This window comes from Poromitra crassiceps (genome assembly GCF_964638095.1).
Source record: "Poromitra crassiceps genome assembly, chromosome: 15".
NCBI lineage: Eukaryota > Metazoa > Chordata > Actinopteri > Beryciformes > Melamphaidae > Poromitra > Poromitra crassiceps.
In genome coordinates, this window is record NC_139634.1 from 24,318,781 (window position 1) to 24,390,869 (window position 72,089).

The 72,089-nt window shown below is 42.9% G+C and overlaps 1 protein-coding gene across 2 annotated transcripts; it reads right to left on the bottom strand.

Annotated features, from left to right (window-relative positions):
- Positions 1-17,525: 17,525 nt before the first annotated feature.
- Positions 17,526-46,964, bottom strand: hspa9 (heat shock protein 9). 2 transcript variants are annotated; one of them, XR_014553350.1, is made up of 17 exons: positions 46,679-46,964; positions 45,517-45,575; positions 42,926-43,013; positions 36,890-37,071; positions 35,963-36,087; positions 35,753-35,826; positions 34,685-34,791; positions 34,085-34,247; positions 33,888-33,980; positions 31,110-31,319; positions 28,682-28,909; positions 26,730-26,952; positions 23,543-23,637; positions 21,852-21,944; positions 20,190-20,330; positions 19,007-19,409; positions 17,526-18,146 (listed from the first exon to the last, which is right to left on the bottom strand). XR_014553350.1 is itself a non-coding variant. In XM_083651282.1 (16 exons), exons 1-16 carry the CDS (start codon positions 46,757-46,759, stop codon positions 19,326-19,328), a joined length of 2,046 nt encoding a protein of 681 aa, XP_083507408.1. In that variant the 5' UTR covers positions 46,760-46,964; the 3' UTR covers positions 17,526-19,325. The 2 variants fall into 2 exon arrangements, 1 of the variants encoding a protein (XP_083507408.1); XM_083651282.1 differs by having other exon boundaries at positions 17,526-19,409.
- Between the last annotated feature and the right edge of the window lie 25,125 nt (positions 46,965-72,089).

Consider the following 72,089-nt stretch of genomic DNA (forward strand, 5'->3'; position numbering starts at 1 on the left):
GAAACAGTAGATGGATAAATCCAGAAGGAGGTGGTAATGCAACATAAAGGATGCCAACCGCCATAAAACACAACAGAAGAAGAACAGAGCTCACATTGCCAAATTTATATATAGATAGATGATGGATGATTTTTGTTCATATCACATTCAAGATTCAAGATTTTTATTGTTACTCCGTAGTACAAGTATCACGTGTGAAATTCTTGTGCTGTAGACTCCGTTACAACATACAGTGGTCGTTTGGCTTGTTTTCTTAAATAATAATAATTATTCTGATTTCCCCCCCATTTTCTCCCCAATTATACTAGGCTAATTTATCACCATGCTGCCCTATTGGCTGCCCCGGTCACTGCTCCACCCTCTGCCGATCTGGGGAGAGCCGAGACTATCACCATGCTTCCTCCGACACGTGCCCTAGCCAGCTGCTTCTTTTCACCTGACGGGGAGCTTCACCGGTAGGACGGATGACGCTATTCCCACCAGTTCCCACCCCTCGACCAGGTGCCCCGACTGACCAGAGGAGTCGTTTGGCTTATGCTGATCACTGACTGGAAGTCACAGTTTTGAAGTACGTCAATGATGTACATCATTGTTTGTAATGGTTAAGAGAGATAAGAAGGATTTTTGTGTTACTATGGGTAATGTACAATGTACAGTACATGCAATACTCTGTATACTTTACTATGTGTGCTGTACAATATCAGGTGCATGTAATACTCTGTATACTATTTACTATGTTTATCGTATAATACTATGATGCATCCAATAATATGTACGCATATGCAGTAATAAGTATATTATCTTTAGTAGAATGAAAGGTTTTTGCAATACTGGGTATACTACATCCAAAAAGGGCCGACATTCTCTTATCGTTCAAAAAGTATTTTTCAGGGTGAAACATTAGTCTTGGGTATGTAATCAATAGTTCTGTAGCTCTGGCTTTACATTGCCGGCTTTTACTGTAGGACTTATTTCAAGGCTTCTTCTTCAGTGGCAACAAAGCCTTGCGTGTTCGCATCGGCTTCCCTCGAGCTTACAGTGAGCCTCCGCTGCTCAGAGAGCTGAGCGCTACAAGCTAAGAATATTCCATCTTTTAGCGAAGAAGCGGGTTTTCAAACAGGTTTTCAAACAGATTTTCAATAGCCTTACAGCATGAGCAGAAAGCGTAATCGATAATTCCCCACATGGATCTGCTACGAGGCAGAGAATTGGACAGACTGTGCAAGAGCCAATGGATTTTGGGGGGTCTAAGAGGAGGCCAAGAAAATCAGGCAATAGAGAGCCAAAGGCACGCCCCCTTCCGTGTTCAGCATACAAACCAAGGGATTTCATCTGCCATTCATTTTCCCATCTACATTTTGTAAAATGCTCATAAAAATAGTTTTACTCGATCAAACCAAGCGATTCAGCTATAAGATAATCAGGAGAGACCGTGTGTGTGTGTGTGTGTGTGTGTGTGTGTGTGAGACCGTGTGTGTGTGTGTGTGTGTGTGTGTGTGTGTGTGTGTGTGTGTGTGTGTGTGTGTGTGTGTGTGTGTGAGACCGTGTGTGTGTGTGTGTGTGTGTGTGTGTGTGTGTGTGTACACCGGCACCCTGGAAGTAATTTGTAAATTGGTTCCAATCGGGCAGATTGAAGTATGCAGTTGGTTGGCTGGAGAAAACTAAGAGCAACAGAGACTGCCATCCCCATCACTCCGCAACAAACCCTCTCATTCGTCAACAAACCACACCACACCTATAATACTCATTGCTCTATCAGTGGTGGGAAAAAGTATTCAAATCCTTTACTTAATTAAAAGTTGCGAAACCATAATGGAAAGAATACACCTATGTTGCCATAGGTGAATATTTGGCGACACCTATGGCGATGAGCGGTAATTGCAGGTGAGATAAAAACAGTGTCGCATGTGATGTTAGTCAGTTTGTTCGTCCATATAGAGACCAAAAAAAGGCACTAAAGGCACTTCCTCCTTGGCTTAATTTTTTTAAATTGGAAGTTGCCCCTTGATGTGTCCCCAGTTGCACCATATGTGCTGTTAGCCAGTGAACTCTGGAGCAGCCAGTGGACTCCGGAGCAGCACACAGAGTTACAATCAGCCAGGGGAAGTGGACTACGAAAACCCTCTGGGGAGAGAGAGGAGAGGCTGCATGCCAACTCTGTGAGCAAGGCCTGACTAAATGGCCAGTCACACGGATGGGTAATGGTGAAGTTTAACAACTCATCAATTAGCTGAGGACCTTCTGGAACCCCCTCAGGGATCCCTGGTGGTCCCCAGACCCCACGTTGAGAACCACTGGGATAGAACATAGTTTCAAATCTAATAATGAATCATCTCAGTATGGTTTGAATGTGTAAACATAAAAACAGTCATGATATTGTAACTGAACTGAATTGATCAAAGTGAACTGAATTGAGAGGGCAAGAAAAACAGTTTCTTATTCTGAAAGAGCGATTGAAAGAAACAGAGGGAAAGAGAGGGAAAGAGAGGGAGAGAGAGAGACCTGTGCTGAGAGAGGGATGTGGGAAAGAGAGGGAGAGAGAGAGACCTGTGCTGAGAGAGGGATGTGGGAAAGAGAGGGAGAGAGAGAGACCTGTGCTGAGAGAGGGATGTGAGGGAAAGAGAGGGAGAGAGAGAGACCTGTGCTGAGAGAGGGAGAGAGAGAGACCTGTGCTGAGAGAGGGATGTGGGACATTGGTCGGGCACCAGAGGAGCTAATTAAGCGACTTATTTCTGCATAATTTAAAGTGTATGTTAATGAGTGATAATGGACGGCCTTTTCTGGGCCAAAATAGAACTTTCAATACTGCTGCTGCTCACGACTCAGTCTTTAAATCCTCTAACTGAGGCTGACATTACACACACACACACACACACACACACACACACACACACACACACTGCTGCAAGCAAAATGTATTGACTTGTCCATCAAGAGTCTTGCCCAAGCAAGATCTGGGCTTAATTTCTTTTTGTCACTGTAACACGTTGGCAGCGGGTGACATTGCAGGAACTGGTGACAGTATTTCTGGGCAGGCGGTAATAATAATAACAAGCTCACCACACTATGATTGGAGAGCGGGTGGCGCACAATTGAGCAATTGCGAGCTATGCGAGCCCACGCAGCGGGCAAGACCTCAAGGGCAAACCAATGAGGAGGAGGAGGGGAAGGAGGATGAGGATGACGACGCACGGTAGGAGGGACGCTAGGAAGGAGCGTAAAAATAAAGGTGGTGATGGAATATAATTGTAGTCCAAAGCGATTTTCCTGCTGGAATCTGTCCACTCAATGTTTGCCTTGGGCCTATCTGACAGTTCACTCCCAGGGAACAGCACAGAGCTGAGCGAGCAGCAGAGGTGTCAGTCATACTTGGCCGTCCGCCCAGCTAAAAGTGTCATGGCAAGACACTTTTGGTTTGTGAACTCAAATATATCACTAAGACTTTGTGTGTTACTGTAAATATATCACTAAGACTGTGTTACTGTAAATATATCACTAAGACTGTGTGTTACTGTAAATGTATCACTAAGTCTTTGTGTGTTACTGTAAATATATCACAGACTTTGTGTGTTACTGTAAATATATCACAGACTTTGTGTGTTACTGTAAATATATCACTAAGACTTTGTGTGTTACTGTAAATATATCACTAAGACTTTGTGTGTTACTGTAAATATATCACTAAGACTTTGTGTGTTACTGTAAATATATCACTAAGACTTTGTGTGTTACTGTAAATATATCACTAAGACTGTGTGTTACTGTAAATATGTCACTAAGACTTTGTGTGTTACTGTAAATATATCACTAAGACTTTGTGTGTTACTGTAAATATATCACTAAGACTTTGTGTGTTACTGTAAATATATCACTAAGACTGTGTTACTGTAAATATATCACTAAGACTTTGTGTGTTACTGTAAATATATCACTAAGACTGTGTGTTACTGTAAATATGTCACTAAGACTTTGTGTGTTACTGTAAATATATCACTAAGACTTTGTGTGTTACTGTAAATATATCACTAAGTCTTTGTGTGTTACTGTAAATATATCACTAAGACTTTGTGTGTTACTGTAAATATATCACTAAGTCTTTGTGTGTTACTGTAAATATATCACTAAGACTTTGTGTGTTACTGTAAATATATCACTAAGTCGTTGTATGTTACTGTAAATATATCACTAAGACTATGTGTTACTGTAAATATATCACTAAGTATTTGTGTGTTACTGTAAATATATATATCACTAAGACTTTGTGTGTTACTGTAAATATATCACTAAGACTGTGTGTTACTGTAAATATATCACTAAGTCTTTGTGTGTTACTGTAAATATATCACTAAGACTGTGTGTTACTGTAAATATATCACTAAGTCTTTGTGTGTTACTGTAAATATATCACTAAGTCTTTGTGTGTTACTGTAAATATATCACTAAGACTGTGTGTTACTGTAAATATATCACTAAGTCTTTGTGTGTTACTGTAAATATATCACTAAGTCTTTGTGTGTTACTGTAAATATATCACTAAGACTGTGTATTACTGTAAATATATCACTAAGACTGTGTGTTACTGTAAATATATCACTAAGTCTTTGTGTGTTACTGTAAATATATCACTAAGTCTTTGTGTGTTACTGTAAATATATCACTAAGACTGTGTTACTGTAAATATATCACTAAGACTGTGTGTTACTGTAAATATATCACTAAGTCTTTGTGTGTTACTGGAAAAGCAATAATGATGGGGTCCTTCCATTCACCTTCACAAAAGAGAGCAACGTGCCTCATTGTTCCGGGGCTATAGCCCCGAAAGCCCAGGCCTAACGACGCCACTGCTGGGGAGCAGAGAAAGAGGTAGGAGAGGACACGGTGACTCAGGGGAAGTTTGAGGATCATGAGATTCGACAAGTGGTTATGATCAGGAGGCAGAGCCACGACTGTCCTGAACTTGATGAAGGATAACAAGCTTACTGTGAGGCAGGCAGGTCCACTGGATGAGCTGCTGTTAGAACACGCTGAGGAGAAGCCAGTGATGGGCAAGCTACTTGGAAAATGTAGTAAGCTAAGCTATCAGTTACTCTCGATTAAATATAGCTAAACTACATTGAAGCTATCCCCAGAGAAATGTACCAAGCTAAGCTACGAGCAACATGGCAAAAGCAGCTTGCTACATCAAAGCAAAAAAATTTCTCACATTGAATCAACTTCATGTCAAAGAACAACTTTCCACCAAACAAATAGGCAGGCAAAAAAAATCTAATTTTGATTGTTTATTATATTATAAAACACACTGAAACTCACTGGCACAATATTCAAAAACACAATACAACCTGAAGGTCTTCTTCATCACTGCCAGTGGCTCCCTCTGGCTCTGCCATCTTTCAAAGTTCGTTGCTGATGTGACTTCGCCAGCATGACATATTTTGCCCTACGCTTAACCAATCGTCAGTCTTCATTGCCTAAACCCAACCCAATCAGAGGCAGAGTAGTGCCGGGTCTTGCTGCAGGAGAGGCAAGGATGCTAAAAAGCAAGGATGAGACAACAACACTTGTTGTCCGTCATAATGGAACTGGAAGTGCTTTATTTGCTACGCAGGCACACTTGACATATGCAATGTCTCCTCCTGTTTAATCCAACCCGCAGCAGAAATCTCCACTGCGTGCTTTGCTCATGGATTTTCTCTGGCGAGTAGCTTGTAGCTTTTGCGGGAAGCTACAAGCTACTTGGGTCTATAAATAGCTTAGCTACTGAAAAAGCTACTTGGTTCAATAGTAGTGAAGCTACCACCAAGCTACTGAGACGGGGGGGAATGACTGACAGGTCATAGCACCAATGAGCACCAGTGGTTTGTTTTCAAAAGTCAACAGAGTCAGGTTGGGTGAGCGGCGCGTCTGATCGCTAAAGTCGTTACTGATTGGTGCGCCCAGGATTTTGGGGGAACCAATCACTGGCCAGGATTCTGACATCATTTTGCAGCGAGCAGTGTCACAGACCCAGGCCCCGTTCCAATACCCATACTTCCATACTATTTAGTAGGCAAAAAAAGATTTAGTATGTCCCAATACATAGTATGTCAGATGCAGTATGCCAAGAGTACCAGGATGTTGTACTACATCAGCTCCTATTTCGGAGTATGCATCGATGCATGCTTCACCAGCCAATCTTCCCCACAATCCTTTGCGCAGCAGGAAGTTATGGCTTCTTCTTCTTCTTCTAATGTTTTATGGTGGTTGGCAAACAACTTTTTGTGCATTACCGCCACCTACTGGAGTTACGTCGCACTGACTGAGCTGCGTGTTCATGAATGAGATAATTAACTTTAAGAAAGCCTTGAAATATGTTAAAACCAAACAAGCATGGTGTGTACCAAAACATGCATATCTTGATTCCTGTTTAGAACTCTGACTTAATGTTTTTGCTTTATTTTATTTTGTTTATTTGATTGTCTGTTCCAATTTTGTAAATGTTTAGTCTGAATTTTTTGTATAATGTACTGTTTGTTACTGCCAGACTTTGTTTATTGAAAAAAAAAAAAAAAAAACTCAAATGTGGTGCTGCGGACGTCGGCGGAAGTGAGCAAGAGGTCGGAGTTCAGGAAGCTCACGTGACGACAGATGTAGTGTGTCCCAATAGTATGCATTTTGCATGCATGCTGCACACTACAATCCATACTTTGTGAGGGCAGCGGCAGTACATACTACAAGAAAGAAGTACAAGTATGGGTATTGGAACGGGGCCCCAGAGAGATCTGCAGCATGCAGTAACGTACTGTATCAGACCCAGAAAGAGGTGTGCAGCATGCAGTAACATAGTGTATCAGACCCAGAGAGATCTGCAGCATGCAGTAACGTAGTGTATCAGACCCAGAGAGAGATCTGCAGCATGCAGTAACATAGTGTATCAGACCCAGAGAGAGATCTGCAGCATGCAGTAACATAGTGTATCAGACCCAGAGAGATCTGTAGCATGCAATAACGTAGTGTATCAGACCCAGAGAGAGATCTGCAGCGTGCAGTAACGTAGTGTATCAGACCCAGAGAGATCTGTAGCATGCTGTACCATAGTTTATCAGACCCAGAGAGAGATCTGCAGCATGCAGTAACATAGTGTATCAGACCCAGAGAGATCTGTAGCATGCAATAACGTAGTGTATCAGACCCAGAGAGAGATCTGCAGCGTGCAATAACGTAGTGTATCAGACCCAGAGAGAGATCTGCAGCGTGCAGTAACGTAGTGTATCAGACCCAGAGAGATCTGTAGCATGCAATAACGTAGTGTATCAGACCCAGAGAGATATCTGCAGCATGAAGTAACATAGTGTATCAGACCCAGAGAGATATCTGCAGCATGCTGTAACATAGTTTATCAGCGTAAGAACTCTCATCGGTCTGGAGTTGAGACTAAGGTCTGAGAGGAAGAGCTTTTCCTCAAGCAATATGCATAATTCTGTAATTTAACCTTGGCATGCTTTTTCCATTCTCATGTGTGCAAGTGAAATAAAATAACAAAGATCATGTCTGGGACCTGTCAGATTTATTTACCTCAACCGAGGAAGTCACCAGTCTATTACATTGCCATTACTTCTTTTGACAGAAGAGTATAACGTCTCCATACGGAATCTGATATGAAATTCTATCACAGAGAATATTCAATTTAAAATGATGATGCTTTCATTTCCATATAGACTGAAAACAATTTTATATTCTTTGTGAGCTGCTAAAGATGAATTTAAACTATTATATTGAGGCAAATTGTATTGGGTTAATTCTAAAATGACTGCTCTGGTGAGTGTATGCAGAGAATTATCCTTAAGAACATTTTGTATTCGACACTGAGATAATCAACAGGGATTTTCTGGGGCTTGAATGCAGCCAGCAGCGATGTGAGTTGCACATTTCCCTCCTATTAGACCTTGCCAATGCAAATTGAGTTGATACATTGTTTCACTGCTTCTTTTAATACCCCCATCCACGTTTTGTGGGTCCACCATCAGCCTTCTCATCACAAACTCACTCATGATTTTGACATTACTTGTGACATTTTGAGTTGCAGTGTTATTTTTCATCCCCAGGCTCTTGTCACATTGCGATGGAAATCTGTTTGTGCTCGCCCTTCGCTTGAAAGACAATTCCGTACTTTTACTTATTCCTCCACATTCTTCATTCAAACCAATGGACACCATTGCAGAATACGTCATTAGCATTTACATCATGGTGTAGCATGGTGTAGGTCAAATCAGTCAATCATACATCATTGGCACTGCTTACAGAGTAAACCTTGGGAAGTGCTCTGCATGTAGGGTGCAATGATAATATATATATATATATATATATATATATATATATATATATATATATATATATATATGTATGTATACAGTATGTAGGCTATATATATATAGATATATATATATATATATATATATATATATATATATGTAGGCTATATATGGTATATATATATATATATACCATATATAGCCTACATATACATATATACATATATATACATATATATACATATATATAATATATATATATATATATATATATATATATATATATATATATATATATATATATATATATATATATATATATATATATATATATGTGTGTGTGTTGGTAAACTTTCAGCTGGGTGGAGCTTTCTTCTTCATAACCGCTTCCTTACAGCTCTCTGGAAAGTCAGGAGGACACGCAGCTCTACAGTAGAAGCCACTGTCACATCATACCACCTCCAAACATGTTTTCTCAGCATTTTTTAATATACAAGATATAAGATACAGACACCAAGACCCAGTGACAAACACAAACACACTAACCTGTCAAACTCATGCAAACTCACACACTCTCTCTCACTCACTCACTCTCTCTCTCTCTCACACACACACACACACACACACACACACACACACACACACAGTGAGAGCCTGAGAGGACAGCCACGTTAAAACAATGCATTATTGATCCCGCCCCTCCTGCATTATTGAAAAGTGGAAGTGGTCAAATGAAAATAAGCTGCTCACTTTGCAACCTGAATTCTTTATGAAGTTTGCTGCTATGCTAATTGAGCTCATACCTGCCAGTCTGAGAGAACCTGCTTCAAGGCAGACCTTGACATTTGGAATTTTGCTCTGTTGTATTTTCTTGCCATTATGGAAAACATTTTAAAAAAATCGTACAGCTCATGATGCTGCCTTCGAGTGTTGTTGGGTATTGTGATAGTAATGAGTCGAGCACACACGGAAGACCCGGAAGGGGGTAAAATATGACTGGGAAAGTGGGAATTTTCAATAATTCCTGAGATAAGACATTTAGGGGGTAGACAGCATGGCAGACCAGTCAATAACTGTTGGTAAAAGAGATGTAAAGTTCTAAAACAGTTTTGTCGCATTGCGAATCATTGGTGTAAACTGGGCTTTAAATTAACCACCCATTGCCTGATGGAAAGACTGTGGAAATAAATTCAACCATAGCCATCAACTTCACTATTTTAGATTTGTCTAAGAAACACATTAGGCATAAGCTAGTCTCTCCCCAGACTCAAATATTACGTTGAATCGCTGTGCTCCGCATACTACATAAGTGAGTCTGTGCCAGTTAACAGCCACTGCTGTTTTTGAAGGCGGGTTGAAATTGAATGAGTGACAGGTCGTAGCACCGATGAGAGAGCAAATGGGCTGCGCCTCCCGCGATATTTTTTTTCCCATGATGGCGAAGGCTAGGCGAAGGCATGACCTGCCCCTCTCTGCCTCTGATTGGCTGACTGTACTCAAACGTGAGCAGCAGGTGCAAAACAATCATTAAATCAACAAGCATGAGCTACTTCATTATATGGAACGTTACAATTGCAGACCCTATATCTGAGTTATTTAGGCCTACTTAGCCTATTGCAGATGTGTAATTGTTTCTTGTCATTCCAAATTTAATCACATTGTTGCTCTGATTAAGTAGAAGTACAGTTATTTGTGTAAAAAAAAGACTGGTAAAGCAGAAGTACTGATTCAACTTAATTAGCCTACTCACGTAAAAGGAAAAAGTAAAAGGTGTTCTGTGCAAGGCGAATAGAAACTACAACAGTATGGATGTGGAGCTACAGCAATGTTCAAGTGTGATCCAGTTCAAAAAGAAATATAAAAAATGCATTATTATGAGGTATAGGGAGGAAGAGTTACAGTAACAATATTGAGTTACCGGTATATATAATCTGTGTATGGTGTATATTAACTTCTGGACGGTTGTATATTGTATATATTGTATTGTATTGTATATTGTAATGAAATATAATTATTAAAGTGATTATTGTGGTTATAATAATGATTATAATGATAATAATTATTGAGATAGCCTATGTATATATATGTATATATATGTGTATATATGCATATACGGGTAATGCAATGTATATGCAGTGTAATTGTCAATTTTGTAATTATTTGAATTTGAGAATTATTGTCTCTGTTTTTGTTTATAATTGATTATTCGTTAATCATTTTTCTGTTTGTATAGCTTGTCTAAGTAAGAAGGGTAGGCGCTATAAGCTATAGCTTCAGCCTACACCTTTTCGGTCTATCAGCCTTGTGCTGCTTTGTTTGTACTTTTTTGTTTTATTTTATGAAATGTTTTAATTGCCCATGACCGAAATAAATAAATAAATAAATAAATAAAAAACTCACGTCATATTAATATAATTCAAATACTATTCAACTTAAAAGGTCCCTTCGAAACATATTTTAAGATGCATAAAGACTATACTTTAATCTTCTAGTCTTAATCACTATGACCCACTAGCTCAGAGAGTTGGATTGCTGTTTAGCAGTTTGGAGCTTGTGGGTTTGAGCCTCAGTGACATTTAAGCTTGTGGGTTCGATCCTCAGTAAGTTTTTAATGTCGACAGCCAGAGGAAAGAGTCATTTAAAGCCCTGAGAAAACGTCATTCAATCAGTCTGACTTGGTGGCACAGAGAGTGGGCTTGCTGCCTGGCAATATTGAAACCTCAGCCACTTTTGCATCGTGGGTTCGAGCCTCAGTCAGTTTTGAATGGTGACAGGCAGAGGGAAGAGGGAAGAGCGCCCGGAGAAGAGCTGTGAGTGTAAAGGGCAGCTGGTGGTGTGAAGGAATAATACACACAGAGACACCGGGGCCAGAGGTTGTGGGTTCGATTCCCGCTCTGCTGCCACTACCTGGAGCTAAGGGGGGGCTATTCTCCCCCCCCTGACCTCTGCAGAGACATGAGCTGAGGGTTATGAGACAGAAAACCACAGAGAGCTGAACTTTTACTGCCATCGGTGTTTGGTTTTGGCTGCCGCTAGGCGTAAAAATAACCTTTTGAAAAACTGCTCTAGACTGAGTATATGACATGTCTGGATCTCTTTGCAGTCTGTCCACAGTGTCCATTTCTGTGGATCTGTAGGAGGCGCTGTGTCGCTCTGTCTATCTGCCTGTAGGAGGTGCTACGCTGTGATGTTAAAGACAGGGCAGTGCTATAATGTCTCCTCCATCGGGAATCGAACCAACAGTCGACCTGTCAGACAGAGACAGTGACACAGCCAGTCAGCCAACTGAGCTTATGAGCTGTTGGGAGTTAAACTTCTGATTTCTACACACTGTATTCACACTGACAATAACACAGCATAAAGAGTGAGACAGGTGAGATTTGTACCAGTGAGTTTAGCTAGAGTCAGGGACTGACTAGTCTCCTTCATCAGCTTATTTCTATCAGTGTTCAAACTGGTGATGATAAAGAAGGATCACTGCTGCAGTTTATAATGTGAGTACTTTTTAAGAAATTGCCTGAGGCTAGGATTGAACCAACAACCGTTGGATATCACACAGCATTCACATGTTTATCTGAGTGAGCTATAGACGGTTTTCTCCAGCTGCAACCCCACAACACTTCCTTTTTCTCAGCTTCTTCTTCTGTGTTTTATGGTGGTTGGCATCCTTAAATGTTGCATTACCGCCAGCTGAATTGTATCAGCTTCACAGTGCTACCTATTTACAGTGTCTACTTTCTCAGCTGTTCAGGGGAAAACACTGACATAGCCTACTTCTATTTCTATTTTTTATTTTTGCTATACGTTTAAATGTAAAGATAGGCCTATGCGTGCAATAACGTACTGATAGCTTACTCTGTAACATGTAGCTTTTATTAGCCTCTCAGGCTAGCTCTGGACCAGACAACAACGCTTCCTACTACCCAGCGTGTGCACGTCTTTCCGACAGGGGTGGTTGTTATGGCAACTATCAACAACAACAACAACAACAACAACTACTACAAGACATAAAGACCGAAATAGGCTACCTTGTTACTGTGTCTGTCGGAGACACGGCCTAACGTTAACATTTAATATGAGCCGAATATCAGCCTGCGCTCAGCTATGTATACAGGAAGTAAACCGGATATTCAGGTGGGTTGTGATGGTTGTTATTGTTGTCAAGTTAAAACCGTCTATAATCCACTTTGTCTTAAGCTCGTATCATATTTAGTCAACCTCATCCTGATTTTATTTAGTCAAATTTTCGTCAACTAAGTGTCGAAGTATTTTCATCCAATCTTAAAACCGTAACTATTCATTAGAATTTCCAAACTTATTGTAAAGATATATTAATCTGTTATTCTGGAATTGTTTTAAGGTTTGAATGTGCAATACAGACACAGATGTTTAACTTCTTCTTCTCTTCTGATTGGATCTCTTGCAATTCGTCCCCCCCTAACATTTTTAGTATAGTTTTCACCAGTGAAAATAGGTAGTCGACTAACATTTTTCCTCATAGTTTTCGTCTACGAAATCAACACTGCTATGGATGCATGTCTCCACCTAGTGGTGCACTCCTCTTCCAAACTCACACACACTTTTCCACAACTACAGCATGGATCTGAAACAATGTTTACTTACTGTCAATCTCATCAAAGTTTCTGAAGACCATCTCCACGTGATCCCACTCCATAAAGCTGCATTTCCCAATGAAGGGCTGGGTAAACACCACATACTGATACATATTTCAATTCAAATACATGTCACTCTTGTGTTAGAATGAGTAAATGGGCATTGACACTGTTTTTATATAACCCTTGATCAATTCTCATTCATCTTTTATCTTTTCTTTTTTATTTGTCTGTAGGCTACATACGTGCACTGCCAAGAGTAGCGGCAGCATTATAAACCAGAGACCAGACTATATCAAAAACACACAGTGGCGTCTTTCATGCATGCTAGCAAGCGAAACTGCTGTCTGTCTGACCACAGACTGTAGAAAGAGACGCAGGATAGCCAAACGAATGTGATTGGATGAACGTTTGACGCTAGGCCAATCACAGGCAGAGAGGGTGCCTCCAGCCTTCGCCATCATCGTTCCAGGACCTCGAATTTCCAAAACAGAAACTTTTCAGGAAGTAAAAAAAACCTGTTTGCTCTTAAACTACTGAACCAAATGTCGTCAAAGTTGGCACATGTCTTAATTATAGTTAGTTTCCCGCTGAATGTGTCATTACTTTATTAATATCTTACCTGGATAAGCTCAAATGATGTTGTTTATATTATCAGTCCGACTTGGAAGCGCTTTCTCATGGCCAGTCAAGCGGGAGGCAGCCGCATCCTCATGCACGAGCCCCCAAGCTCCAGGCCGCGGGGGCGCGCGCAGGAGCAACAGCATTGCCCCTCGCCTCTCATGGCCGAATGGGGGCTTTGGCATGGGCTGAGAAATAGTCTGACATAACGTAACGTTAACGTTACTTTATTCTCGTCAGAAAGCACTCCGATTTGCATGTTAAAACAAGTTTGCAGCCTAGGAATAACTGGAAAACATTTGATTGATATATTAACGTCAGAGGAAGCCAGGATTAGTCAAAACGATATGAGAAATACACAGCGCGTCTGCCGTGTGTCTTTTCCGGGTTTATTGTCCTGCGTGGGGGGGTACACACGGAGGTAGGGGGGGAATTTCGAGTTTTGACTGACAGATTGAGGGCGAATGGCGTTACGAGATTTACTCACAAGCTCGTTTTAATGCTTTTCCATTGGTTGCATTTGTTAAAAACCACACAGAGACGTGAAGGGTCACCAATGGCATTGATTCATGACAAAAAGTAAAAAAGTGAAAAAAGTGACATTCGAGGTCCTGGCCCGACACCGACGATATACTGTATTCGTGCATTCCTTTATAACTGGGAACTGGTAATCTTACCGGTTCAAAGTTCATGAGCTGGGACGTGACGTCACTAGAGCTGGTATTTCCCATTCCAAACTCGTAGGAGCCTCAGCAGCCCTGACGTAAAAAATCCAAGATGGCTGATCCGCGCAACAACAGTAGTTATAATCCTATAAATGCTATTTAGCACTTCTGTCTTGTTTGTGTCTCATTAAATCAGCTGTACACACACAGCACGGCCTACTTCTATCTGTGTGGACATGAGGCTGCAGTGTTTGTATGCGCAAAATGCCACGAAATGCCTTGTTATCAACTGTTATTGGTAACAATGGCTAGCCTGGCTAGCTAGTGGATCTGACCAGTGAACAGTGAACTTCCCAGCTCAACTTTTCTGCAAATGGAATGCTAACAAAACGGATGTGACGTCATTTAGCCTCCACATCCCAGTTCTTTTGCGATAAAGGAACGCACGATATATATATATATATATATATATATATATATATATATATATATATATATATATATATATATGTAGTTATTCATACATATATATGAGGACACAGTACACAAAACTGCCAAATATGCCTTATGATTACCATAGTTGTGCATTCCAAAACTTCCCATGCCTCCCTAGGGAGGTGTTCCAGGCACGTCCAGCTGGGAGGAGACCAAGGGGCAGACTGAGGGCAATTGCTGGAGAGATCTCCACGCTGGCCTGGGAACACCTCGGGATCGCCCAGTCAGAGTTGGCTAATGTGACCAGGGAAAGGGAAGTTTTGGGTCCCCTGCTGGGACGGCTACCCCCGCGACCCGATCACAGATAAGTGGTTGAAGATGGATGGACGGTCTCTCCTGATTCTAAATATAGCTGAATCTCTTGGTTTGACAAAGTAAAACTATTTTTATAAGCATTTTACGAAATTTAGAAAAATTAATGGTGGGTGAATTCCCTTGGCTGCTGAACACATGCACGTCTATATAAATTCAACTCCATTCCGTACGCTTTATTGGTACAAAGTGCAATTGGCTCTATATTGCCAAGTGCTGGCGATCACTTCTAGATAAATTATCCCTCTCCAACTCTCGCTCTCTGTCTGTCGTTCTATCGTTATTGAAGTAAACACTGCAGAAAACAAAGAGAGAGACGGGGAGAGAGTGTACAAATAACTATTTAGTATGCATAATGATGTGTAAAATTATGAGTAACGGTCAAAATTGACCCTATCACAGACAATAGGATATGCTAGACGTGCTCATCTACTGTAGTTTACTGTTCACATACGCTTACAGTGGGTATCAGATTAGTACTTACTGCTAGGGTTTGTGTACCCAACATCTCTGCCGTTAGGACTGCATAGAAAAGTTTAAATGTAGAGCTCTGCTGCCCTCTGCTGGATATTTGCGGAACTGCATAAGAGATGATACAAGGTGGCTGTTTTGCAAACATGGCGAGGGACCAAGATTCCAGTTGATAGCTGGGGCTTTGCAGTTTGGGGCCTCAGTTATGCTCATTGAGCTCAAAACAAAGTGTCATGTTGAAGCTTATTTAATTTGAGGAGGTTAAATTGGAAGCGAAGGCAGGGACAGAAATATCCCTCTGCAGCAACCTGTAGCACCTACCTCATTACCTCAAGTACCCCCCACACAAACACACACACGTCAATACAACTTGACATTCGCCGTTTGATGTAATGTGAAGTGCAGAGAGAAAACTTGAGCTGACTTTGATATAGGCAAGTTCAAAGCCCCATCCCAATGTGTCCTGATTATGCACCCGCACCCGCACATACACAGAGGCTCATACACACCTACACATGAGCTCACATACACAGAGGCCCATACACACCTACACATGAGCTCACATACACAGAGGCCCATACACACCTACACATGAGCTCATTCATGGAATAAAGATAATGGGACGATCACTCGCCTGCAAGGCGCCACTCTTGGAGAAAAACAAAACAGCCGCATGGGATGGGAACGTCTTCTGATTTTGTTTGGGGGGGGGGGGGGGGGGCTGAATCCTAAAACAACGCACATGAACCTGGCATTTAGTTTAGGGGCAGTGCATCCCGGCTTCAACGGGAAAACACAATCGACTTCCTTCCGGGGAAGCTGAAGGTGCATGGATGGACTATAAGACGCCCCTGGGCAACAGTGAGTCAGGGGTGCCCCCTCCACCCCCCGCACAGTGATGTCACAGTGCCTCCTTCTGTGTGTGGCCCCTTATGAAATCACTGATGACATCATGAGTGGGACAAAAATTTATCAAATTGAAAAAGCTAATGTCCAGTGGGTGGGTTTAGTGTTAGAAGCTCACCTGGGATTGGCTGGGGTGGTACAGCGGGGAAGCTCTCTGGGGATTAGCTGGGAGGTGAAGAGCTATGTGGGGGAGCAGAAGAGATCGAGGAGAGTCAGAGCCTGAGAGAGGAGGCTGTGTATAGGGCTGGGAGAAGCTAACGGTAGGTTTTGTGGGTTTTGCTGTCTACGACCTACAGTGGTCTGCTCACTTCGCTGGTAATAAACAAGCATTAATGTGACTTCACCTCATGAGTGGTATTCCCTGAGTCGCCACAATATGATAGACGTGGCCCTCCACACAGTATTGGTAAATCAACCAAGTTCACTTTGCGTTTTTTGCCGTTCACCTAAGGATGGCAGCACTATCATAGTTTGTAGACAAGCACCTATAGGAACAACACAGGCGGAACTAATGTTTTCAGATGGTAAACAAAATCCTTTGAGTATCCTACAATTGTATTGTATTTTTTTTATATAACCCATATGATGAGAAGCAGCTGACCCCCTGGTATTTTCACATTACCTAATTTGGCCCCCATTCAAAAACATTTGGACACCCCTGGTTTATCTGAACCCAAAAACAGAAATTAAGTCTTAAAGCTCTTACTGCACCTAGTTCTCATATTTACGGTGGGTTAAGGTTCTGAATATAAATAAACTGGAAAACATATGTAGTGTTCCTAGTGTATTTTGGTTGATGCTGTTCCAGTCACTGTAAATTTAAACACTGCCCCACTTAAATTTCAAGCAGTGCATGAGTTAATAATGTATTTATCTCATTCAGTGTGTTTCATCTCATTGGATCAAAGACTTTATATGGCCCGTTCATATCAGCAACAAACAGCTTCCACCCTGAATTAGAGGAGAAATGACAAACTAATCCCACCGAATGCTACAGTAGAAACCTTTTTTTAGTACTCATTTAAAATTAAGAGATATAAAAACAAACGCTGCCAGAATTTTATTTAGTTTTATTAGAAAAGACAGCAACTGTAATGACAACCTCATAATCATATCCCCGCCCCCCCCCCCCTCCAAAAAAGATTTACCTCCCTCCCCTCTTTCAAGTCGCCAATGAGCTTTCTGCCCACCTCCAGAGCAGAGCTCACTGCACACACAACAGTTTATGGCAGAGACAGAACGTCCTGGGGGTGGAATGACACGGCCGGACTCTTGTTTCTGAGTCCTTGATAGGCTCCTTGCATCCTACCTCATCCTTTCATTGCCTCCTGTAAGGATCAGGATGTGCCTTGTCCTCTGGTGTGTGGATTTTAATTTATTATTTTCAAAGTCTTAACGTTCCACTGGGCAGACAGCAGAAGCGTTTTTCCATTTCAAGATTTCCAAAGACTACGAGACGAAACAAAACGCAGTGTCATTGTACTTTAAGCGTGCTTTAGTTCGGCGCAACTGGGAAAGTGGGAACTTTCTGATCGGAGAGTGGAAAGACATTTCAAACATCCCAGTTCAGAGGCTGATCCTTCCTCCGCGCACTATTCAAAAAACACAGCTATGGCTGACATGCCATGACAATATAGCGGTATGTAGACATTGTACAGTAAAAGAAGGTCCTCTGCACCCCAAGCTCAAACATCATTAAATAGTTTCGTCTGACTGAACTCAACGCAGCCCATGCGCTGCGGAAACTGAACAGAATTTGAGTGAAAGCTATCCACCTTATTTTTGAATGCCCCACTGTAAAATCTAATTGTGCGTACAAGGTCCGGTTTAACGTGACTTATTGTTGCAGCTTGCCATTTCCTAATGTATTCTACTTGATTTGAAAAGATGGCCACCTACACTCAGTCCCTTGTACCCTGGCTGAATTGAACATAACTTGGCCAATAAGTATGTAACATACCAAATAAAACAACCCGTAATATCTTAATTTTATGTAGAATGCAGAGGACATGTAACTGTTAAGTTAAACTCGCGTTCCAGGAATATTGTATTTACTGCGCTGCTCTAAAATAACGTTAGTGGCGCGAGGCTCAGAGAGCCTGTTCGTCCTAGAAGCCACTCGCTTTGCACCAGAAGACAAATCGATTTGGGGGTAGAACACGCCAGGATTGGCCAACGCCAACGCCAGTGCCCAGAACTGTCGAATCAAATCATCGACAGAGATGCTATGGCCCGCCTCCCAGTATTCTCAGTGTGCAGAGATAGATAGAACGTTAGAAATATAGCCAACCACGTTATAAACAACTAACCAATGCTGATGGGTCCGTATGGAAACGGTTGTGCCCGAAATGGTTAAAAGTTATATCAATTTGGTCATTCAGTGGCGTTTTACTGCCATGTAACATAACTAACTAGCGGCTAATATTAGCCACGATTACCCATGAATCAATGCACTGCGCTCTTAAAGGGATATTTATCGACGAGATTTTTGCCAAGCTGGACCTGATTAGTGATTTGCTCCGTTCGCCCAGACGGGTGTCAAGCTGTCAGCAACAAGGCTGGGAGGATCACACCGGAAGAAGCACCCATCAGGCAGATCAGGCAAAAATGGCCGCCAAAAATAAGGTGGATAAACAAGCAGAGCTTCTTCCATCTATTGTGTTATGTGACCAGACTGACAAACAGCCAAAAAAAGAACCCTAAACTTTTTACTACCTCAGAACGCAAATGTGTTGTAAAGCCAAAACAAAACAAAAAATGATCACAGACAATTAAATTATAAACAGACAGGATAGGGTAGGGCTTGGAGGAACATACATTGACATTTATATTTTCACTATAGTATTTTACTGCCAAAACACAGTATATTATATATTATGGTGAGAATGACCCCCCCTCCACCTCCCAGCCAGTCCTGCGTTGCCATGGCAACTAAGTGCAAAGGTCAGAGGTCTCTACTGCTGGCCTTCCTTCTTCTCTCCCTCCGAGGAGCTCGAGCTGCTGCCGCTGCTGCCGCCACCTTCCCGCTCCGCTGCCATCTACAGGACGGGAGAGGTGGTTAATTTGTTATACATATATGCCATGGATCGTACAATCTTAGGCGTGTAAGGCATCCTCTTGACAAACCTATGACATTGTAACATTGACTATATTTACATGAACTGCAATATCCCCATATTAAAGGGATAGTTCTGATTTTTGGAACCCTGGAGTAGTCCTATTTGCTACTTACCAATGCTGATGTTGATTGGTAGTTTCCTTTCTCAGCACAACCCATGCTGTTCCTCATACTAGCTCCAGATAGTTAGCCACAAACCAATACAAGGCCAATGGGGTCACACTCCTGTCTGTGCAAGCTGACTGAGGCTCATTGACATTTCCTCCACAGTGCACAGAGTCAATTCCAGTCATTAATGGGACTCTGTTCTGTCTGTAGCATGTAAACGGGAATATGAATGGAATATTCTAAAGCAGCTCATGTGAACTCCTTAATCCAAATATTGTCTCATGTAGAATAAGGTCGAAAAGTCGGATTAGCCTGGCATCACCAGACCAATTCACATTGCATTTGCAAATGTGAATTGCACACTGTTGTTGCTGAAGTAGCAACTGTCTGCTAGCAGCCGTTTGCTAAGCAAAAATAACAGGCATAGAATGCTGTCATTGACCAGTCTTAAACAACGCCGTGTAATAAAGGGGCTGAACAGGACGGCATCTGTCAAACAACTTATGACCTTGCAGATTGGTCAGGTTCCCAGGCTATAGTCAGATTAATGCAGTCCATGTAAAGGTAGTCAAGAGAAGGTCTCTGTTCCTACCTTCTTGTAGGCCATCTCAAAGAGTTTGAGTGAGGCCTGCTGCAGGTTGGTGGCGGCCTGCTTGATATTCTCGCCCGTCTCCGAGTCCTTGTTGGTCAGGAGGTCTCTGACCTTGGTGATCTCCTCCTTCAGCTTGGCACACTGAGACAGAATCAATGAATGGGTTATGTGTGACAGGGTAATATGAACGGTACAAAATGAGAGCTTCTTCTTGGGCTGGGCAATATATCAATATCATGATAGATATTGCTGATTTTGGATATCGTAACATGGCATAAGCATAGTATTTTCCTGGTTTTAAAGGCTTTAAAGATTTTCTGAACTTACAAGATTGTTCTAGCTGTTCTATTATTTCCCTCTAACCATTTACCGGTAGTCATTATATCCACATTACAGATGATTATTTAAAAATCCCAGTGTAAATATTTTGGGAAAGCTCCAATGTTGTTGCAATATCGATAGAGGTATTTGGTAAAAAATATTGTGATTTTTTTCCATATCACCAAGCCCTACATCTAACACGTGACTTACAACTCAACATTTATTCCACTTATGAGATATGATTTATATTACATGATCGCCCTTCTTCAGTATTAGACAGCTATAATAAGTACATCTTCTTGGCTATTATCGCCTTTATACATTGCTTCACTGTTTTTACAAATACATAACAGAATGTCCGACTGTCTAGACCACCACACTGTCGCTCTGCAACGAATTCTATTTTTCCATAAACAGGGTTCCCACACATTTTCAATGATACAATTTCAAAACTTTTCCATGACTTTTGCAAAGATACATAATAGAATCTCCATGTAATGTGAGGTGGCGAGGCGACTCTCAATCAATACCAGAGATTATTACTACACCGGACAAATAGGACACACCTGTTGATACTGGGTTTACGTCAACAGCCACAGAAAATAATTTTGCCATTATGTTACATTACAAGGAAGGTTATCCATAATAATAATAATATCTAGAACGACTGCACTGCGGATATATGCCTCTGCCAACAAGTGAACAGTAGACATCTATGTCTGTTGAGACTTTGACGTTTGAAAGCCAAATGTGAAGAAATTCCATCGAGGCGTTCCTGAGATATCGCGTTAACGAACTTGGGAATGGCGTTCGTGAGGTCACAGTGACCTTAAACTTTGACCTTTGACCACCAAAATCTAATCAGTTAATCCTTGAGTCCAAGTCTACGTTTGAGGCAAATTTGATGAAATTCCATCAAGGCGTTCCTCAGATATCGCGTTAACGAACATCGGACAGACGGACGTATGGACAACCAGAATCCATAATGCCTCTGGGCTGGCTATCGCCGGCGGAGGCATAATAATCAAGGTTTCAATTCAATTAAATCCAATCCACAGAAGATTACTGTAACACTCATTAGCCCTAATTGCATTACACACAACAAAATTCCATGACTTTTCCAAAACTTTCAAGGATTTTACTAATTCAATGACTTTTCTAAGCATGGAAAACGAGATTTTGAAATTACATTACTTTTCCCGGTTTTCCATGACCGCGGGAACCCTGCATAAAGCAATGTTTGGTACAATTTAACCACTTTACTTGGCCCAAATTACCACTTTTATTATTTACATAATCTTAATGTCATGTGGGGGAAGTGAAAGAAACCGGCAGCTGTACCTCGTCAGCAGGAAGCTGGTCCTTGAACTCCTCCATCTTGGACTCTGTGTCATGGACGATGCCCTCGGCCATGTTGGTGGCCTCCACGCGGTCCTGCACACAAGAAGACATGGCTTAGGGAGAGGAAAACGCACAGGATTTGAACTACACACATTTAATCAATTATGTTGGGCTAATCCAAAACGCATTGACTGAGCAGGGGTTGCCCTGACTCAGAAGGGGCCTTTGGGGGGCAGTAAGCATGATCGGTCCACATGAAGACTGAACTTATTGAGCAATGTGTTTTTCAAAACACCCCACGTTTCAGACTTTAAGTTCCATATTTTTAGGTTGAAATGACTAACTTTGAAATTCTCTAAAATGATGTAGTAAAAATGCTTGACTTTAGACATGTAGCAATGTGTTTTTGCTGCACCTCCAGTTTCAGAAAGGAAGCCATTTAAGGGGGGGGGGGGGGAGTGGGACTTTAACTTTAGGATTTATGTTTTCTTGCAACCCAAAATCAAAGACTAAATAATTCACAATTTAGTGGGCTGTTTTAATTTATACGTCTAAAACCTCTTTAGGGAGGGTGTAGGGCCATATGATTCCGGCAAAGCAGAAAAAACGGACGGAATCATGGAATTTGCTAATAAAAATTGAATCACTCGGTATGAGAGTTGCATTTTATTTTATTTATCATTCTGTCTGACTAGTCTCCGTTTTGTGTGTAAAGAGTTTTCTTTTTCTATTTTGATTGAACAACACTTTGGTCAAATGTGTGACACTAGCTACAGCCACTTTTCCCCCAGCCCCGCCCCTTCCTTTACCCCCACACGCCCTCCCACATCCCCCTAGCCACCCCACGAACCCCGACCCTCTACGACCTTCCTATCCCTAGCTATGGCCCGTTTTCCCTAGCCCCGCCCATTTCCCTCACCACACCGCTTTCCCACTACTCACACCATTCTAGCCATTCCCCCTACAAACCCTTGAATCCAGACTCTATGACCTTCCTATCCCTAGCTATGACAGGTTCCCTAGCTTCACCCCTTTCCCTCAACCACACGCCCTGAAAATGATTTTTTTTTTTTTATTAAATTTGATTTCATATTGCCCTAGGGCCTGTGTCGATCTAGCGTCTTTTCCTCAGGTCCAGCATCTTTTTTCAGTTGTTTCCAATGGGGGGAGAGCGTATGCGGGAGCACACGGACGTCTAGAGAAAGTGCGCTGCGCCCAGCGTCTATTTTCAGAGCGCTCCAGCGTTTTTGTGCGCCCGACTCCCAGCGCTTCCAGCTGAAAATCTTTTAACTTTTCAGAAAGACGCTGGCGTCGGGTGCTCCTTTTCTGGCAACTAATCATGGAGAAACTATCGCAACAGAGACAGAAAGGCTCAATTGTGGGAGCAGATTGGCTAGACACTTAATATTTCTGGTGAGTGTTGAGCTAAATCACTGTATGTGTGTTGTTTGCTAATGTTAGCTGTCAGCTATCAAGCTAGCTACAGCACTGAACTAACGTTAGCTTCAGACTGCTTCCTTGTATATTGTGCGCTGAGATCAGCGCTTCCCAGCGCACTTCCAGTGTTTAACGGTCAGAAAAAGATGCTAGATGGACACACGGCCCTAGGGGTGCTAAACAAAATCCTCTATGCAGGAAAACCCCTGTTGAGCATTTACAGCTGGATCCAGTTCACAGTCTCCAGCACCCACCTTTCTCCGCCTGTCCTCCTCTGCGTACTTCTCGGCGTTCTTGATCATGTTCTCGATGTCGTCTTTGCTGAGACCTCCTGAAGACTGGATAACAACTGAGACGAGAAGAGAGACATCAGATCTGTTAGACACGCCTTCCAAACAGCAGCACTAAATTGTACGAGCTGGGAGGTTTTCAGACCATCGCCTCGTGCAAACATCATCCAATACAAGACGCTGCATGTTTTTACATTGTAGGTTTTTATGGGCTAAGATATGCAAAGCTCAATTTCCATGAAACCGACCAAAGGAGATGGGGGAGAACAGAGTTGGTCGAGAAACTCAAGCACCTTGGCCTGAACTCAGCCATATGTGACTGGGTGTCAGACTTCCTCACCGACCGACAACAGGTGGTGAAAATAGAAGACCGCACCTCCTCCCCACTGACCATCAGCATTGGAGCGCCACAGGGATGTGTCTCCAGCCCCTACTGGTATGACCTCTACACCCATGACTGCATGGCAACCCAAACCTCAAACGCCATCGTGAAGTTTGCGGACGACACAGCAGTGGTGGGGCTGATCTCCAACGGCGACAAGACGGCCTACAGCAGGGGTGTCGGACTCATATTAGGTCGAGGGCCGGATTTGTTCAACTGAGACCTCATGAGGGCCGGATTTTTTTTTTTTACTAAAATCAATTCAACTCATTTACCCATTTACTTCACAAAATAAATACTGCTCTTTCCATTTGTCTTGAAACCAGGGCCGGTTCCAGAACAAGATGATTAGGGGTGCATCCTAGATAGGAAGGGGTGCAGATGCCCGGCCAAAGGCCGGGCCCACTCGGGTGGCCGGCCAAAGGCCGGCCGCCCGAAATATTTGACATGTTATTTTACTAAAAATAATGCATTTGACCATCATTTCAAGTAGAATGATACCACCCAAGCAAGAATATTTCAAGTGTTTCAAGTGCTTTACTGAAATATTTGGACCATATAATGATAATACAATTATCTCAACCTTAAAAGGTTACATATAGGTGCCAAAAAGCCATAAAATCACATCAAAGAACAAAGAAAAACAACAACTATAATTCAAGTTTAAACAGTAAGTGTGCAGCTGTAGCATTTATAAAAATAAAAATAAATTACTTTTCAACTGAGCATGCAGACAATTAAAATAAGGGTGCAATGCATGCTTTTGCACCCCCGTAGAACCGGGCCTGCTTGAAACTGCGTGCATTCCGTGTCAACCTTTCTCTTTTTCGACAGCATCTTGTTGATTCCTTTGTTTTTTTGTAGGTAGCCGAATGCGCGATTCAATTCCAGCGTGGCATCATGGCGACTTTGTTTACACCTGATGACCTACTGACATACTTCCTTGTAGTGCAGGTTAATTAACTTATGAATTAACTCTTAGCTTGCTTATTAGCCACACGTAGTTCATGATAATGGGGTGCGAATTTAATAATAATAATAATATATATTTTTTTTTTTTTATATATTCCAAAACATCTTGCGGGCCGGATGAAACTTCCGGCCCGCGGGCCGTATCTCTGACATCCCTGGCCTACAGGAAAGAACTGGCTGTCCTGGAACAATGGTGCCAGGACAACCACCTCTCCCTGAATGTGACCAAGACCAAGGAGATCATCACAGACTACAGGGGGGGGGGGGGGGTCCCACCGCCCGGTCACCATCTATGGCACAGAGGTGCAAAGAGTGAACAGCTTTAAATACCTGGGTGTCAACATCCACCAGGACCTAACATGGTCCAGCCACACCACCTCTGTTGCCAAAAAGGCCCAACAACGGCTGCACTGTCTCAGACGACTAAAGAAGTTCGGCCTGAGACCCACAATACTCAAAGACTTCTACAGAGGCACCATCGAAAGCCTACTGACCAGCTGCTTCACCTCCTGGTATGGAAACTGCACCATAAAAGACATGAAAGCGCTAAGGAGAGTGAGGCGCGCAGCCCAGCATGTAACAGGCTGCGAGCTGCAGGAACTGGGAGACCTCTCCACTCAGCGCTGCCTCAAGAGAACCAGGACCCAACCCACCCACCCAACAACATGTTCTCCCTGCTACCATCTGGTAGGAGATACAGAACCCCCAAAACCCAGACAAGCAGACTACGAAATAGCTTCATCCCCCAAGCCACCAGACTCCTAAACAATAAACAGATCTACCCCACCATTATGACCAGCTGCTAAGATAACATGTACAGATTTATTTATGGGCAACCGCAATATATAGACAAAGACTTGTAACTACTAATTAACATAACATAAAGATTATTTATGGGCATCCGCAATATACGGCACAGACCCGAAAAGCACCGGAACAGATGACAATAACGATGACAATGTTCTGATGTTAATGTACCAGTTAAGCATGACAGTGGATGATAATGTCGATAATGTGAATGACAATGACGACAATGATGATGATGACAATGATGATGATGACTGTAACGGAACATAACTCAGCTCAAGCATTTCACCGTGTGTACTTGTACATCCGTGTGACAATAAACATCTTGTATCTTGTATCTAGAGATTCTGCAGTGCAAAAAATAAGAACCTCAAACTACACCAATTTTATCACTCAGCCTTCCAATTAAATTCAGGATTTTATCGACCAGGATATTGCATGTTTTGGTGAGGGGTTCCTATATGAAGGAAACCCCCAGGGGGCACGGGGAGAACATGCAAATTCCACACAGAAAGGCCCCTGTAATTTTTCACACTAAAAGAAACTAATAAATGTGGAGGTTTTGTCATTTATACGTTATTATTCTTTTTGTCTGGCCCACTTGGGACCAAGTTGGGTCGTATGTGGCCAGTGAACTAAAATGAGTTTGACACCCCTGAGACCATTGAATATGTTCCAAGATGATCCGGCGATACTGTACACATCCTTTACATAGTGATGGCAGACACTCACTCTGCTGCTCTACTGTACACATCCTTTACATAGTGATGGCAGACACTCACTCTGCTGCTCTACTGTACACATCATTTACATAGTGATGGCAGACACTCACTCTGCTGCTCTACTGTACACATCCTTTACATAGTGATGGCAGACACTCACTCTGCTGCTCTACTGTACACATCCTTTACATAGTGATGGCAGACACTCACTCTGCTGCTCTCAGGCGATACTGTACACATCCTTTACATAGTGATGGCAGACACTCACTCTGCTGCTCGCGGCCGGTGCCCTTGTCCTTGGCAGAGACGTGGACGATGCCGTTGGCGTCGATGTCGAAAGTGACCTCGATCTGAGGCACACCGCGGGGGGCGGGCGGCATGCCCACCAGGGTGAACTGACCCAGCACCTGGTTGTCTACCGCCATCTCTCTCTCACCCTGACACACCTTGATCTCCACCTGGGTCTGTCCATCCGCTGCTGTGGAGAACACCTGAGAGAGAGTGAGAAAGTCATCTTCTGAGTCATCACCAACTGAATACAGAGAGTGACACACTGAGGGAAACCTACTTGTTGGACCTGGAGACGTTTGTCGATATAACGCACAAGGAGGCTGCCAGCACAACTGGAGAGAAAACCCCCACACTGAAGTCGAATTGGAGACTGGTTTTCTCTCCAGCCTCCCCATATGTTATATGGATAAACTTCACCTATGTTTCATCTAGGATGAGGGTGAGATCTATGATGACAGAATTTTCATTTTGAGGGGAACTGTTCCTTTAAACCAGTGATTCCCAAAGTGTGGGCCACGGTGGAGGTACTGCAGGTGGGCCGCGAGTGGTCTAGAGCAGGGCTATTCAACTGATTAAACCTCATTTACTTATTACACTCGACTGGTTGTTTTTCAGATGTGATGTGAATCTAAAGTGAACTAAACAAGTCAGATCCACTATAAATGTTTTTCAGTAGATGCTGTGATGTAGCCACAAGAAAGGTGCAATATTAATGTTTTTCAGGAGATTGCGATGTGATGTCGCTAATCAAGAAAGATGCATTATACATGTAAATGGTGTTTCATGAGATGTGTGATGTTGCTAGCTATAGGTTCTAAACAAGAAATATGGTTCAAATGTTTACAGTAGTTTTCCTTTCTTGCTGCACTACTATGTTACAACGCTGTGAGACGGAGCTAAACACAAAAGATGCAATATTAATAGTTTTTCATGAGATACTCTGTATTTAATACTAATACTAATACTAATAATAGAAAAGGAGAAGATACTGAATAATGACATCACAACAGTATAATCCTAATGTTAATTTAAAATTAAATATTCTTCTAAATTTGGATAAAAGTCCAAAAAACATAAAATTTTCTTTGCGGACAGCGTTGAGATTACATTCCTTACAGCACCCCCTACTTAATAATAGTTCCAGCGTGGCTGCGAAAATGTGGTGGCACATTGTGTCAAGTGTACATATAATGGCTCGGGGAACGGTCCGGCCCCCGGTCCCTTAGGTTTCTGACAATGTGGCCCCCTGAACAATTTAGTTGAATAGCCCTGGTCTAGAGTGAAGGTACTGTTATATGAAACTATAAGACCTAAGGCATCAACTGGTACCAACCATCTCATGCTAGCTTGTCGGGAAGGGGGCTAAATAATTCAAATTTAGGCAAAATTCTGGTGAGGGAAAAACTATTTTAAAGGGGTCCATTGACCTCTCACCCCAAGATTCAGAGTCTCCCCTTTAGAGATAAGGTAGCATTTTTCACAGCTACGGATGTCGGTGGCGACTGATTTTCCTGACGTTTAAACGGAAATATTAATGGTGACTAGTCGACTAGTCTATAAGTAAGAAAACACCCAGAAAACAGCCAAAACTGAGCGTAATTTAATCTATAAGGTTAATAGGTTGTCCGAGAAAAAGTAATGTGTATTTAAGAGCCATTTGAAACCGAAACCACAGGCATTAATGGTCCACAACTCAAATTAACTCTCAATAACAGCCAAACTAAATGAAGGCCTGCAAAACTGTTGACAGTTTTCTGGTTTACTAGTGATTTTGTAATGATACAAAGCTGGTTGAAAATGTGTTTATTTAAAGGGTTGGGTGGGCCCTGGAAGATTTTCCCATTTCCAAGTGGGCCGTGGCATTCTGAAGTTTTGGGACCCCTGCGTTAACCCATCCTCAAAGCCTGGAGTGTTGGTGTGAGCAGGTACCTGGCTCTTTTTGGTGGGGATGGTGGTGTTTCTGTTGATGAGTTTGGTGAAGACTCCTCCCAGCGTCTCGATGCCCAGAGAGAGGGGCGTGACGTCCAGCAGCAACACGTCGGTCACATCGCCCGCAAGCACACCACCCTGGATGGCTGCCCCGATGGCCACTGCCTCGTCTGGGTTCACCGACCTACTGGGAACGCGGCCAAACACCTCCTGGACTGTCTGTTGAACCTTTACAAAGACACACAGAAAGTGTTTTACTGGTCACACATTCCAGAATGTGTACGGCCATATGAATTCCTAATTATTATTACAATTTTCTTTTTCTAATTTAGTTTAGGAGAGATGTTTTTGATGACTTGGCTCTCTAAGACAACCTAGCCTCTTCGACATGTTTCTCAAAGTGAAAACCAAGTTGTAAGGTGGTGTAAGGGTACCACACAAGACCGCCCCCCCCCCTCAAAACACCCCAATCAAAAACTGAATCATCTCTGGGCCTATTTTACAATTATGAAGTCATTTATGCTACTACAATAATTATTAGGTCTACTTTTGATTTTGATAATTAGGCATACTTTTCTTAATTTCAGCCAAATTATGGAAAATTCTGCAATATTCCATGTTTTACAGTTGATTCCATTTTCATTACCAAATTCAATTATTCCATCATTTCTTTCCGTTTACCAATGTGCTTGTGAGCACATGAATGAGGCAACCAGCAAATGTAAAGAAAAGAGAAGTGCCAGTTATGTTGCTGAAGGAAATTTGGGTATTTATCTTACTTGCCAAAAAAGCTAAATATCAACTAAGGCTGCAACTAACAATTATTTTCATTGTCGATTAATTTGTTCATTATTTTCTTGATTAATCGATTACCGTAAATTCCGGACTATAAGCCGCGGCTTTTTTCCCGTTTTTTGGCCCCTGCGGCTTATATAACGGTGCGTCTTATCTATGGATTTTTTCAGAAAAAAAAAAAAAAATACAAATAAAATCTCTCTTTTTTAGCACTCTTTCTAACTATAAATCCACTTCTGTTTTAATTTCCTCTCTTGCCCTCTTTTCACCACACCGCGGACACTGTGTGCACTGTAAAAATAAACAACGGTGGTGTTGTGTTATGTTGTTTTGTTGAAATGTTACGGTAATACGGTAAATGGGAGCTTCCTCAAACAGCCATCTCTTTCCCGACAATCCCCTCTGTGCGTGACCACTTACATATGGTAATTACGGTAAGCAAACGGCCACTCGGCCATCAACTCCCTCCCCCGACTACCAGGAGAAAATCACAAACTTCGGCGAATTCACACAAAGGAAGATCAAGGAATATTCACAACAAGACGAGCAGTAGAAGCAACACTCTCACTTACCATGGGGAAGGTACGCAGAAATTCACACGACGCAGCTTTCAAGTTGAAAGCAGTCAATCTCGCATTAAAAGAGGGAAACAGAGCAGCCGCGCGTAACCTGGGCATCGATGAGTCAATGGTGAGGCGTTGGACGGTGCAGCAGGAGGAACTGTCTCAGCACGGAATATTATAGGAGTGTGAAAACATCCACAATCACCAACGGGTTCCAAAACGCTGGACTGCTGCGGGATGAAGAGGATGACGCCGCCACAGCTGGCGCTGAGGGCCGTCAGAGGCTTCAGAGGCTGTTCGATGCCGACAGTGACGAAGAGGAGTTCGTTGGTTTTGAGTGACAATGAAGGAGAGAGGAGAGTGGTTGACGAAGCCACCCTGAACCTGTTCGTTTCCGACACTGAAGATGAGGACTTTGGTGGTTTCAGTACGCAGGAAGAAGAGGAAGACGAGGATTAGTGACTTGACTTCTCTGGTTACAGGTTTGCTGCACATATAGCCTATTGTTGTGTGATTTTGTCTGGGGATTAGTGACCTGACTTTTGTTTTGTTTTGTTGAAATGTTAATAAATGGGAGCTTCCCCAAACAGCCATCTCTTTCCCGACATTCCTCTCTGTGCACGAACCCTTTCATATGGTAATTAAACATCAAAACACCCGCGGCTTATAGACCGGTGCGGCTTATAGAAGAAAAAAATAGTCAATTTTGGTCCCGCGGCTTATAGACCGGTGCGTCTTATAGTCCGGAATTTACGGTAGTTGTTTGGTCTATAAAAAGTCAGAAAATGGTGAAAAATGTCGTTATAGTGACTTGACTACAACACTGCTATAGACGGTTTTAACTTGACAACAAACATTCTAAATTGCCCCAGCTTACTTCCCATTGCAGTGTTTGCTAATACAATAGCTGACAGGAAATAAGCTGTGTTTCAAACTGTTCCCTAGTAACACAATTCCATGAAAACAGTCTATAAACACAACTGAACTGAACTCCAGTGTGTGTGTGTGTGTGTGTGTGTGTGTGTGTGTGTGTGTGTGTGTGTGTGAGTGTGTGTGTGTGTGTGTCTCACCTTGGGCATGCGGGACATGCCTCCGACCAGCAGCACCTCTCCGATGTCTCCCTTGTTGACCTCAGCGTCCTGCATGGCCTTCTGACAGGGGGCCACGGTGCGACGGATCAGCTCTGACACGATGCTCTCAAACTGAGAGCGTGTCAGCTTCAGGTTCAGGTGTTTGGGCCCTGATGCGTCCATGGTCAGGTAGGGCAGGTTGATATCCGTCTGGAAGAGACAGCGTTCAGAGCCGTGGAATCATGTTCACTCACAGCCTTTTTCTACCTCAGTCTACCCTGACTTCAATGACAATCAGTTCTCACACCCAACACACAACAGTGTTGTGTACGTGGAACCGCTTGGAGGTCGGAAATGGGACATTTCAACAGGGAAAGTCCGACCTCCGAGTTACGCAAGATAAATACTGTTTCAGCGGATTTTACACTCTGTCAAGAACACAATTCTGGGCCACACTGGAATTTTTGGGCATGAAAATGGTCAAATTGTAGCAATCTTCAAACCAAAAATACCAGTATGTGCCTTGAAAACCACTGAAAAGATTTTAAAAAGTGTGCAGCCCTACACTAGGCCTGCCCTGCTGTTTGCATCAGGGCAGGCCACTCTCATTGGGCCGCGTCCCGCAGCAGCTCAGCAGCACAGCAGCAGCAGGCTCTAGAACAGAGCCTGCTGCAGTGAAGCTAAACACAGGAGCTTTCTCTACCAGCACTGTAACACTGAGCCAGGCACAGCGCCTGGACAGCTGACTGAGAGCTGGACACTGGTTCTATGTTTAGGGGAAAAGATGATCTTAAATGGGTGAAGACCCTCTGCCAATGAGCTCTCCACAGCAAAATAGAAAGGCAACAATCTCTTCAAGAGCATGTTAGGAGTGATGCTGCTCTACCTGTCACTACTTAGTTTATAAAACGGCTCTCTCAAATCAAGCAATCTGATTGGTTCACAGCCATGGTATATTTAGCGTATAACACAGATGGAGCCGCATCCCCGAAACACACCGCCACTGAGACAACAAGTGGTAGCTAGCTAGCCTGCTAGCCTCCCAAATGGGAGCTCCAAGTCCCTAAGGGTGTGGTATAATGACCATATACCACTGCCTGGCATGAGCTATTGCTTAAATATACAGCTGGCCAGGCTAAGAGAGCTGTAGTTCAAGTTGGAGATTGCATCAAACACTGTAGATGTTGATGTCAGAATCAATTGTTTCAGTGGGAGAGTCTGATGGGATAAATGCCTGTGCTGTGGTCTAAGGTAATTACCACCTATTACTAGCCCTCCCCTGGCAGTACTATTTCTGTCCAGAAAGAGGTGTGGAGTCTTAATTATCCCAGCTGGGGTCAAGTTTGCAAAGTAGCAAACCACTGACTTCAAAAAGGGGTGGGGGGGGGGGTTAGATCCATCGCTGCTGTCAAGAGGAAAACATTAACTCATTGAGTGCCAATGACGACGCCTGTCGTCAAAGTAATTAGTAACGTAGAGTGCCAAAGACGATAGCTGTCGTCAATTGCCTTTTTTGACGGTGGGACGTGGATCAAAGCTTTATGTATGTCCTGTACAAATATTGTAGCTATTGAAGCTGTATAACCTATTTTACAGACTCATCAGGTGGCGACAGTGCTCTCCAGATTAGAGAAATGTCCGGAATACAGCCTGAAAAAGCCCCGTGATCAAAGAGAAACCGCTCATGCTGCAGCCCAGAGCCATGTAGATTGCTCTGGCTGCAGCTGACGTTGCCTGCCAACAGCAGTCAATCCACGCACACAACTGAGCTCCTCTGCCTCTGTCTGTCTGTCTGTCTGCATAGTTTCTTCACACGATTAGCCGCCAGAAAGGCAGCACCCGACGCCGAAGTGCCAAACCTTTCCCTGCAGTCCGGGTTGGCATTTCCTTGTCGCGCTGCCTGGGAGGCAGCGCACAAAAAGCACTCCGAAAATAGACGCTGGGTGCATGAGGCTGTGTGTTACTAGTGTGGGGAGGAGTTTGCAGCTGAGGGGGGGAGAGGGGGGTGGGGCACGCAGGGCAGCACACAACTACACCACGTCACTACATCAGAAAATATTAGCTAGAGTCAGTGAATGTGCTTGAAATGCTTCATTTCACAAAAGGCTGAATATCTCAGCTTCTAGATGGAAATGCCTGTTTTTGCTGTTTTTGACCTATCTTCTCCGGCTGATAACTAAAGAACGGAAAATGGTATCAATAAACTTTTTTTTGCTGATGATACAATAGAGCAGGGGTGCCCAATACGTCGATCGCGATCGACCGGTCGATCGCGAAGGTAGTGTGGTCGATCGCATGGCATTTAGGGGGGATTTTTTTTTTTTTTTATTACTGTTTTCCCACTGTTTCCACTGTTTTTCCACTGTTTTTCCACTGTTCCACTGTTTTCCACTGTATACTCAGTGTATATATATATAAATAAATATGTTTGGTAGATCACTTTGACTTGGTCATTTTAAAAGTAGCTCCCAAGCTGAAAAAGTGTGGGCACCCCTGCAATAGAGTCTCCTTGTTCTTTTTGCGTGTTCGGTGTTTACATAGTAATATCACACAATATTCTGTGGGCCTCGAGAAATCACTGAAAACGCTCTGAAACTCTGGCACTGGGAGTGTCCGTTCTCCAAAAGTGGCTGGCACTCAATGAGTTAATATCGTTTTCCATTTTATTTCTTATTTGAAATTGGAAGTCTACATAGTGATAAATGTGTTGACTGTTGATTGATGTGACACCTCTTGAATCCACATTGTGTAAGTGCACATGCACATGGATGAGAGTACCTGCAGTGCAGAGGACAGCTCACACTTGGCCTTCTCAGCAGCCTCTCTGACTCTCTGTAGAGCCATGTTGTCTTTGGTCAGATCCACTCCAGACTGGAGACAAAGACACAGCAACAGATGCAACAGATGAGAACTCACAGCCCAACTAAGCTACATGTGGAAGCTTAGCTAAAGGTGATAAGACGTGTATCGTCTACCTCTCTCTTAAACTCCTTGACGATGTGAGTGAGGAGGTGCTGGTCGACATCCTCTCCTCCCAGGAACGTGTCTCCATTGGTCGACTTCACCTCGAAAACTCCCTTCTGGATCTCCAGGATGGAGATATCAAAAGTACCTCCACCCAGATCATACACCGCAATACTGGAAACAGACACGGAGGGATGTTTCATTTATGATGGACTGAACAAGATATCAAACATATCCAGTGTTTGCCTATATGAAAGTATCTATTATTTCTGCCTGAAACTGAAATAAATTGGGTTGATGTACATAATCACATTGACTTTTACAAGGCCATTTTACATGGACATTCTCCCACAGACACAATCAATCCCCCCCACCACCTTAACTCATTGAGTGCCAATGATGACAATCGTCGTCAATTCCTTCCACCCACTACTGTTACAGGAGGGGAGCGATTCCCCAGGCTCTGGGGGTGACTGACTCAGGTGACTCGAAAACCCGACTCTTTAGTGAGTGACTCATACAAACTCGAGTTAATAAAAAGAGTTGAACCTTCCATCACTAGTGTTTGTCCTGTTTATCTGTGTATTTGCCCTGTCTGTGTGTGTACTTACACCTTGTCCTGGGTCTTGTCCAGTCCATAGGCGAGAGCAGCAGCTGTTGGCTCATTGATAACACGCAGGACGTTCAGACCAGCAATCTGACCGGCGTCCTTAGTTGCCTGGGAAGTCACAGAAAAACATCATCCCACCACAGCCTGGACAAACTAACCTTGGCTTTGGTACAGTAACCAGGGCTTAAAGAAAAGAAAAAGGCATTCTGAGCCTGAAATATTCTGGCCTGATCCATTTCTCTCTACAAAAACTATTGACCCATGCCCGTGCTCAATGAATGAATATTCTACACACAGCAGTAATAATATATAAACCTAGTAACTTAGGATAACCATGGAGCCCCCCGGGGTCACCTGGTAAAAATAAGAATAAAGAAAATTATGCAGAAATCAGTGGGCATGGTTTTCTTACCATTTACTCCTAAACTGTGCCCATGGATGAAAAAACCATGCACAAATTTGAGACTTGACTTAGACTTACATGGACATTAAGCGTCTTGAGGAAGGGCCAGTGTGGCCCGAAACGTCACGCTGTGTGCATATTTATAAATAAAGAAACCTAACGGGAGCTCCTTTGGTGTGCGGACCATTATTTTCTCACTGTGAGTATCCTTTTTGATCCAGCACCCAGGCCCAGTGTGGCCGCTTTGGATGTGCGTGTCCCTGTCTACCTTTTACATGGACATTCTCCCACAGACACAACCAATCCCCCCCCCCTGCAATGCACGTTCACAATAACAGCAGGACAGCTGAGCTCTACATGAGACCAGCAGGCAGGTTAGCTACTACAGCAGAGCCAGGCGACTGAAGCAGTGGCTTTTTTTATTATTAAAACAATTTAATTCAAACATAATTAATCACGATGATCCAATGTAGAAGGGTCAGAGGTCGATGATGGGGATCGGCCCATCAACGATGGTCGATGCCATCGTCCATCGGGCCAACAACACACACAGCGGTCTGGTTAAACTGCTAACATCTTACATTGTAAATACATGGCCATGGCAAAATTAGCCCGGGGAGAATTCTACTAAGCTGAAGTCTGCTGGCTTGTAGAGTGAGTGTGTACCTGTCTCTGTGAGTCATTGAAGTAAGCTGGTACGGTGACAACAGCATTCTTCACATTGTGTCCCAGGTAGCTCTCTGTAAAACAAAAAACACTATTATAATAACACAACAACGTTACTGCTTTGATGCCCAGACTAATGTTATTAACATCTACACGGCGTAAATGTGAAAGCAAACACCAGGACTCTATTCAATGTTAAAGTGTTTGTACCTGCAGTCTCCTTCATCTTCATCAGGATGAAGGCTCCTGCCTGGCTGGGGGAGTAGAGTTTCCCATGAGCCTCGACCCAGGCGTCGCCGTTAGACGCACGCACAATCTTGTAGGGGACGTTCTTCCTGTGAACGACGAGACATAAGGCACGGTGGCATGGACTAAGTGTACAGGCGTTACTCCTGGGAAATGGAAATGTCCACCCTCTGAACTGTCCACCGAGCGCTCCCGGACTTCAGTCATGACGTATTCAATGGCATCACGTCAAGTCTGTGAGGGCCTAGTCTCGCTGGCCAGCCTCCCCTCCCTGCCTGCCTGTTGGCGAGTCCCGGCGCCAGACTAGTGAGGGCCAGAGACTTGCAAGGCTATAAACAAGCTGCTGATAGACAAGCTATGATCACTGAAAGACTACAATAATAAAATGCATTTTGCTTACCTTTATAGCCTGTACTTCTACATAATGTCTGTGTCATGATGTGGTTGAATATTATTTCTGGCCTACATGATTCAAGTAACGTTTTAATAAAGTAATTGTTTTACACATCCTCACACACACACACACGCACACACACACTAACTTTTGTTTTGGCAAGTGTGAAACTACAATGTCATGTCCATATTGCAATGAACTGGAAGTCTGCAGAAGGTCTGAGGGAGCCCCCTTGTGGACTGAATGAATATGGGGGATTTGGAGCCCTCAGCACTCAAGACTTCCCGGGAACACAGTCTGCAAGTGTGGTGATGTCCGGACATTTGGATTGAGTCTCCTTCTTTCAATACCAATTTTTCCGATAGCCTCGCACCTATGTGATGTGGGTATAATTAATCTTCTCCAACTAACGACAAGACATACGCCGTGACCAGTCTGTTTTTGCCTGAAATGTTATTAGATTGACATATCTTTGATCTTAGTTGTCTCACACTCACATGTCTTTCTGAACCTCCTTGTCATCGAAGCGGCGTCCTATGAGCCTCTTGGTGGCATAGAGTGTGTTGCTAGGGTTGGTGATGGCCTGGCGCTTGGCGGGCATGCCCACCAGACGCTCCCCGTCTGCTGTGAAGGCAATGACCGAAGGCGTCGTCCTCGCTCCCTCTGCATTCTCCAACACCTAGGAGGTAGAACGGAAGTCATTAAGTTTCTTGGTCAATAATCAAATCGATGAGAGTATCACCATTCATCTACTCTGGGTGATCTAGTAATTGCTTGCCTCCTTCATTCAACGTTGCCGGTCAATCTACTCTGCGCTTGCATGCAATGTTGCAATGGCCAAAGCCTGACAATGCTTTATTATAATGCAGTGGGGAACCGTCAGGGCCCTCTAGGCCCTCTGTGAGGGCCTAACATGTTCTTAAAAAATAAAATTTAAAAAGTAATTTTATTATATTAATTCATAAATTGACAATCATCATCTAAACAAACATGTTTCTGAGTAAATAAGCCCTTAAAACTGCCTGTTCAGTTTGATTTGGACTGTGAAGGGTTAACTGAATGAAGCCCTTTGTGTGACCCTATTAGAATTGTGCACCTCTGTGTTGTTGGGAAGAATAGCAGAGCTCTCTGGTTGGCGTTCCCTCTACTAAATTCACAGAGGGTTGATGTAATGCATTCACCGTAGGGATGCACCGATATGAAAATTTTGGCCGATGCCGATAACCGATATTAACATTGCTGTTATGGCCGATAACCGATATTTACCGATGTCGATATGATCTGTATAAAACCACATTTTTATGATCATCACATTTTGTACATACTGAAAAACACATGTTAACACTGAATTTGAAAAAGTTATGCATTTCTTTATTTGCAAAGCCTTTGGAAAAGCCCATAAATCATAGATTTACTGCATTATTTCATATCAATGTGAAGAATTTGGCTGATAATGATAACCGATATTAACATTGCAACATCTGACCGATACCGATATGACCGATATGTTAAAAAATCGGCCGATACTGGCCGATACCGATATGATTGCCGATATATCGTGCATCCCTAATTCACCGTGAGGATATTTTTCGAGTGACAGTAAAATTGACCAATCATATCATCCCTGGCATGCTCAGGGTTGACTGTATGACAGATTCCGCCCTCTGTGTGGTCAAGCCCATGTCATGTGACTTGCAACAAGTCCAGAGTCAAGACCAAGACACTCCAGGGGTGGGGCAGAATTCACCATCTAGGCGCGCACAGTCTGTTTTGTTTTTGAGGAAGTCAGCATCACAGCAAGCAATGCATTTCCCAGATTAATTAACATTGAATGAAAAGTTGGAGTCAGTTGACTTGGTTGGGAAGGGAAGGGAATTCTTTATAAACCCACAACTTTAAACACCTGTTGGATCAGTGGTGGATAGGTCATTTGGCGATAGTAGCCTATCAATTGACTGATGTTAAATTATTTCAACTAAACATTGAAGCAGGGTCTCCTGCACGAGGCGCAGCTGAGGGTTTTCATATACTGTAGGTCACCTGATCCAGAGCAGAGGATTGTATCTGTTATAGGGATGTCGACGGTTAACCGTTAACCGGTTAACCGCCGACAACGTCATTGGTCGGTTAAGCATGTCGGTCAAACGGTTAATTTGCATATTAAATTGGCATACAACGTGTTGCCAATATGGTGTTTTTTTTCCTCCTTCGCTGTAAGCAATGTTAACAAGTAGTTACTGTAGCAGCAGGATATAGGAATTAAAAGCTCCTGCCAGAACAACATTCATTTAGAGAAAGGCTTTTCCAAATGTTTGAGAGAAAAGCAGTGTGCATTGTCACCACTGACTTCTCTCTATCTCTCTCTGTCCGCTCCACACATGCGCCACAGCCCCGCCCCCCTCTGCTTTGACCAGACAGGAGAAGTGCGATGCATTTCTCCCCTCAGTCCCCTGACGCACTGCCTGCCCTGTGCAGACTACAGCCAGCCAGTCACTCTGCTGCTTCTGTGTTCCAGCCGCTGTCATGAAACGGCTTTTCAGTTTGGTCAGGACAGGAGCGCATGGCCTGAAACCCGACACCTTACTCACCTCACAGCGTTCAGCGTGCACTGCGCACGTCCATGTCTGGAGTCAAACCTGATGGAACGTGCACATTACTTTTTCTTCACTGGTTCATTCGGTTTCACTCTCTCTCCCTCCCTCTCTGCATGTTCATCATGCATACGCTCGCACTCAACAGTAGTTTTTTACCGTGTTACAAAAATGCAGACATGCGTCTAATTGACGATTGAAAAGTAACAATTAACGTTACGTTAGTCTTTACTGTGAGCTGCAACTATCGATTCTTTTAGTAATCGAGTATTCTACCGAATAATCCATCGATTAATCGAGTAATCGGATAAGAACCCTTTTTTGTGTTTTCAAAGGCTTATCGTAAATATACACCAAAAAATAAGATAAATCTCTTCAAATAAACAACTACATTAGTTTCTTTCTTAGAAAAAACAACATTTTGATTTTTAAATTGCATAGAACTGGCAGTGGCACCATTCATCTTTTCAACCTGACGTTTGAGTTCTTCCAGTGTACAGCAACCGTTAAATAATATGAATGAATGGCTTACTAGCTAGTTTACATCCTTCATTTACCTTACAGATGCATGACACACACACTCTTTCTCTCTCACACACACTCACTCTCTCTTTCTCTCTCACACACCAACAGGCTAGTGTGATCACACACACACACACACACACACACACACACACACACACACACACACACACACACACACAAAACGCTGTTAAATTAGCCGCTAACGTTAATGTTAGGTTGAGCTTTGTATTTCTCACAGAAAACGGTCCAAACTTCTCAGAGAGAGCGGTCGGTATTCACTAAAGCCTTCATATCTCAGGCTCTGTAGTACATAGAAACATAAAATAAAAAGCATTTGAGAGCTTAACCCTTTGGCTTTTCGTATTATATTTGCTCTAATGTTCATTAAAAAAAATCTTAAAAATCTTTAACCCCAAAAAATAAAAATAAAAAGATTCTAATGCATTTTAAGACATGTTAATAAAGATTACGGCAAATGTAACCCTTCCAAATAAAAAGCCACGGGTTTAAGCTGTCAAATGCTTTTTATTTCATGTTGATAGCTACTATACAGGCTGAGGAAATACGTTATGTTGAACCCTTGACAATTACTGCAGCTAACGTTAACGTTAGCGATCTCTGTTTTGCAGTCGTTGTGAAGACAGTGAAAAGCCCCGTTATCTAACAACTACAACTGCAGTGAAACAACTTATCCAGCTAACGCTAGCTAATTAAATAACGTTATCTGATGTTGTAGTCGATGCCTCTCTCAACGTTACAGCTGAGGAGGTGCTGCTAACATTAGCTGCGGTGCGCTGCCTGCTTCATTCACCCTCAGCCTATCTAGTAATACGTTACAGTCTTCAGCATTTAGCTACTGTAAATATATCTTGTGTTTGACCATGCTTCCTCAAGTTTGAGGTGTTTCCCTGGCCAGCTTTGCAATTCACATCACAAATGTTGCAACCAGTGTTGTCTGAGTCTACCTTGGGAAAGTGTAGCCACATTTTCGGGTGGTCCCGTTTGTTGACGTTTCAGGTAGAGTGACGGACTGACGTAACGCGCTCTCACGTGTTGCCTTAAGGTTCCGTCGGAATTTCTATTTTACCCACTCTCTTCTATTACTCAGATGCGTGTCGAGGCGAATCATTTTGGCCTCGATCAATTTAATTATTCGAGTTATTCGAGGTACTCGAGGAATCGTGACAGCTCTACTGTCCAACACAGAGCAGTTCGGAGAAATTGTTTCACAACGAGAGACGGATTGTTTGTAGACTGCATTCATTTACACTTTCAAAGCCGGTGTGAAAGCAGCTACTGACAGCTGCATGCAGCCCTTGTTGCGTGCGTGAAGACAGAGGGAGAAGGAGTGAGACCAAAAGCAGGTATTATATATTGCTAAAAGTAGAAGATACTGTAGTGATGCGCGCTTTGTCAGTGCGCCCTGCAGCCTGGGCTGTCGTCCCCTCAAACAGTACTTCACGGGGCGGCTGCGTGTCAATTGACGTGTCCTTAATATGCAACGCGTGCAGCTCTAAGCAGTATAGCCTATCGGAGGAATGTTTTTGTTTAGATGGCTGGAGGATTCAACTTGTCTTTTCGTTTTGTTTCTTCTGCTTGTAGATGTAAAAATAAACGCTTTCTAATGAAAAAAAATCAAGCACTTGTTGTGGTAATAGTTTAATGGGGCACAGACAGTCAAAATGCGCATTTTAATCTTCTCGGTTAACCGACAATTGTCGGCTAATGAGGGTCGGTTGTCGGTCAAAGAAAATTATGATTTTCGACATCCCTAATCTGTTACAGCCCCCGAATCGCATGCTGAAAATATGGACTCTTAAAAGTGCGTCGAAATGCATCGGGAAGTTCGCAGTGACAGATTTCTGCGTGTTATGTAGTGGAGAAAAGTGTCGGGCAGAGATTTTCGTGTTGTGGATCCAGTGTATGTGTGCGCGTTTTGGGATGCCAATTCTGTTCTTTTCTGTGCTCTCTCTCTGCTTGTGTGCGTACCTGCTCGTCTATTTTCTCTTGGAGAAAAGTAGCGGAGCGCCGCTCCAGTGTGTTCTGGGTGGCAGCACTACACCCCTGCTGCTCAGTCTTTCTATAGAGCCCTCAAGCTCCCTGGACGGCACAGTAAAAGAGCCATCAAAAACACCACAGCAGAGAAGTCATCCAGATGGCTATGGATCAAGAGGGGGGATCCGTGGACTATACAGGCCACTTGGACACAAGCTAGGGCCTGACAAACCCTGGCTAGGTCGACAGGGCGAGGGAGGGTGTATGATTGTTGAAAGACCCAAAAAACCTGATGACCCCAGGTTACATCACTCAATGATGATGTGTCCAAGTGCATCGTAAGATGTACGCAAGAACCGGGGAAATTGTAATGGTAAATATTGGCATTTTGATTTTTAGATCTTGTCACGCACAAATGTTGGTTCACTAGCTGAGGCATTAACACATTGAGTGCCAAGGACGTCTGTGGACGTCCTAAAAAAAAGTAACGAGGAGTGCCGTGGACGTCCTAAAATCATAATTCATATTATTCCATAATTCTGCTGTTTAAGGTCGTACCTAGCCAGTGAGCATGAATCCCTTCAAGGGATCACACGGCGCCACCTTAAACATCGACACGGGAGCTGCGCCACCCACCTCAGATCCTTTACTTTGTGCAGGAGAAAGCAGGGAAAGACGTGATCAAAGGGGAAACCGATGCATGCTGCAGCCAGAGCCGTATAGATTGCTCTGTCTGCAGCTGAAAGTTGGCTGCATCCGCGCCCACAACTGAGCTCTTCTGCTTCTATCTATCTGTCTGCATATAGTTTCTCCACACGATTCCCTGCCAGAAAGCCAGCACCCGAAGCCGAACGGCCAAACCTTTTCGTTCAGTCGCGTTTGGCATTTCCTTGTTGCGCTGGGATCCGGGCAAAAACGGAGTCTGAGAAAACAGACTCTGTGCGTGTGGGGAGGAGCCCGCAGCTCAGAGGTGGAGAGGGGGGGGGGGCACGCAGGCTGCACAGAACCACACCACGCCACCACATCAGAAAACACCAGCCAGAGTCAGTGAATGTGCTCGAAATTAGAGTGCAAAAAGTATCCATAAAAGTGACTATATCTTGAAAAGTAAAAAAAAAACAGCAGAAAACCCTTGAAAGTGCTCTTCTTTCAGAGGCTGTCATTTCATAATGGAACTGTCTAGAAACAAAATTTCTTCTTTTGAAGAAGCAGGAGTGTCCAATGTTTCATTAAAGTCCAGCCCTGTCAATATAGCCCTAATAGAAAAAATTCTATAGCTGTTTTCAACTGAATGGAAGTGAATCTGGCACAGGCTCCAGACAATTTTACTGAAGCGCTGTGGCACTCAATGTGTTAAGGCCCGGCATGAGCTACACCTGACTAAAAACTGTTGAAGACTGACATGAAAAGGTTCAGTGTTACCTTGGCCTGCTTGCCCTCCATGACAGCCACACAGGAGTTGGTGGTTCCCAGGTCAATGCCGATGACTGAGCCCTTGATGGCCTCCGACCTGCAACACACAACACAAACACACTTACAGCCGTGCTGATTTTAGGATGGTCGAGTTAGTAAGAAAGGTAAAGGGCCAGCACTCTCATACCTTTTTTACCTCAAAAGTCCCACTAATACACATTGTTATGTTACCCAGGAAAGCAGCATCGGGGAGCAGCAGCAGCATGGCCTTTTAAACTTTTAGATTGCACTCTCAACCCGTACAGTTTCTCTTCCCCCTCCTCCCACGGCTGTCTAGGCCAAGTGTCAGGCCAGCCAAAACAAAATGGAAACTTCCGGGTAAAACTTTCAAAATAATATAATTTAAATAAGTACATAGCCTTACTGATGCACGTTGGAGAAAAGGTGTTTCAACAAACTCACACAACAAACATACTCGTTGTGATGTTAAGATTATGTATGGAGTGAAACTGTGGCTGTAAAGCATTACTCAAAATGTTAACGTTACAACAATGGTTTTATTTTGAAAGAGCTAAAGTGGACAACATACTTACATTCTGGCTGACTTGACGCAGTCTATGTGCCTGGGCTGTGTGGGCTGCACTCGTGCATGAGAGACAGCATATCCCGTCAATGTAAAGTAATTAAACAGTGTTTCCCCTACCATTCTACAGGCCTGTTTTTTTGGAGGGGGTTTTCTGCTCTCCCCAAAATTTCAATAAACCTTTATGGCATATTATTACAATACAGCAATACTGGTGTTGACAGTCTTAACAGTAATAGAAGATGCCAAATCATTCAAAAACAATAAGCATTTTGCTTTTAGGAGCATTGTGCCAGCGTGCAGCGCTGTTCCAAAACATGTCAACGTGTCGTCTGCGAAACGCACATCCCATAATACAACTGTTCGCATCACATCCCATAATAGAGCATCCCATAATAGAGCAGCGAGGTTGGAGGGCTCGAGCGCGGCCTGTAGAGGTGGGCTGCCGTGGTTTTGTGGCAAAGTCTGTTATTGCCCTACTAACTGAGTTGGGCATTCGGGGACGGAGCCTGAAGCTTGCGGTTAGTAACATGTCTCAGGCAGCAGAACGAGCAAGTGAATGGCTGTGGCTAAGGAGGAAACATGCTAGCTGGGGAGCTCGCTAAGGTAAGATTGATTGTTTTGTTGCTGGTCATGATTGACGGTCCGCATCAACAGGGCTGAATCATTGACAGTGGTACTGGTTGTGTAGTTAACACGTTCACTGCCGTCGACGAGTTATCTCGTCAAAAAAAATAAAAAATAAAAATTGACGGTGGGACGTGGCTCCAAGCCCCCTACGTCTCCTATAAAAATATGGGAGCCACCGAACGTGTACAACCCATTCCACCGACCCACTAAGTGGCGACAGTGCTCTCCAGACTAGAAAAAGCAGAGCAAAAACAGCAGAAAATAGCGTGAGGAAAACGGAGGAAGGAGGAGGAAAACGCGGCGAAAACGCTTTCGCTTTCGCGCTGGAGCTGTCGCACAACATGGGGGATTCCTAAAATACACTCTGGGTGCAACACACGCAGCAGAAAGCTCAAAAGCCCAGAATCGCACGGGAGGGGGGTGGGGGTGCTGTTATGGAGGAAATTACTGTTCCCGATCCAGACTCGCCCGACGAGCAGCCGCCAGGCAGCACAGACAGAGACTCGCTTGTGACACACGGACCCACGGAGGGAGGAGTTTGAAGGAGAGGGGGGTGGGGGTGCTGTTATGGAGGAAATTACTGTTCAGAACTAATTGTTTATATGTCTGATGTCTTACTGATGCCAAAAATAAATGGTTAAAGTGACTGTTCTGCCTGTTCTATCGAATTTCACAAAAATGCAATTATCTCAGCTTTCCTTCTCAGACGCTGAAACCATGCTGTATTCAACTGCTAATGCCTACATAACTACTAACTCTACAAACTAACTCTTTTAGACAGAGAAAGCACACATTTTATTACGGTAGTTCTTTTGAGATATTTTGTGTTCACAAATTCCTAGCAGAAAATAATCCTCGGCTCTTGAAAGATGAGCCAGAGTCCTCAAAAAAAACCTTGGCAGAAGCTACCTACAGTAAAAAATAAAACTGTTGGCAGTGAATGTGTTAAGAATGTCATACCGAACCGACCTGGATAGCTAGCTAGGCTTAGATGGTGAGGTAATATGCAGTTGTGCGGTGCTAGCATGGAGGGGGGTGTTTCCAGGACGCTGGATTACACCGTTAAGCCTTCTTGAGGTGTCGTGGGCCTAACTTAATGAAACATCGGTGAATGAAGGTGCCCACTTGAAAGCCCCCTTCATACTGCTGTTCGCTAGGGTAGGTAACTGGTGATTTGTGTATTGTTTATTAGTTTGTTAGCTTGTTTTATTCTGGATTGGGCTTCTAAATGTGTTTTTCCTCAGATTTTGCCACAAGGGATACAATTGCTCTTTCTTAATGTATTTACAGTCTTATATTCCTGAAAGCAAAGAAGCATCTTCTAGCCTGCTACAAATGCATTTCACACATTTTTAGACAATTTCTGTATTTCTGTGCTGGTACTCACGCATAGTTCCTCCTGGACAGGGCTCGGAGAGCATCAGATTGGAAGCCATTCCAGCATGCCTAAGAAAACATCAGAACCCAATGAATGCATGAATAAGCAAGTATAACATGAATGGACATGGCAGAATATAGGTTAATGTATTAAGTATTGTGCCATGTTCCCATATATGCCACACCAAATAATTAATAATTTTCTGTGCTTACTGTCAGTAAACTGATAACAGCAGATTTGAATTCAGACAGATTTTGAAGTAACCACTAACATAAGACAGCTAGGGACCGTGTATAGACAAGACGACAACCATGTAAAATGTATTGAAACTTCTATAGTATACTGATGTTTTAGAGTGTCAGCCTTCCAGTGAACTAAAGGTGCAGGGAAGAAAAACAGGGGAAACATGTATAGCCAAAAGTTAACAGCAGTAGAAATGCGTAAGAGATCAAAGTAACTCAAAATCACATTCAACATCCAAATCCGGCGACACAATGGAACCTTATGTAGCAGAATGTAACACCATCGATTAGGCCTAACGTTACTTGGGAGAATTTGGAGAAAAAAAAACTATAACATTAAAACTATGTAACGTTAGCCTGCCAAAAAATATCAAACAGAAATGTATATTCTCAAGCGTGAACATCATGTAAGAATGTGGCAACATGTGGGGGGCGGGGACACAACACTGAAGGTCAATGATACAGTCTACTATGAATTGAAATAGACCATCTCACTCAAAACACACATTCCAATTGGGTGGTTAGATTAAAGAGCTCATTGACATATCAACCAACAACATTACCCTACATATTTGCAATAAAACGCTTTAACCAGGTCGATGACAGCAGGTTACTAGACGACAGAATATAATGTGTAACGTCACACTGAGCGTTAGCCTAGCCTCAGCCATCTGAAGTTTCCCACACGCCATGCTAAACAACGAGCCAAAGCCTTCGTTACGTTAAAACACTAATATGCGGATTTGTAAGCTCACCGCACAATAGCTAGCATTGGCCGCTTAGCTAGCTAGCGATACATGACATTTTGACAGTCACGATTAGGTAACCCGGCCTGAAGCTAACGATGTTAGCATGTTAAGCTAACGCTGGTGTAATCACATGTTACATGTGCGCAGGTGTACTAATGTTTACAGATAAACTGAACTCACCTTCTTCATCAGCGAGGAGACATGTCGTGTGCAACTGCGCGACGGCAGAGTCCTTGAAACGCTTTTGGCAACACTCAACATGTTGACAACTCGGCTAACAGGCTAACAAACAGGCTAACTGCGTTTAAAATGTCAGAAACACACTCGAAATCCCCACACTGGTATGCTTAAAAGACAGCAGCTCCGGGTTCTGTCGTGTTTATGGACTGAGTCCAGGGCTCCAGGCCAATAACGTCCCAGCTCAGTCAGATACAGCGGAGTTGCTTGTCTTCTACAGCCACATCTAAGTGCGAAGCTGCTTCTGGAATTATCCAACACATGTGTGTTGCACCAGCCATACACCATACACCGCTAAAGGACCCCTGTTGGGTTGTCCAAACACTGCCTGAATATTTATTTCCACTTGGAAATATGTTTTTATGAACGGACCATACTTATTGGAGACGTAGCATGGCAAGAATATGGGTTATAAAGATTTAAGTAGATAAACAACGCCACCTATTTATTTATCATAATCAAAGCCCTGTTCGTAAGCAGGACTTGGAGACGACAGCTATACGTAGTGGGCATGTGAAGGTCGGTGGTCATGATGTAATTTTCTTTTTTTTTCCTCACTTTTTAGGCAAGTAGGCTTGTAAGACGGGGGTTTCATTACATTTTTTAATAGATTCAACATCATTATAAAGGGATTTGTCAACAATGCCTGAATATTGTAATAAGCATTTGCACCATAAGAAAAGTTCCCTGGCGTTTCTTGTAATGAATTGGAAACTTGGAATGAATGAATGAAAAGACAGCTGTTAAATTAATTTAAACCTGAATTGACATGTTCTTGGTTGACTCATCTCCTGATAGGGAAGAAGGTGTATATTGATTCATTTTCTGCTTCAGCTTTCTGTTTGCGTGTCCCTTTTTTGTATTATTTCAGAAGCCTCGTTTGTTTTGGTTTGATTGAGTGACCTGGTACTAGGTTACTTGGTTGGTGGAGTGTCATTTGTTCAGTGAATGAAGCCTATATCATCATCGGTAGCCAAAACAACAACACATCAGCAATCAACATGCAATGAATTATTATAATGTTGCATTTCCATAGTGGGCTTCCTGCTATCTGGATTGTGATGGAGAGATAATGTAATCTTGCAACAACAATATTCTTCCAGGTCTTATTATCGGCCCACCTGTGGGGGTGTTTTATTGTATATTGTTGCAACTAAATCGAGAAGGGATATTTGAGATGGAGAGATGATGAAAACCACCAGGAACCAGCTAATATGTGTTTACACATTTCAAACACACAGAATTACATTTGTGATCAGTAATGAAAAGACAGTTTAATAAACAGAGGCAAGCAGATAATTCATGTTTGTGTTTATTGAGAAGGAGCATGTGAAATAATGTCTTGGCATTGTAGATTGGGAACAATGTGTTTGATTTGATTATATTTGTGAAAGCATGATGAAATGTCTAACTTCTATCTGTGTGGACATGTTGCAACAGTGTTTCTATATGCGCAAAATACCACAAAATGTGTTGTTATCAGCTGTTACTGCTAACAATAGACAGCCTGGCTACAGCTGGCTAGTGGCTTGATTACCCAACTGATTATACTTGCACACTGGAGGTCAAATTGGACCAAACCAAGTTGGAAGCTGGTAAACCAGCATTACAAATTCAACAAGTACATTGAACATTACCGTTAAAGTAATTCTGAGTATTGTTAAACAAGTGTTTGTTTGGATGAGGTAACGGCCTAAAAATGCAGATAAAAAGTTACAGGTTTGTTACATTGTTGTAGATTGTGCCATGTGGTTGGAGTAATGGGCAGAGTTAATGTGTTTAAAAAGAGTTATACAACAGGTAGTTCCGGCCGAGCAATTTGATTGGACAAGAGGGATCCTACGAGTGCCTATATTTCATGATAATGCACTGGCGCTTCACTGTGTGTAGATCACTCCGCTTCACAGCTGCCCTAATCAACAAAATGCTTCACAGCTGTAGAGTAGACAGTAGTAAAGTAGACAGCCTGCAGTTAATTAGGCTGATTAGGCTACATTTTCTGCAAAGGGAAAGCTGGGGGGACTATTTTTGTTGGCGGAGGAATAAATACAGAAATCATCTATTTTCTCAGCTTTTTGTCATTTTTTTAATCAGCTTTGTTTAATAGAACTGTTGTATAAAAGCAATATCACACTCGAGGTCGTGCATTGTTGGCTAATATTGGCACTGCTGTGATTATCTACGGCACTCGGCCTGCGGCCTCGTGCCTGCGACCGAATCACAGCAGTGCCAATATTAGCCAACAATGCACTCCCTCTCGTGTGATATTGCTTAATTAGAACACGGCTCTCTTGAATACTCGATTCTGATTGGTCAATCAACAATATTCACCGGTCATTATTTCTCGACAACCGACCGCTGCTCTGCCACACCTGGATTAATCAGTTGATAAGAGCCTTTTGTCAGCAAGCCACTACTAATTAGGCCAACCAGTTACAGCTGTGGTGTCTTGTGTGCCAATTACGAATGAAACCGCTTTGTCGTTGAAAACGCTATTAAAAAATATATTTGAATAATTATTTTTGTCAGATTATTGAATGATTTAGTTGTAGGCCGTGTTCTAAGCGGGATAATGTATATTGAGGCAGTGATTACTGGGAAATAATGACCTTCAGGTGAACGATTAAGCCCTCCGCTACGCGCCGGGCTCAATCCACCTGTCAGTCATTATTTCCCCCGTAATCACCGCCTCAATATACATTATCCCTTACGTATAACACTGCCCAATTCAGTCTGTCCTGCTGCAGAGGTGCTGTAATATCTTGACTTAAAGGTGAATTTCATGTAACTTTTCTTTAAAGTCATGGTTAAAATATGTTTATTGTCACTTTAATATGTCATTTGGATTGATTGTTACACTGATGTTTTAGGGTAATCAATCAACTTTTATTAGTGGACACCTAGTCCATATAGAAAACATACAAACATATAGGTCTGTGTAAGAAAACACGCAAAAGCACAGTAAAAACTATAAAAGACACTTATACCAAACATTTTCACATATTTGACTGGTATCTGTGTGGGGATGATGTCACATGTCATGATAACTGTCATGATAAATTTTATGTTATAGTAGATGTGCTGATGCCCATGGTGATGGGCTGGTGTTTCTGTATGTATCACTGCTACTGTTATCTGTATGCTGCAGCTTGAGCTTGTCGTCCACAACAAGTTTCTCCTAAGGGAGACCAAATAAAATAATCAATCAATCAATCAAAAAATCTCACAGTACTAAAATAAATAATTATGTTATGTTTTCTTGTTATCCACAGGCAACACGGTGTTTGCCTCTCTGTAATGTCACTTTTGATGTTGGGAAAATCACCCTTCTTCTTCTTTCGTGTATTATCAGATGGCCAACTCCATGTCGTGCAGCCACGCCCTCGTCTCCGGTCCTAAGTCGAAGAGGCCGGCTTCTGAGGGTGGGCTGTATAGGGGGCAGCCGGTGATTATGTGCTCGGCAGTCTGTTCAGGCTCGCCACACTCGCATGCCGCACTGACCGATAGGCCCCACTTCTTCAGGGATGACTTGAAGCGGCCGACCCCAGTGCGTAGGCGATTCAGCGAGGTCCATAGATGGCGTGGTAGGTCTTCTCCTTTTACACCACCTCCTGGGTCCTGGATGTACCCTGTATGCATGCCATCCTTCCTTATGGTTGGGGTTATGCTACCTACTTCACCTAAGACATAGGTGTGACAAACCTGATGAAACACATCTACCGGTACTGTTCTGTTGTGGAATAAACATTAACTTTTGAAGTATAGTCAGTCTGTCCTGCGAGTGTGTCGAGTGTGTGGTGCTTATGGATGTGTATCCTGAAAATATGTTTTTCTGCAGCAGCATCCGTTGAGACTTGTGAGAGAACAGCTCCATCTGCTGGCCATAGAGACACACTAGAGCTGAATACATCACTGTAAACCAAACTACTGAACCATATTACTGTTGAAGCAGAGTTGGAGACAAAGTCTGGGACTTAACATGGAGGAGTGTTTGATCATCTCACTGATATGAATAGTTTTGGTCTTTTCAGCACTGAAGATTTTATTTGAATGAAAAGAGAATTACCGTAGTCAGTTTTTCCTACATGTATAACCATTGATCTATGGAAACGTACATGTGCCCGTGCTCTAACAATATACGTTATTTGCACCAAAGAGCTACTTTGATCAGATCTGAAGCTAATGCCTTGTTCCACACATTATTCCACTGCAGCCCATGACTGCAGCACTGTTCTCTCTGTGTGTCTTTTCTCTTTGTTAAACTTTGTATGTGCACAGACTGGAAACACCGGTGGAAGTTGCTGCCATGACAGTCTCCCTGCATCGATAACAGCGTTATTTTAGAGCCACAATATTGTTAGAAATATCAACTAGCCAACGTATATCAACGCCGGTGGGAAAGAGTGTGACTCGAACTGGTTGACAGCCTATATCAAACAGGTCATTCAGTGGCGTTTTGTTGCCACATAATTAAGGTAGCTCACAGAGCTAACAGCTATCTAATGCCAGACGCTAACGCCATAATGTCTGACGTCATCACCCGTTATTACCAACAGCTTATTTTTTTAGGATTTTGAGCTCAAAATAAGGTTATTTGTCAACAAAATGTACTGGCAAACACTGTCGCTAATCAACAGACCAGGGCAACCCAGCAAGCCATGAAATATCTTAAAAATGACAAAATACACTGGAGGGGGGCTTTAAGTGCTAACAGAGATTTTTGACAAGATGAAGATCAATAATATTATGGTTGTTGAATTAAACACAAATGTTGCTCAGCTGGGAAGCAGAACTAATGTCAATGGAAAGATGTCTTTTATCTTCTGTTATCTCTTCTCTCTTCTGATGCCTTCTCTTGACCTCCTGAACAATGTTGGGCAGTAAGTAAAGTCATGCATTACTATAATTGTATTACTTTCCCTAGTAACTAGTAATGTAATTGATTACAATTTAAAAAAAGTAATTATATTACAGTTGCTAATCCAAGTAACTTCAAGTTACCACATTACCTTCTCCAGTGCTGGCACAGCGCTAAAACAAATTGTGGAGATAGGTCTGGCTATGTGAAACTACTGCGTTGCCAGAACGTAACTGTCAAACTAAATGAATGCCTGCAAAACGGTTTGCAGTTTTTGGATATGTGTGAGATCATTTGCAAAATAAATTAGCATTGTTTTTCAAGTTCTCCTTTTATTCCCTCTGTCTTCACCATCAAATTATTTGAAGTTGTGAGTAGTCTCGGCTTTCTGGGATAGTTCAGCTGCATTCAGTTTATATTCCTACTATTTCATGATTTCATATAAATCAAATTTAACAGGGACCACATTAAATGCATTTCACCCTGAATTGACATGTTCTTGATTGACTCATCTCCTGATACGGAAGAAGGTTTAAATTGATTCATTTTCTGCTTCAGCTTTCTGTTTGCGTGTCCCTTTTTGCATTATTTCAGAAGTCTCGTTTGTTTTGGTTTGATTGAGTGACCTGGTACTAGGTTACTTGGTGGAGTGTCATTCGTTCAGTGAATGAAGCCTATATCATCATCGTTAGCCAAAACAACAACACATCAGCAATCAACATGTAATGAATTATTATAATGTTGCATTTCCATAGTGGGGTTCCTGCTATCTGGATTGTGATGGAGAGATAATGTAATCTTGCAACAACAATATTCTTCCAGGTCTTATTATCGGCCCACCTGTGGGGGTGTTTTATTGTATATTGTTGCAACTAAATCGAGAAGGGATATTTGAGATGGAGAGATGATGAAAACCACCAGGAACCAGCTAATATGTGTTTACACATTTCAAACACACAGAATTACGTTTGTGATCAGTAATGAAAAGACAGTTTAATAAACAGAGGTAAGCAGATAATTCATGTTTGTGTTTATTGAGAAGGAGCATGTGAAAGAATTTCTTGGCATTGCAGGTTGGGAACAATGTGTTTGATTATATTTGTGAAAGGATGATGAAATGTCTAACTTCTATCTGTGTGGACATGTTGCTGATGATAGTAATAAATGTGTCATTAACATGGACATCCGTGCCTGATTGGGCTTTTAATGCTGTATTCCATTTGCATTGGGAACTGAATCTCTCGGTTCGGTCAGGAACCTGACCTCAGATTTTCTATCTTGGGGGAGCCTCACCAGCCCTGACCTCAAAATCCAAGATGGCAGCTCTGCCCTTCGACAGTAGTGAAAGTTGTAGTAAATACTGTTTATTAGCACTTCTGTCTTAATTATGTCTCATTAAATCAGTTGCATACACAGTACTGTCTAACTTCTATATGTGTGGACATGTTGCAACAGTGCTTGTATATGCACAAAATCCCATGAAATGTGTTGTTATTAGCTGTTAGTGCTAATAGCCTGGCTAGAGCTAACCTTGGTTTTCCCATCTCTTTTACTAGAATGTGGTCAACTCGGGTGTGACGTCACTCAACTGGGATATTTCTAGTTCCAAATACAAATGAAATGTGCAATAACCCCCTGTTATCATGAGGCATTTACCCACAGAATCTTCTCAGCAAGATTCCAAAGGACAGAGAGCTCTGGTGGTCACCCAGAATTCATAGAAGCCCCACCCCCACCCCCTTTTCCAAATTATACATTCTTGCCAATTTCCCCTGTCTAAGCTGTGCCGGTCGTTGCTCCACCCCCTCTGCCCATCTAGGTTAAGTTGTAGGCTCTCCAGCCTAGCCACCAGAATAAGATGTCGGCATTGTACGTTTGGGGAAATTAGAGAATATTCATGTGAATATTCATGTGAATATTAACGTTATACACGTCATAGAGTCTAACAACTGTCTCATGTTGAAGTACATTACTGGTAGCTATAAGGGAGTAGTCTACGGGTAGGATTTGCAGGCCTGTATCCCCCTCTTACAAGGGAGAGAGTGCCAGTTTGACCGCCGAGTGAGAGTGAGGTACATCATGTTTTAACTTTTGATTTTAACCACAACCCAAACCATAACTCTAACCTTAACCAAGCTGTTTTGTTGCCTAAACATAACCAATTGTTTTACTTGGCTAAACATAACCAAAGTTGTTTTCTACTCACCTAAACATAACCAAAGTTGTTTTTTACTCACCTAAACATAATCAAAGTTGTTTTACTTGTTCTTGCCTAAACATGTTTTCTTTGCATTTAATTTTGGACAAGCAGCAAGGTTTTCAAAACCAGCGATTTGTTTCAAATTTACGTCGAGATTGTAGACGTAAAATGGCACATTTCAGAAACGTATTTTGCCAATGCTTTGTTTCAAATGGACGTTACCAATGCCAATGTTTTATTCTGCCGACGGGGTTGAGACTCTCACATGCCTCCGCTGAGGCATGTGCAGTCGCCAGCTGCTTCTTTTCACCTGACACAGAGGAGTTTCGTGTGTAGCGTGTGGAAGGAACAAGTTATTCCACCCAGTTCCCCTCCCCGCTGAACAGGCGCCCTGACCAACCAGAGGAGACACTAGTCCAGCGACTGCTACTGCAGCAAGGCAAAACGTTTGCTAACCTGGTTTTGAGTTGACACAATGCAGATCATAACTCAGTTAGAATATCCTGTGTGAGCTCATATTCAGCTAATAAGACACCTGGTTAAAATGACTACATGTGATTTAAATAGCAACTCATATATAGGCATGCACTGCAAGCCTTCATTTTAGGTTCCATAATGCTTGACAAATGAGGCCTGATGAACGTTGAACATTTTTCTTCCATTCTCTATTAACTCAAGTAGAACCATCCTTTTCCCAGCACACCTGATTTCCTTAATTGCCGTGTGTCCTGTGCTGACATCACCAGTTAATTTCTGGGGCTGAGTGCATTTCCAGTGGCGTCCCTGGCATCCATGATTCATTATGCTGAAAAGCACAGTGGTAACTGACTGTAACATGAGATTATTTGTCAAGAGTGTCAAGAAGATGGCACAGTTTACTATTGGGCTCATCATTATTTTCCCATATAGAAGACACATAGCTCCTCAGTCAAAGAGGGAAGCCAGGAATATCCTGTTAATTGGCTTATTCGTGGAAAAAGGGATATCAAAGGTTCATGTTAACAGCCTGAATTTAACCTGAATAAGCCAGGTGTTTTTGTCAGAAGGAATGGACCAGCTCTTAAAGGACCCCTCCAGTCAGTTTTCCAACCTGTATAATGTGAGGTCACATGATCAGGTCAGGATAGTTTTACCAGGCTAAAGGAACACCTTTATGTTTAATTTTGTTAGCTTATATTTGAGCAGTGGCATTTTTTATATAGCCTAATATGAAATCAATCAATCAGTCAATAAATACAAATCAGTGTTATTAATTCAATTTCTCTCAAATATTCTAGAGGCAATAGACAATTGTCTACCACTGATATTGTAATTTAGGCTACACTACCGCATAGGTTGCATAGCTTGCTTTCTATGTTTATTCTTCCCTACCTGAGTTCGAGCAACTGTACATGTACTGTAGCATGAGCATGTAGCTACAGCAGTGTGAATCCAGCGTAACACTGACTGCAGCAGTGTGAATCCAACGTAACACTGCAACAGTGTGAATCCACACTGACTGCAGCAGTGTGTGAATCCAACCTGACTGCAGCAGTGTGAATCCAACCTGACTGCAACAGTGTGAATCCAGCCTGACTGCAGCAGTGTGAATCCAGCCTAACACTGACTGCAACAGTGTGAATCCAGCCTGACTGCAGCAGTGTGAATCCAGCCTAACACTGACTGCAACAGTGTGAATCCAGCCTGACTGCAGCAGTGTGAATCCAGCCTAACACTGACTGCAGCAGTGTGAATCCAGCCTAACACTGACTGCAACAGTGTGAATCCAGCCTGACTGCAGCAGTGTGAATCCAGCCTGACTGCAGCAGTGTGAATCCAGCCTGACTACATCAGTGTGAATCCAGCCTAACACTGACTGCAACAGTGTGAATCCAGCCTGCAAATGTGAATATTGTTGTGACCTTGCAAGCCAACGTACCCATTAATAAGAAAGAGAGATTGCTGTAATATGCTACTTTATGTCGCAACACTATAGAGCTCAACAGCAGGGGGAAATTAAATGGGGGGGTGGGGGGGGGGGGGTGTGGCGGAATCGAAAACATATGCCCCCCCCCACCTTTATGTTTTGTTTTTGCTCCAAGTGAAATGTTTTATGGTCACTAACGATTCAGTAGGTGGCAGGTTGGCTTGGTTTCAGGCTTAAATCTCTTTACATAAGGATTGTTTGAAACATCTATGGAGAAAATGAATGGGAAAATCTCTGATGGAACGGAAGCGGAGTTGTACTGCTGCAATGAAGCTAATAACGGCCCTCTTTTTACGACAGTGTTGTCACTATTAAAGCTAAACTCATGAAGAGGCCATTTCAAAGTCAGAGATGTGACTCTTATTAAAGTTTAATGCTTAGCAGAAAATAATTTCCTGTAGTACATGTTTTTTAATGAGCAGTATCTAATGCAAGATAGTAAACGCTGCGTTCTTCCAAAAATGGACCTATGAATCTTCACACTTTTCACACAACTTCCACTTCTCATAAAGAAAGAAACTTTGCCATGAGCCACAATCTGCACTTGTTCCGTGTCATATTATACCATGCATAAGCTTTACTCACTCACTAATCTTGTTTAGTTGAGAAATATGCAATCTGCGTTTTAGTCAGCATTTATCTTTACTGCTACATGATTTGTACCTTATTCATTCAATAGTGCTGACACACACAAAACATACACATAAGTCACTGTCAGCATCTCTAACTCTCTCTCTCTTTCTCACGCACACACACACACACACACACACACACACACACTGTAGTTATTACACGTCACCCGCTGCTAAAACAACCTGCTCACTTACACACACTCACAACCTTTTCTTGAACGTACCTTACTGTGACCGCACCACCCTCTCTTGTCAGCAGCTCTGAGAGGAATCAGTGTTTTGTAATTTAGGGGGGCATCTGCTACATCCATAACATCCACGCGTCCATCTGCTGCTTCCCGGCTCAAATTAAACCTGGCTGCACACCACTTGCTGACTGCCTCACTATAGTAATTTTCCTCTTACCTTTATGAATGCTTTCCAAATGGTAACGTGAGGTCCATGGATCAAATCCTGATTCCTTCTTATATATGGGGGGTCCGCAGCGTTAGTGCAGGGGGTCCGCCAATTTTTGTCAAAGTAGTTTGTGAAAATCTTAAAATTGTATTTTAGACAAAAAAGAATAATAATGAATACACTCCAAGCATTCATAGACAATAATAAACTCTTTTGACAAAAATAATTACAAAGTGAATCTGATGAAGCAATATGTGAAACATGTTCGCTCCTTCTTGCTTTTTTAATCTATAATATATTAATAAAGAGAAGTGTATATCCTGATATCTGTGTGTGCTGGATTGTAAATGTTATTATAGGCACGTTTCCATGCTCTGTTCCTCTATCAATGATGGGGTCCTTGGGCTGAAAAATATGGAAGACCCCTGTATTAAAGCATAAGGCGTTTTTTTTTAATGCATTACCGTCAACAAATCCTATGAAAAAAACAAGAAGTCTCGTCCATTTAGTTGGTGCCCAATGCAGCAGTGTCCCAGCAGCAGGACTCCATTGTAAATATAAAAAAAAAGCCATATTTCATCATCACGATGCACTCAGCCAGCTGACTTTTTCCTCAAACAACTTAGTAAGTCGACTGTAAGATCTGTGGAAAGTAATTCCAATAGAGCTCAACAGTCATGTGACGTTCTGTGACGTCAATGCCCCGGAAGGGTATTTCCCGTTCATATCCACCATTGAGATTTTGATTATTAGCCATGTCATAACCACCCAATGTAGACTTAGTTACCACGGTTGATCCAGTGTTGAAACGATGGTATACTGTATCTTCATGTAGAAGCCACAAATCTCTAAGATATCATCTTTATATTTTTAAACATTAAAAAAGTGATCTGACATAGATAGACATTGTGACATCATCAGTGGGACAAAAATTGAAACAGACAAACATTGCCCACTTGCTCCCTTTTATATAAAAGGATGTATTGCCATGATTTACATTAACATTAACATGCTTGGTCAGAAAAAGTCACCAGATCACTTTCCTGCAATATTCCACGTTGAATGAAATTGGCTGCGAGCCAGCAATTAAGGCTTGCAGAGCCGCCAGCGGATCACGAGCCGCGCAAAGAGTAACAGTGCCACAGAGCAATAATCTAAATGACACAGAACTAATGAACAAACAATTTGGCAAAACAATAATGGTGTAAGAAACTGTAGCACACTTGAGTCAGTATGTTGCCTGTAGCCTATAGGAGAGGAATGTGCAGCCAACCCGATTCTCCACTGTCGATATACAGTGGTTCTCAACATTGGGTCCGGGGACAACCAGGGGTCCTTGAGGGGGTTCCAGTAAATAATACACACACACACACACACACACACACACACACACACACACACACACACACACACACACACACACACACACACACACACACCTTGGTATAAGTTCCAAACACCTCGCAAAACCCTCTTGAAAGGAGCCGCATTTCATTTGTGTTTGAATAATACAGTCTGCTGGAGGCTGGAGCCTGCTCTGCGGAGCTGAGCTCTGCTGTGCACAATGTTATTGGCTGGGCACTACATGCCCCCACGTGGGCTGTGAAATGGTTTCCGCCGACAAAACGTCATCTGAAAACAGGAGCGTCTTCAGATACCACCACACAACTATAGTGGGTCATAACATAAGTGATGATAGAGAGGGATTACTTTTTAGGAGTGTATATGTAGATTTTCTTAAATGTAAATACAGGGAATAGTTGCATATTATACCTTTAAAGCAATTGGGGAATGTAGAACAATGAGTATTTTACTTTTTTTATTTTTTCAGATTTCTTTTTCTTCCAATACAGCACTGCAGGGATGACATATTTTTGTAGGCTTACCCAGAAGTCCCTGCAGGGGGAAAAGGCAATGTGATTTTTGTATGGGAATTTTGGTTAAATGCATGAAATAAGGTCTGTGGTTAATAAAAGTGTATGAAACAGTGAAGTTTGTGTTCAGCATTTTATCTTGCTGAACACAAACTTCACTGTTTCATACACTTTTATTAACTACAGACCTTATTTCATGCTTATAGAGCCAATCCCCATACAAAAATCCCATTCACTTTTATACGTACGCAGGAAGTGCTGGGGTCCAGGTCTTCCGGACTCCTTCCTACGGTACTGTAGGCTACTGTCCCGGTCATTGCTCCACCCCCTCTGCTGATCTAAGGAGAGTTGTAGACTAGCACATGCTGCCTCCGATACATGTGCAGTCAGCAGCTGCTTCTTTTCACCTGACAACGAGGAGTTTCACCAGCAGGACGTAACGCATGGTAGAATCACGCTATCCCCCCCACTTACCCTCCCCCTGCAGGTCCCCCGACCGACCAGGGGAGGCGCTAGTGCAGCGACCAGGACACATACCCTTAATCCGGCTCCCCACCTGCAGACATACCATACCGTCTACGGTATGATATCAAATGCTTCTGTTACCTCTACAGTATAAACAAACCTGACATGTTTGAAGTAAAAATGTTGCAGATTTCAGCTAATCTCAACTTCATCGATCGTTTTTCAGCTTCAGTTCTGTTTATAGCCCCTTATCACAAGCATGTCTCAAAGGGCTTTACATAGCATCATCACAGTCATATACATCATACTGTATATCTACAGACAACATAGGTTACATACTACACATTTTACTAGATTACATTACAATACAAACATATCTTTAGACTGTGGGAGGAAACCAGAGCCCCCGTTGGAAACCCACACAAACACGGGGAAAACAACCACACAGAACTGTGGAGACTCCACACAGAAAGGGCCGGGGTGGAGATTCGAACCCACAACCTTCTTGCTGTGAGGCCACAGTGCTAAGCACTGAGCTTCCATGCTAGTCAAGCCCTTTGAATTGAAATGAGCTGAATTCAATCAAAGTGCCCCAGGTGTAAAGAGAGACAGAGGCAGAGAGGAGCCAAGATCCTCTTCTAACTCGCAACACCACGGGAGTCATGAATACAAGATGGGTGAACGACGGCCTCCCCTCCTCCTCTCTCCTCCCCCGTCCTTTCCTCTCCTCCCCTCCTTTCCTCTCCTCCCCTCCTTTCCTCTCCTCTCCCCTCCTTTCCTCTCCTCCCGTCCTTTCCTCTCCTCCCCCGTCCTTTCCTCTCCTCCCCTCCTTTCCTCTCCTCCCGTCCTTTCCTCTCCTCCCCTCCTTTCCTCTCCTCTCCCCTTCTTTCATCTTCTCACCTCCCCGCTCCTATCCTCTCCTCTCCCCCTCTCCTCTCCCCTCCAGCAGGGAGCTTCCTAAAGAGCAGAGGCTCATACACAACCAGATTACAGCAGTGTGGTGGGTTGTCCTCATAACCATAGGGGGCAGTAGAGCTCCACGGTGAGGACCTTGGCTCAGCGGCGATGAGAGAAGAAATTGAACCAGAAAAGAAATGGTCACATTGGAGGGGGGGCTAAGGGGAATTGAGGGGACTGCAGTTGTGAGTGCTGAATGCATGTAGCCTTGAATGGAAGGGTATAATGGTAGGAGGCCAAGATCTCTATGTGTGTGATGTGTGTGTGTGTGTGTGTGTGTGTGTGTGTGTGTGTGTGTGTGTGTGTGTGTGTGTGTGTGTGTGTGTGTGTGTGTGTGTGTGTGTGTGTGTGTGTGTGTGCGTGCGCGTGAGTGCGTGCGTGCGTGCGCATGAGTGTGTTGATGTACACCCCATCAAAAGTTCAAATTATATTGTGTTTTTCATTCTCTTGAAGCCATTTTGATCCAAATGCTTCTTCTTAAATGCTTGAACTGTGTTTCTTAGACAAACATAAATAACGTTTATCCTATGTATGAATTGCTTTCCAAAGCCTTTGCCTTCCCATCAAGGCAGAGGGTAGCTACTTTAAAGAATTTAAAATATACACTTTTCACAGTTTTGATGTCTTTACTATTATTCTAAAATAGTAAGGATAGAACAGAAAATAGTCAAGAATAAAGACAAATGTGGTGTCCAAATACTTGACAGGCAACACAATCATTATATCATAATTAATACTATTATTATAGTACTACTCATATTATCATTATTACAGGATCACACGACTAATTAAATGCTACGGATTTGTTTCACTGTGGCCACATTTAGAGGTCTCACATTTGGATAAGAGAGGTTTTATTATACCTTCTTCAAACCAGACTAGACCAGTGCTACTGTAGAACAGTGATAGCCTACTGAACCCGAGGCTCTAGAGCAGTGGTACTCAACCTTTTTCCTACTCAAGAGCCACATTTACACACACAAAATCTTTGAAAGAGCCACAACCCAAAAAAGTCCCTAGATTTTGATTTATTTATTTATTTTAAGTAGGACTTAAAAGAGCCACAACCACCCATAAAGGAGCCTCATGTGGCTCTAGAGCCTCGGGTTGAGTATCACTGCTCTAGAGCCACATGTGGCTCCTTCATGGATAGTTGTGGCTCGAGTACTACTTAAAATAAATAAATAAAAATACAAATAAAGAAACAGGAAAGGCAATACAGCAGGGCAAGGTTGCGTACCACTGCTGTAGAACATCATGAGCAGGAAGAAGAAGAATTCAGAAGCAAAGATCAGCAAGTCAAGTCAATTGTATTTAAAAGCACCAAATCAACAAAAGATCTCTGATGTTTCATATACAGCAGTTTAAGACCAGGCTCTTTTTAAACCCAACAACTGGAACAGTTCTCCCACATGAGAGAGCACATGGCTACGGCAGCAGAGAAAGACTCTCCACCTTTAACGGGAAGAAACCTTGAGCAGACCTGGTACTAGGTGGGCAGCCATCTGCTTTGACCTGTTACACAACGAGAGAGAGAGCGAGAGAGAGAGAGAGAGAGAGAGAGAGAGAGAGAGAGAGAGAGCGGTAGAGACTGGGATGCACAGTAGCTACAGTAATAACAGTAACACCTACAGTGAAAGTAAAAAAAAATGCACAGTAACAACAGTAATAACAATAACAACTAGTAATAGTAACTATAACTAGAAGTGCACTCGGAGAGCACAGACCAATACTCCGCTCTGTTATATGTACATTTTGTGAATTGGATCAGAACCCTAACCCACCCACATCTCCCCAGCCACTTACCCACCCCTGTCTATGACCTTCATATCCTTAGCTACGGCCTCTTTTGCCTAGCCCCGCCCCTTTCCTGACCATGCAACCTCCCACCACCCACATCCCCCTAGTCACTCCCCCTACCCACCCCTCGAACACCAACTCTCTATGACCTTCCTATCCATGGCTATGGCCCTTTTACCTAGCCCCGCTCCCTCCCTTGACCCCAATCGTATCGGATCAGCTCCAAAATGTAATGGGTTCTTCCTTGGCCCCTGCTATACCCTTCTAACCAGTTTAATGAAAATCAACCGATAATAACAACAACAACAACAACAACAACAACAACAACAACAACAACAACAACAACAACAATAATAATAATACAATATTAATAATAACAACAACAATAATAAAGCAGTGGATCCCCTCCACTGGCATCAGGATGGGGATCATGGAGGGTCTATCCTCCCCATCCACAGCCCCTGCGGGATGAGAAAAGCACAAAGACTCCGGGGAAGAAGCCAAGTTACTAACATGCATTAACGGGACATGAATGTATACAGATGGAGCTCAGTGGGCAGCGAGCAGCGAAAGAATACAAACATGCTCATGACAATGAGCAGACGGAGGAGGTGAAGTGGCGAGATGGATGGATGCGTAGGCAGATGGTGGATATCTGGCCAGATAGACGGACTCAGCCAGTGAAGGAGGTATGGATGGTTCACTGCCTCTCAGGCTGTCTCCCTCGCTGAGTTGTTAACCTCTCTGCTCCACTGCTGATACGGCCAAAAAGCTACTGTGTACACACAGAGCCGAGATGCTAATAATGTAGCTTCATGCTCGACAGTCTCACAGAGTCCGGAGTTAGCATGCTTCATCGCCCTCATCAGGCTCGACAGTACAAGGCACGCTCGAGAAAAGAGATGGTTCCTTCTGCAACCAGCCATGGTTACTCCTCAGTTTTTTGCCCTGCTTTAGTGAGCTACTTATCTGTGTAGAGTCTGTCCTCTCTGTCCCCTTACTCTTTGAAGGCCAAATATGAATTATACTCAAAAGTGACCCAACTAATAAAGGCAAAATGGCACAAAAAGGGGGTTAGCCTCCCACCCAGTGTTAATTTTGACAGCAATTTTTATTTAGTTTTAGTCATAGGGCTCTATCTTCCGACAGGCGCTATCCCCTAATAGCGCTTGCGCACCTGTTTGCGCATGCCTTAAGGCACGGAATATAGCATTCCGCCTTGCGCCGTCCACCAGGTGTTCTGCCGAGTTTTGCTCCCCCGCCGAGCAGCAAAAAAAAAGCATCTCTGAGGAGGCCAAATTCAACATCAACCCAAAAAGCTGCAAAATGTTCCAACCCGTCCTATGTTGACTATTTGGCGGCACTTCTTAACGCACGGGGGGTAGCTTTTTCGCCATATCTGGACGTGCAGTGTAGTCCAATGCCATAGAACTCCCACCACGTGCAGGGTGGCCCAATAGACTGATAGAACTCCCACAACGTCTGACATGCAAGGTAGTCCAATAGACTGCCATAGAACTCCCACCATGTGCAGGGTAGTCCAATATACTGCCATATAACTCCCACCATGTGCAGGGTAGTCCAATATACTGCCATAGAATTCCCACCATGTGCAGGGTCGTTCAATATACTGCCATAGAACTCCCACCATGTGCAGGGTAGTCCAATATACTGCCATATGATATAACTCCCACCACGTGCAGGGTAGTCCAACAGACTGCCATAGAACTCCCACCATGTGCAGGGTAGTCCAATAGACTGCCATAGAACTCCCACAACGTCTGACATGCAAGGTAGTCCAATAGACTGCCATAGAACTCCCACCATGTGCAGGGTAGTCCAATATACTGCCATATAACTCCCACCATGTGCAGGGTAGTCCAATATACTGCCATAGAATTCCCACCATGTGCAGGGTCATCCAATATACTGCCATAGAACTCCCACCACGTGCAGGGTAGTCCAACAGACTGCCATAGAACTCCCACCATGTGCAGGGTAGTCCAATAGACTGCCATATAACTCCCACCATGTGCAGGGTAATTCAATATACTGCCATAGAACTCCCACCATGTGCAGGGTAGTCCAACAGACTGCCATATAACTTCCACCACCTCTGACGCGCAGGGTAATCCAATTTGGTGTCATTGACCAGCATGATTGCATGTCTGTATTCTAGCGTGTGGGTGTATTTATAACATGTCTGTATTCTAGTGTGTGGGTGTATTTATAACATGTCTGTATTCTAGCGTGTGGGTGTATTTATAACATGTCTGTATTCTAGCGTGTGGGTGTATTTATAACATGTCTGTATTCTAGCGTGTGGGTGTATTTATAACATGTCTGTATTCTAGCGTGTGGGTGTATTTATAACATGTCTGTATTCTAGCGTGTGGGTGTATTTATAACATGTCTGTATTCTAGCGTGTGGGTGTATTTATAACATGTCTGTATTCTAGCGTGTGGGTGGGTGTATTTATAACATGTCTGTATTCTAGCGTGTGGGTGGGTGTATTTATAACATGTCTGTATTCTAGCGTGTGGGTGTATTTATAACATGTCTGTATTCTAGCGTGTGGGTGGGTGTATTTATAACATGTCTGTATTCTAGCGTGTGGGTGTATTTATAACATGTCTGTATTCTAGCGTGTGGGTGTATTTATAACATGTCTGTATTCTAGCGTGTGGGTGTATTTATAACATGTCTGTATTCTAGCGTGTGGGTGTATTTATAACTGTTGTGTTTGGTCTCTTAAGGTCAGAAAAACCCTGTAGTCCCAATGCTGCTAATGCTTACCATTGAATGGCTGATAGAGTGAGAAGAGAGGAGACAAAGACATTTTGCTTCACAGTGTTTACAGGAAGTGGAGGTGCAGCTAGAAAGCATGCTGCTGCCTGCAGACAACTTCTTTATGGGGGTTGTTACATCGCCGGGCCACTCTCTCTCGTTTCCAAACGCAAAACAAGGGAGGTGACACTCTCACCTTGTTCCGCTGCCGTGCAAAACAGCATCTCGACAAATCTGTTTTGATGTTGTTCTCACCCTGCCTCCATCCTCCTACTGTTTACTGCACACATATCATTTGAGGATATCCAATACACGTCTCTCTTACACATGGGGGGCAGCGGGGAGACTGTGCATGTGAAATTGGACACAGCAGTCTGATAGCAGGGTAGAAAGCGTGCTTTGGTGTGCGCGGTGGCGACTGGCAAGGCCTCCCTATTAAAGGAGAGAAGGGCCTTGAAAACATACAAAAGAGGATTACACACCCGTTTTAAGCAATGGCTCAAAACACTTTGGCTGGCTTTTCAAGCGTTGTTGTTTTTCAACCCCTAGGAGCCACTTAAAGAGTGTGAGAGATATTTAAATATTGCATATAGATATGTACAGTAAGGAGAAAAAAGGGAGTCTGCATAGTGCAGCGCTAGATTCCCTGCTTGCCAACACAAGGGTGGCAGGTTCAAGCCCCCGTGTGGCCTCCGGCTTGGTCGGTCGTCCATGCAGGTACAATTCGCCGTGTCTGCCAGTGGGAAGCTGGATTAAGGGTATGTGTCCTGGTCGCTGCACTAGTGCCTCCTCTGGTCGGCCGGGGCGCCTGTACGGGGGGAGGGAAACTGGTGGTAAGGTAAAGGTAAAGTCCCACTGATTGTCACACAATGTGTGAAATTTGTTCTCCGCATTTGACCCATCCCCTGGGGGAGCGGTGAGCGGCGGCAGCGCCGCGCTCGGGAATCATATGGTGATCTAACCCCCCAATTCCAACCCTTTGATGCTGAGTGCCAAGCAGGGAGGCAAATGGGTCCCATTTTTATAGTCTTTGGTATGACTCAGCCGGGGATCGAACTCACGACCTCCTAGTCTCAGGGCCGACACTCTGACCACAAGGCCACTGAGCTGGGAATAGCATGATCCTTCCACGCGCTACGTCCTGCCGGTGAAACTCCTCACTGTCAAGTGAGAAGAAGCGGCTGGTGACTGCACATGTATCGAAGGAAGCATGTGCTAGTCTACAACTCTCCCCAGATCGGCAGAGGGGGTGGACCAACAACCGAGACAGCAGGGGGGAAATTGGCCAAGTACAATTGGGGGAAAATGGGGGGAAATCCGAAAAAATATAAAAGGGAAGCTTGAAACAGACAGGTGTGTACAGGTGTGTAGTTGACATCAGAATGAAGGTCACGTTTGAAAATGGGCGTGATCTGAGCAATTGCCCCCCCCCCCCCATCACAAGATGGTTTAATTGAATCACATTGTTGAAGTTATTCACAATGGCCAGGTTTTCTATTAGAACACATAGTGCTTGTTCTTCACAAAGTTAAATGTAGCTCTAGTGGAAGTTCAGACAGGCAGACAATCTTTTGCATGCTAATTCACTTCTCATATCATCCGGCCTCTCACATCTCTCATGCTTGCTCATCCATAATTTCCTTGCTATCATTTCCCGTGGCATCAATTGAGACATCAGCTGCTCACGTCAGCTGGTCACGTCTATCCAATAGCATAGCGACACACCTCCATGGTAGCAAATCATCGCACTGCATCCTTTTAAATATGTCTCTATCCACTCTAGTCTGCTCAAACTTTATGCCGCTGTCAACGCGCACCCCTCCACCTCCCCGCCTCCGCCCAGCCTTCACAGCTGATTCATCAGCTTCATCAGTCACAGAAGAGTCATCAGCCATCACCACCACCAGTGTCTAGACTCTACGGGGAATATATCTAGATGCTGCTAGGGACGTGCCCTTTGATTACAAAATCTCCCTGCAGAGCCAAAGACTTTATTGAGCATAATTAAATTGCATTATATCATCTGCATGTAATTATATCATCTGTATAATAAACCATAATTTTAATTAAAGGATTCTCTCCTGATTGAACTAACTAGCCTACAACATGAAAGCACTTATATTCCATCGTAGAAAAATCTGCATTTGTAGAATCTTCTGTCATCCCTCCATGACTTCTGCACTTCTCCATCAATCCTTCCCCTTCATATGAAGTCATCCTGACTGGAATGAAGGGATAGATATGATAGACGTGGGCAGACCTTCAGAATAACAATAGCTGAATTGAATCTTTCTTTCTATTGTCCTCAAGAACATCTCAATTGATGTAATTTCACAAGGGGGGAATCCAGTAACAATTCATCTACGGATCCACTTTGTAAACGACTGCTACGTGGTAGCTGTCCACACTCCAAGCCATTCTGAAGACTCTATTTCTCTATAGCAGCTATTCCCAACCTGTGAGCCGGGGCCCCAAAACATGTGCAGAACATTACGAACTTCGTGGGGGGGAAATAAAAAATTTTTTTTTTTGAGAATGCATTTCTCCATTGTTGAATGACACCATTATTTAATTTCTAATCGATTAATTGTTAATTAGCCTATATTATTGCAGACAGCCCCTCACTTATTCTGATTTTTGTGTGGTGTTGATGGACAGCTCCTTTTTCTCGGTAACGCATTATTTGGCCTCCATACTGTTTACGAACGGATGTGGGCCGTGGACATTTTTGAGATTTTCAAGTGGGCCATGAGTAGGAAAAGATTAGGAGCCGCTGGTGTATAGCCGACACAGCAACTAAGCATCTAGGGAATAGATGTGAATCATGTATGTGTTCATAGTTTGAGCACATATGTGCAGGTATTCTGAAAACCTACCTACAGTACATCTGCCCTGGGAGGAGAAATCTCCATGTTAATGTAACTGAAGAGGACTCGGCTAAATATTATTACAGGTAAACTTTTGACAGCCCCCACCTTGAGATTTTCACCCATAGGTTCCTTTTAACTTCTTCAAACCATGGAGATTCTACCAACACAGGCACATCCACGAGTAACATCAGAGATAAAAGTCAACAGATACTTTACATTTAGAACTAGACTAAAATGACTCTTTTTCACTGACGAAAACTAGACGTTAAGTAAATAAAAACAAAGTTGTGATGACAAAAAACTATGAGGAAATTGACATTTTCGTCAACGAATAAACACTAGACAGAAATGTTAGGGAGGGACGAATTGGATAGAGATCCAATCAGAAGAGAAGATGAAGAAGTTAAACAGTTAAATCTGTCTGTATTGCACATTCAAACCTTAATACTAGGGATGCACGATAATTATCGGGCCGATAAATTATATCCGATATGGCCATTTTAATAATAATACCTAAATCATGCCATCATTTTATAGCAGGTTATGTATTCAGCAAGTGTTACACTTTCGATTAAACTTGGGGCCAGTTTGCTGAAAATGGGCCAGAACAACTTCAGTTCTGCTTACGTTTAAGTTGTCAATATGTTGATTTATTATCTGAATTTTTCAAAGTTGATTCCACCTTTATTGCAGCATCAAAGTTGGAAGTAAAGCCTTTTTATACAGCTGACCTTGCTAAATGCTGGTATGTAGTAGGGAAACATAAATGACTAATGACTGATGTTCTTTTCTCAGCTCCAGGCAGTGCTTTATCTTAACATTGTAAAGGAAACGCCAGGGGGAACAGTGCATGTCTTACAGTCCTAAACATCTGTCTCTTGAATGGCTGTAAATGTGATATGTGAAGTTTCTAGCATTACTTTGTCACCTGTTTCCATCTCTGCTAAGATGCTCCCCTTTTGTCAACTTGTTGTTTAGCAAACTAAATATCTTAAAGGGTTGGCTGGTCTTTGGTGGTGTCACCTTCTACAGAGTACAACAATTGGTGACATCACCTGGCACAAAGACCAGCCAGTAGCAGAAGGCCAGTTCAGTATTCTGCTTTTCAGTTTTCACCATTATCTGTTCAGTGTTAGGCTTCACCAAAGATTTGGGTTTGGTGTTTAGTTACTCAAACTTGGACAAGTAGAATAGTCAGAAGAACATCTGTTAGACTGTGGAAACATTGGGCCCTATCTTGGTACAGGCGATATCCCCTATTTGCGCTTGCGCACCTCTTTGCGCTTGCACACCTGTTTGCGCATGCCTTAAGCCAAGCAAGATAACAGTCCGCTTTGCGCATTTGTCCAGGTGTTATGCCGAGTTTTGCACCGCCGCCCGGCAGCATCCCCACCTCACGGGAGCATATTGTAATGATTTATACAGAAATGTAACTGTTTAAAAGTGATATAATTGTCTGGGTAGACGTGACCTCCCTGATTTCTAAGTTAAAACAGCCCCGAAATATGTTGGGGATGCAATTATCAGAGGCGATACGGTATTATTATTATTAATATTCCATCTTCTCCCACTCTATTCCATCTTCTCCCACTATATTCCATCTTCTCCCACTCTATTCCATCTTATCCCACTATATTCCATCTTCTCCCACTATATTCCATCCTATCCCACTATATTCCATCTTCTCCCACTATATTCCATCTTCTCCCACTCTATTCCATCTTCTCCCACTATATTCCATCTTATCCCACTATATTCCATCTTCTCCCCTGAAATAAAAGATGAAAGATGAAATAAAAGATGATGAAATTGTGGGTTTATTGCACAACCCTCATTGCAATTTCCCATTATGATAAAGTAAAAGAATTGAAGATAAAATAAATACAATTTTTGGAGGTACAAACCTCACCTCAATAGGGCACTCAACTAAATAAAACCAGAACTCAGTATAAGACAGTACAATAGAGAGTTCTGCTTTGTTTAAAGAAGAATTCAGCTCTACTAATACTAGGACATTATATTTTTAATAGGAATTATTATTTCCATAATAATTTGAATAAGTATGACTTGTGAGCGGATTGTTTGGGGCCATTAGAGAGCTAACCACAAGCACTCTGCCCGTTTGGGCTCTGGAGCACTTAGAGATACTACTCCCTTTTCCAGTAGGCCTGGAATCTCTCTGAAAGAGAATATTAGCTGTCAAAGTATTGTGTTACCTCTGTGTGTGCATGGATGTAAGCGTTCGGAGGCACCAATAATTGTGTGTGTGTGTGTGTGTGTGTGTGTGTGTGTGTGTGTGTGTGTGTGTGTGTGTGAGACGTGTGAGACGTGTGTGTGTGTGTGTGTGTGTGTGTGTGAGACGTGTGTGTGTGTGTGTGTGTGCGTGTGTGTGTGTGTGTGTGTGTGTGAGAGACGTGTGAGACGTGTGTGTGAGACGTGTGTGTGTGTGTGCGTGTGTGTGGGTGTGTGTGTGAGAGACGTGTGAGACGTGTGTGTGAGACGTGTGTGTGTGCTTGTACTACGGAGTGACAATAAAAATCTTGAATCTTGAATCTTGAATGTACACCAGATGCATTACAGCTGCATAGGAGATCCGGCAGTTTTGCCGGATCACTGTGCCGACTCTCGCCCATGTTAATAGATGGGCGATGCATGCAGTATGGAAAAATTATGCACCCGTTCTATTTTTGACGGATCCCGCATACGTCTGACAGATGACATGTGTGTGGATCTGTTCGCAACCGTACCGTAGCCGTACCGCATCTGTTTTCCGGAGGCGGTGCACATTAGCCCTTAGTCAGTAGCTGTAGCTGTGTTTCCATTACAGTTTTTCGCAAAATAATTGCGATATTTCCACAACTTCGACAATGTACAATTGCGACTTGTTTCCATTGAAGTTGAGTTTGAGTGACGGCGCACACACCTGAACGCAATTCCCCGTTGCTGCAGCTGCCACAGTGATTACGCATGGGGATCTGCCCCAAATCCCGTCCCCTGCATGCTCAAATCCAACCAATGGTCAATGCAAATCACAACATGAAGTTACAACGCATATAAACGAGCCTGATTATCAATTCTAAAGAAAATGAGTGTCGTACCCTGCCCCAACATGTTGCTGGCTGCGGTGAATGCAGTGAGCGCGCGAGAGGCAGAGGAAAAAAGGTAGCCTACAACTGCGTGTACACAGACAGGCAGCCTGTCACCATGGAGCGATTTCTGTCATTAAACATGATCTATTTTCCCCAGCTCCGCTTTTGCACAACACTCGTCTTTCTGCTAGGTAGCGTTGCTTAAAAGTTTTCCACTTGCTGCGGAGGTTTTGCCACGGCTTATCGAACCCTTTCTCCCTCATTTTCCTTTCATTTTCCGCTCCTTTTCCAAAGGAGAAGATGGGTCACATGACATGCAAATGCGAAAAAACTGTTTCCATTCCACTTTTGCGATAAACTGCTATATCGACACGTCTGAAAAACCACCTCATGAGAGCGCAAAAACGTTTTGCGATATTTGGGAGGTTTTTCGAAATTTACCTGTTTCCATTGCCCAATTTATATTGCGATATTTAGATTTTGCGCATTTCTGAGTGTAATGGAAACACAACTAGTGTTGTGCTTGAGACACTGAGGTCAAAGGGTCTTGCAAAAAAAACAAAGGGTCACTCACCAAACATGTTGCCGATATGCCCGTTCCTCGTCAAAGGCCGCAGTTCGTTCTTCCCCCAGGCGTAGCGCTTGTAGTTGTCCCAGGCAAACTTCATCATCTGCAGGGTAAACAGAGGGCAGACATACCGGTCACTGGACTGATAGCAACCTGCCTGCTAACTAGGGGTGTCACGATACACTCAGTTCACGATACGATACGTATCACGATACTGGGTTCACGATAACGATACGATACGATACGATTTTAACAATATTTTTTTAAACTTGAATAATGACAATATATGACTGGAAAAGTAGTATTTTATTTGAAATGCACAAATACAAAACATGCTGTTGTGGGAAATTGCTATTACAATAACAACTAGAAAAAACATGAGATTGGAGATAAGGCTTATCTTGAAATAGAATTAGTTACACCGTCACTTAGATTTACTTTGAACTAAAAGGTTTCTCAGCAGTATAAATTCTCATTATGCATCTTCAGTTTTTCTTCAAACTCAAACAACAAGACTTTTCTTAGTCTATTTTTTATGCATCTTCAGTTTTTCCTGTCAACTAAACAGTTTTGCCAGAAACTCAATTGAATGGTTTCTCTCCTGTATAACTTCTCATGTGTCTCTTCAGAGACTTGTTCAACTGAACTACTTTCCACACATTGAACTTCAACAAACAAAGACGTTTCTTTGTCTATTTAAAAAAAAAAAAAAAAAAAAAAAAAAAAATTGCGATATGAGATTTCATCTCAACGATACATATCGTGACGTTTTACTATCGCAAAATTTCGTGGGACGATATATTGTGACACCCCTACTGCTAACTAAAGAGACATACCGGTCACTGTGCTGATAGCAACCTACCTGCTAACTAAAGAGACATACTGGTCACT

Bases quoted from the DNA above. Each gene is read 5' to 3' on its own strand.
- hspa9 (XM_083651282.1), bottom strand. From the start codon at position 46,759: ATGTTGAGTGTTGCCAAAAGCGTTTCAAGGACTCTGCCGTCGCGCAGT. The intron at 23,638-26,729 runs GTGAGTGTCTGC...TTCTCGTCTCAG, and splicing joins CACCGGCCGCGAGCAGCAGA to TTGTTATCCAGTCTTCAGGA. The intron at 21,945-23,542 runs GTGGGTGCTGGA...TCTTGTGTGCAG, and splicing joins AGGAGGACAGGCGGAGAAAG to GACCGCGTGGAGGCCACCAA.